The 71,104-nt window shown below is 31.7% G+C and overlaps 6 protein-coding genes and 1 pseudogene across 10 annotated transcripts; 4 read left to right on the top strand and 3 right to left on the bottom strand.

The window, feature by feature from the left end:
- Positions 1 to 8,946: 8,946 nt before the first annotated feature.
- LOC100787235 (bidirectional sugar transporter N3) lies at positions 8,947 to 11,386 on the bottom strand. 2 transcript variants are annotated; one of them, XM_026128513.2, is made up of 6 exons: positions 11,192 to 11,288; positions 11,009 to 11,015; positions 10,689 to 10,899; positions 10,379 to 10,543; positions 9,605 to 9,724; positions 8,947 to 9,481 (listed from the first exon to the last, which is right to left on the bottom strand). In XM_026128513.2, exons 1-6 carry the CDS (start codon positions 11,271 to 11,273, stop codon positions 9,185 to 9,187), a joined length of 882 nt encoding a protein of 293 aa, XP_025984298.1. In that variant the 5' UTR covers positions 11,274 to 11,288; the 3' UTR covers positions 8,947 to 9,184. The 2 variants fall into 2 exon arrangements, with proteins under 2 accessions (XP_025984298.1, XP_025984297.1); XM_026128512.2 differs by lacking the exon at positions 11,009 to 11,015 and having other exon boundaries at positions 11,231 to 11,386.
- Positions 11,387 to 25,921: 14,535 nt separating this feature from the next.
- Positions 25,922 to 30,124, top strand: LOC100788304 (probable protein S-acyltransferase 5). Its single transcript, XM_003524426.5, has 5 exons — positions 25,922 to 26,339; positions 26,591 to 26,773; positions 28,304 to 28,600; positions 29,058 to 29,291; positions 29,515 to 30,124. Exons 1-5 carry the CDS (start codon positions 26,241 to 26,243, stop codon positions 30,001 to 30,003), a joined length of 1,302 nt encoding a protein of 433 aa, XP_003524474.1. The 5' UTR covers positions 25,922 to 26,240; the 3' UTR covers positions 30,004 to 30,124.
- Positions 30,125 to 37,838: 7,714 nt separating this feature from the next.
- LOC100812015 (NAC domain-containing protein 83) lies at positions 37,839 to 39,737 on the top strand. Its single transcript, XM_003525377.5, has 3 exons — positions 37,839 to 38,146; positions 38,634 to 38,911; positions 39,218 to 39,737. The coding sequence occupies exons 1-3, from the start codon at positions 37,966 to 37,968 to the stop codon at positions 39,482 to 39,484; spliced, it is 726 nt and encodes a 241-aa protein (XP_003525425.1). The 5' UTR covers positions 37,839 to 37,965; the 3' UTR covers positions 39,485 to 39,737.
- A 2,558-nt stretch (positions 39,738 to 42,295) lies between these two features.
- On the top strand, positions 42,296 to 43,970 carry LOC102665121 (uncharacterized). Its single transcript, XM_006580556.4, has 3 exons — positions 42,296 to 43,062; positions 43,138 to 43,217; positions 43,468 to 43,970. Exons 1-3 carry the CDS (start codon positions 42,447 to 42,449, stop codon positions 43,624 to 43,626), a joined length of 855 nt encoding a protein of 284 aa, XP_006580619.1. The 5' UTR covers positions 42,296 to 42,446; the 3' UTR covers positions 43,627 to 43,970.
- Positions 43,971 to 44,343: 373 nt separating this feature from the next.
- Positions 44,344 to 49,166, bottom strand: LOC100788829 (uncharacterized; annotated as a pseudogene).
- A 9,288-nt stretch (positions 49,167 to 58,454) lies between these two features.
- Positions 58,455 to 62,575, top strand: LOC100789359 (probable serine/threonine-protein kinase At1g54610). Its single transcript, XM_003524427.5, has 7 exons — positions 58,455 to 58,781; positions 58,979 to 59,263; positions 60,417 to 60,734; positions 60,990 to 61,217; positions 61,289 to 61,389; positions 61,482 to 61,602; positions 62,067 to 62,575. Exons 1-7 carry the CDS (start codon positions 58,497 to 58,499, stop codon positions 62,394 to 62,396), a joined length of 1,668 nt encoding a protein of 555 aa, XP_003524475.1. The 5' UTR covers positions 58,455 to 58,496; the 3' UTR covers positions 62,397 to 62,575.
- A 4,202-nt stretch (positions 62,576 to 66,777) lies between these two features.
- Positions 66,778 to 70,837, bottom strand: LOC100813103 (protein BASIC PENTACYSTEINE4). 4 transcript variants are annotated; one of them, XM_003525381.5, is made up of 4 exons: positions 70,692 to 70,750; positions 70,432 to 70,488; positions 68,103 to 68,265; positions 66,778 to 68,005 (listed from the first exon to the last, which is right to left on the bottom strand). In XM_003525381.5, exons 3-4 carry the CDS (start codon positions 68,169 to 68,171, stop codon positions 67,121 to 67,123), a joined length of 954 nt encoding a protein of 317 aa, XP_003525429.1. In that variant the 5' UTR covers positions 68,172 to 68,265; positions 70,432 to 70,488; positions 70,692 to 70,750; the 3' UTR covers positions 66,778 to 67,120. The 4 variants fall into 4 exon arrangements, with proteins under 4 accessions (XP_003525429.1, XP_003525427.1, XP_006580620.1 ...); XM_003525379.5 differs by lacking the exon at positions 70,432 to 70,488 and having other exon boundaries at positions 70,692 to 70,837; XM_006580557.4 differs by lacking the exon at positions 70,432 to 70,488 and having other exon boundaries at positions 70,537 to 70,747.
- Positions 70,838 to 71,104: the final 267 nt, after the last annotated feature.

Raw genomic sequence — 71,104 nt, 5'->3', positions numbered from 1 at the left:
TTTCTTCTTTTTAATAATTGGGCAGCCAGCCACAAAAAAGTTTTAATTGAGGAGCAGGATGTAACCTCTCCATCTTCGAATTATTCTAATGTTTTATATATATATGCTTGCTCCGTCCAATTTCTTTCAATTAATTCTCAACGGCCACGTTAATTATCTTAAATGGATTACTTAATAAATAACTTAATAATTGTATTGTTTAATACAGATATATAATTTTTTGTTAACATCATATTTTGAACTTATAAACAAAACTAAAATATTTGGACGAGAAATAACTACGAAATCAAAGACGAATAATCCGATTCCCAACTATATTTATTCATTAATTAATAACTTTATTTAAAAGTTTGGAATTCTTATATGTAGCACTATCCTATAATTGGCCTGCTTCTGGTCCTCCACGCCACTTTCCTTGTACATATTCGTTTTTTCTTTCTTTTGATCTGCTTTCCCACAAAAGGATTTTTATTTGTAAAACATTGGTGTAAATGATTTTTTCGTGAAAAATGCTATGAATAATTTTTTAAACTATTAGGAGTTAAATGAGTGTGTGAGTAAAGAGACTATATAGGAGATTTAAAGAGAAACAAAGTGTTGAAAAAGATAAAAATTAACTCTTCTGCATTTTCACAAATATGATTTTTACCAAAATTATTCTTTATCATTCAATATATATTTCTATTTTTTTTTTCACAACAATCTAATAGGATTCAATATACCAATCAAATGTGTTAATGGTAATGAGAAGGAGGGCAGCTTCCCTTTTGACGAAAGCATAGTAAATCCAAAGCATTGCACTGAACAGTGCAACAACATAAGGAAGTGACTGGAACCCTTCAGTGGATTTCTTCTTGTAGATTTGGTAAAAGGTTGGCCTACACACGCAGATATTTATATATTCATGAAATTAGCCTTCTTAAAGGAAGTGACTGGAACCCTTCAGTGGATTTCTTACTACAGAGTATATATATATATATAAGAAACCAAAAATAATAATTATAATTCACTTACAATGGAGCAAGGAACACTCCAAAGGAGATGATGTTGCCTGTAAAAAAAACAAATTAACAGCAAAAAGAAACATCCATCAGCTTGTGATCAAATGTTATAACATGATTTTCTCATTTAACACTATATGATATAATTATATTTATTAAAAAGCGTACATATGAATAAATTAAGTATATTGCTATATCCAATATAAGTTCCTAACTGCATTAAAGGCCATGCAATATGCATGATCTACCTATTGCTGTAGTAACAAAAAATAAAAGTGGAAGTTTGACGTCAACTTTAAGGATTAATTGGCGAGGATGCACAAAATGATAGGAACATCATACCAAACTAGATGAATTAAAGGATGCACAAAGTGAAAGTAAACCATGAAAGAGAAACTTATCCATCAACTAAGTAGACCATTCATGTATTGCGTTTTACATCATATTTAATTAGAATGTTGCTGTTTTACTCTTATTTATATGCACTATTTGTATATTTAATCTTGTTTATTTTCTATTTTTTCTTTTAGGGCTTGTTACTCTATTGTGTGTCATTTTGGTTTCAGGAAAACAAGCTTGTGGGAATGGTTTTGCTTTAGAGATTGTAGCATGAAGAGGTGGAGAAGGTGGATGTTAACTCATTAGCAAGTGTACTAATTTGTCTTAAGTAGTAAAGTAAAATAAAAGTTTGGATGTCGAGTTCACATAGACTTTGTTTGTACTTAGATTGGTGTATTCTCAATTTTCAAGCAATTAATAAATTGATTAAAAATTTGAGAGATGAAAAATTAAAATTAAATTGACATAAAATTAAATTAATTATCTAAAATAGGCAAGAGCAAGAAAAACAAACACTTTGGGGGTTGCGATGTGAAGGTTGATTCATAATGCAAATATGTTGGGGTCTAGCCTACCAAAATCACTCTTGATGTAATGTTAATGATTTTTCTCTATCTAATTTCAATTATCACCCACATCTACTCATTTACTCTAACCGTGATTCCTCAAGTGAAATAGTCTAATTTATCTAATCCATCTCCTAATCCCTTAAGAGAATAAACTAGTTAAATTGCATTATGATCAGAGATGCATAAAATAGGTTAAACAATATCATTCTATTCCTAGATATGAATCATTTAGATGTCCTTTCCCAGTTCTTAAGAGATTAACATTTCTCAATACCTAAACCCTTAAAGCATACTATGAATATGGGTGGTTAAATCCCACAATCCATGAAATTAAGCATAGAAAAGAGTCAATAATAATTAAAATAACATTAAATAGATAGTACGGAAGAAATTATCACAAGCGTTTGGTTGCTAGGTTCCTAACAATCGGGGGGTTTAATCTCTCATTGTCATGAGAGACTTTACAATTGTTAGGGATTGATAGGGAGAAAAGAAGAACAATAGGGAAGGAATGACTCCCAAAGGTTGGTTTCTCCTATTTGGGAGACTCTAATTTTGTGGACATTCAATGTAGAACTTTGTGTCTCAGTGTGTTCTCTCCTTCCCTTCTTCTTCTTTTTATAGGTGTAGTTCAGCTTGGTTTTCACGCAACTACCGCGCTTGGCGAGTATGGCGGCAGCCTCGCGCTAAGCGCGCCTTCACGATCCAAACTTCTCCATATTTTCTGGCACTAAGCGTGCTTTGCTCATTGAGCGACTGCAACGCACTGGGTGCCTGAGACATGATGAGCAAGCAACTTCAGATCTTTAATTTTACTTCTTTGAGTTTTACTTTATTTTTATGCGCCAATTAATCACCAAGCACTATAAATTCACAAACTTTTAACACTTTCTGCACAAAAAATTTAAATAATGTTAAAATTTCAATTATTCACATAAAAAGAAAGAAATATGAGAGAAAAATTAACATTTCTTATATGATTTAATCCCAAAATATCCCTATACATAATAGTTATCAGTGGAACTAAGAAAAAAGAGTTTGGGAAACTACAATAAATAAGGTTTTTTAAGACGATTATTTTATGTTTTCTATGACGATTTTGAACTGTCTTTGAATCTGTTATTGTAAAAAATATTGACTTTCCACAACGATTTTAAAATTTTACATCGGTTCTCTTAAGAATTGTCTTAGAATGTGCATTTTTTTTAAAAAAATCTTAAAAAATTAAGGATTTGAAGAAATTTTCTAAAAACTGTCTTAGAGATTATTTTTCCATTAAATCGATATTTTTTTAATGTTTATTTTGGTTTTTTAATGCCTTTTTAGTTACAGTTGTACATCGCCATTATCGTTATGCCACAAAAACACGAGCTCACAAAATATAATTAAACATGAAGTGAATAAATCCAATCTCAACTTCACAATCAAAGCATAAAAGAGGAATCCATGGCATAATTCTCTAGCGTGGCCAATTACTCTCCCCATTGGTGTTGTTGACATAGTTATTGACTTCACTATCCATCTCGATATTTTTTATGGTGGCAGTGAGAGTGGGAGCCTCAAATTGGATTTTTATATGGGTGTCATCATTCAAATGTAAAGTAATAACTATAACATTGTGTCACTACCAACTATCACGAGACCTCCTCTTCAAATAACAAGGGATTGAGTCAATTATTCAATAAAATGATATTGAGTATGTTTTCCATCTCTTCTTGAGAAACAAGCGGATTATTCTTTTGCAAAATCATGTTCAATTTCATATGTGACAATTCCTATCTCTTCATTAGTTGGGAAAAGAGTATGCACGAATCAGGATTTTTTTAGCACATGTCAAGAGAGAATTGGATTTACATTCATATTTTTTACCATCCCGTACATACCCACTTAACACATTGATTATCCGATCAACCTGTCTCCCGACTTAATTGATAGTCCAAATGAACGAAATTGATCTAGATTAATACCTATTCAGTTGGTTTTGGGTTTGAATTATTTAGATCGTATGCAATCGTAACTGATCCATGCTCACCCATAGGGGAGGGGAAGTTGGGTGTATTCTCATATTGATAGTTTTGCTGAACTTTTGTTCATGGATTAGAGTTCCCTTATACCCTTTTTAATTAATAACCAAAAAGAAAAAATTCTACATTTTCCATTTTATCTTAAAACCATGTTGTCATGGTGCAGTTGAGACCAAATTAAATTCTAATTAGACAACCAAATTTGTCATGGTGCACTGTAATGCACTGGAGGAAAGTGCACACTATATGTAGAGTGAACCCACTTGCATGTCCCCTTCCATTGTTTTTGCGGGATTCCGGAGAAGTTAAAGAGATACCCTTCCCATTCGTAAAATCCTGAATCGATCGCACTAGCTAACTAGCTATAAGCTAGGATATCTTCTTTTTGATGTGTAATCGCATTTGATGTTCGGATCTTAACTCCTTTGGCATAAAGGAGAGGGATTTTAACGGTGGATAAATAAACCCAGCTTCGTTATGGAGAATATGCTGTCTTACTTAAACAAGAAACGCCTTCGCTTCTTGACCTAGCCAAGTATCAGCCGCAATTAATGCACACTACTACTTCTCAATTAATTACTGGCTGGGTTATACTGAGTGTGTGTCACTGTAAAATTTAATGGACTTTGTGACATTTTTAGCCACAATAGGCAATACTCGCGTGAATCCGCAAACTAATATTATATTGTTGGCAAAAGCTCCAATCCCTTATCCATATATATCACCCATTTTTATATATTCTTCCCCACCTTTCGCAAAAAGCTAGGATTACAAAGTTATGTAATTGGATTAACTCGTAACCATTTAAAGAAACTTATATAGTGTGGAGATATATATAATAATTCCAAAATAAAAAAGTGTATTTGGGGTTTTGTTTTTTTCTTAGTTGTCTTGGCCTTGTGTAATTAAACATATTGTTACCCAACGAAAAAAATATAAGATAAGGACAGGTGCCACGGCATAAATTAATTAAAATTATAAGCAAATTTTTCAATAATTCAGCGAGACTTTAAGTTAGTGTTAGAGATCTATTCCTAGTTGGAAATGGAAGTGTGAATAAAATTTGCAATGGCTGAAGGGAGGTGACGTAGGTTAGACCCCTCCACCCCAAAAGGAAAGGATAATGATGATTTTCCCCCTCTATATGTGTGTTCAGTAAGAAGGATTTCTCGCAAGGGTTTTCATTTTCAAAAATTATTTTCATGACGTCAGGTTGGTTTTTATTAATTGAACCAATAATGAAGAAAGGATATGATATTATCTGCGAGTGCATGGCTGCAAAATATTTTAATAGAAAAAAAAAGATTCACTTTTTTCTGTTTCGTATATCGCCATTGCAAAGTGAAGAAAGAGCACCCTGTATATTCCCACAACTTTGGATATGAACCATGTGAAAAAACAGTATCCGGTGGTGCCTACACGAGAATTAATTGAATGCAATCTCCTGAGGTAGAACACATTTTTATTACAAAATTATCAAAGCAATAGCTAAAAGAGCAAAAAAAGTGGAAGACAAGATCATGTTTAACTTTAATTTTTTTTTATCATCGATGATGTAAGAAAATGTGAATTATTATTGCAACAATATAGAAAGGATTCCAATTTCCAAAAGTGTTCCTTATCATAACGTACGTGAAACTTGAGGTTTTTTTTTTTTTTTTATCATAAGTTTCGAATTGAAAAGAAAGAGTTTTTTTAATGGTCAAGGCAAATAATTAATTTTAATAAGATTTTATAATAAAATTATATATATAATTATCAAAAGGCTAATCAAATGAACCATCTCACACTAATTAATATTCGACTCAGAGGTATTACTATTTTATTGATTTAATAAGCTGCCTCAAGTTAAGTGATATAATATAATTTAATCAAAGCTGCACACACTTTTGTTTTTACATTTTTATATTATTAATTTCATTTATAACTTAGTATAACTTAATGAATTTAATGATCATGTAGTATCAATGTAATTTTTTTTAATTATCAACCAATAAAAAATCATTATTTATATTAAGAGAATCAGTATAAAATTCAATAAATTTAATCTACATGATAATTTATAAATATATAATATAAAATTATTTTATATTGTCATGTATAATTTATTTTCTTAAATTTAAGAAGCATGTTTTTATTTATATGTTTTGAAAATTAATTATCTTTAAATTAATATACCATCTAAAAGAATAAATAATTATAACCTAACCTTTTATTTTAATTTAACATTTAAAATTAATCATTCTATTTTTACTTAAATAATTCATTCTCATATGTCTTTGAGGCTATTCGTATGAGAACAATTTTTTTATTGGCAGAGATTATATAAATCTACATCTTATAACACATGGATGATCACGAAAGTACTTTTTATTGTGAGTTAGAATTATAAAAACAGACCATTCGTTCTTATTTAAATGATCAAGACTAGAAAAAAGAAAAAAATGATTAAGTAATCATGTGATTACTAATTAACTAACTTTTAGTTTTAATCATCCATATAATTAATTATATGACCTACTTTTATAGTTTTTATTTCTTACAATAAGAAAATTATCACAACAATGAATTGGATCTAATAGAAAAGATTAATCCCTCATATGACGAATCAAGATTTAAATCTTTGTTGGGAGGGATTCTCACAAATTTAGTGTTGTTTGATAGAGTCTCTAACAAGATTATCTCTAAAAGCGGATATCTATAAGTAAAAAAAATAAAAATAAAAATCTCACTTAAGGGTGTGTGCGGTTTATTTAATCTTATCTTGCATATTACACTTGATATATAAATGATTATTTTTATTTAAATAAACATTACAAATGATATATCAGTGTGTGTTTTTTATTTAATTTTAACTTGTGCATATTACACATGATATATAATTTTTTATTTTCATAAAATTATAATTCATAAATAAATAAACATTTTTGAATATAAAAATTATATTATAATTGAAGTTAATAATTAATATATATATATATATATATATATATATATATATATATATATATGAACATATAAATTCTATTTATATTTATAATAAAAAAAATTATGATATAAAATTATTTTTCATTATTCATAGCTTTCTAAAAAAAATTATTAGAATTTGTATTTAAAAAATAAAGATAAAAAATTATAAATAAAAGAGATGAACAATTAAGAATATCAACAATATGTAGAAGATAAAATGAAAGTAGTTTTGAAATGGTTTGATAGTGGAAATTTTTAGCTATAGTTGTAGAGTTAGTATGTGAAATGTAAACTCAAAGAAAAGAAAAACGAGTGATTATTGAGAATGTGGAATTGAAAGAGGAAATAAAGTAAAAACTCCAATCTCTAAATTATGTATTCCAATTTATAATATAAGATAATATAGGATAATATTATATATATATATATAATCAAACTTCTTTATTTATACATAAACTCAATCTACAGAGTGTTGTGCGACAAGTCTCAAGTGTGCACCAAGTATACGTTAAGCCGTTAAAGCCTAAGGCGGAAAGTCGGTAAGAAAGGAGTTACTAAGATTTTGTGTCACAAACTTAATTAAAAACCAGGAAAAAGTATATTGACGTGGGCATAGTTTAAGGGGTTACAAAAAACATTTTAACTTGTGAACCTTAGTTGGACAAAATTACCATTAAGCTAAATTGATATGGGTTTCAGCTAAGTCACGTTGATACTTTGTTATAAACATAACCAACATAGCATGTATTAGATGTATTTATAAATTATAAGCATGACAAATAGCATACATGTTACATGTATTTATTGATGATATTTTATACCTGTACCGATACAAGATTGATAATAGAATACGTTGTGTAAAAATGTTAACTAGAAGTATTAGTATATATACTAGCTAGGGCCACACTCACACACCAAAATCCTAAAACTATAAGCTGGTACAGCATAAAGTTTATTCATCCTATGATTCCTATCATCTACCTACATATCCACCAATTAAATCCTACTGCACGATAATGCTGGATATATGAGAGACTTTTTAGGGTGGTGATACACACAACTCGTGAGATGAAACACCATCTTGTGGCGGAGGAATCAGTACAATTCCTTAATTGGCAGGGGAATGATAAGACCGACACGCCTGACTATAACGTAGAAGCAATAGTTTCAGTTTCAGGACCACCATTACCATGTACTCGATCTACAATATATATACATTTCTCATGAAGATTGATTACTTGTCACCTACCCATATCTACCACTTCCCATCTCGTTAATTGTAATCCGATTTTCTTTTCCTAGTTATTTGTTTACATATTGGACCATTTAGGCCCAATAGTTACTTCTTCTTCTAGGGGATGCTATTTGGCCCCAACACATTTGTTATTGGTCTCAAAAACATTCTTTCCCACAATACACAACGAAATACACTCTTATTACACTAATGAGGTGCAATACAACAAAATGATTTTATTGTATATTTTTTTTACATCTCATTAATGCAACATAAGTGTATTTTCATTATGTAATTGGGTTTATAAAAAAAAAATACACAATGAATATGATTCTATTATGTTGTAATTTCTGTGACAAAACAAAATTATGATTTCATTATCACAATTTTTAAAGCAAAAAAAAAATTATAATTACATTGTATTATAGAAATTATAGGTGGAAAAAAGTGGATAGCTGATATTGAAGGAAAGTAGGTAAAAAATATTTTAGTATTTGAGCATTGATTGGAGGAGTCAATATCAATTCCCGTTCTTCCATCCCTTATTTTCTTTTCCTTAAGTTTTTCACTTTGGACTTTTTGGAGCCTATTCTTAAAATGAATAATAAAATATAGGAAAATGAAATTTAAATTATAAATCAATGTCACCCCAATCAATTTGTTTTATTCGATTCATTTATGCATCGTTATCATGATTTATGACATTAAGTCCCTTTTAACAGAACAGACTTTTTATTCACGAATAGGAAGATACTAACTATTCGTGCAGATTCAATCGGTTCATGCAATAGCACCTTCGAATAAGATTTGGGGACAAGTTCTATTTTATTATTTTATTACTTTAACAGAGAAAACAAAACAGAGATTACATAAAATAGAAACTAACAACTAGGCAAAAGAGATACAGAGATAGATATGGATTGATCAATATTGTATAACGCCTCTGCCCCCATTAACCCTCTTAATATTTCACAGGAATTTGATCAACACATGGTGGCAGAGAGAGAGAGGCATAACACGTGCTCATGTATTCCTTCATTAAACTTCTCAACTTTCCCTTGTTTTGTTGTGTTCTGTTTGGTCACGAGCATTAACAAACTGCTGGTCCTGTTTTTTCTCTGCTTGTTCCTGAACTTGCTTCTTCTCTCCAATCTCAATATCAACGAATCCAGTAGTGTTTGGTCCCTGATTCTCACCACTCACAGCTGTGCTGGCGTTTTCATCGTTAACAACATGGTTTTTGTGTTCTGGCAGCTTTTGATCCTTAACGGGCTTGCTCTTTCTATATATTAAGTAGAGCACTATCTGAATCGTTCCAAATGTGATACCCACAAAGTTCGGAAGCTGTCCAGATAAAAAAAAATTATTACATACCAGTATATATTATATTATTTATGAATAAAGATTAATATATATAGCATATCCCTGAAATCAAAATGACTTGTCATTTTATGTTGGAGTACTTACTGTAACATAGATGTCCCTGAGGAGAATACCGTATGCCATCCACATCGTTGCACTTACTGTGAGGAGGAGTGACAGAGTAATAGGCATGAACTCTACACTTTTGGTACGAATAACCACTTTCTGAAATTCAACAAGATCAACCATGCGATTAGTAAGTATACCAATGCTATTTATTATGAAATCAAGTATAAAACAAACTGTTTATTTTTTTTTTAAAGAAAAGGGGGATTTGAAAAAAATAATAATCAAAGAAGTGATAATCATTCCTCCTATTTTAGGGTGGAAAACGAAAGAGAAAGAATAACATATGTGATAAATGACGTGAAAATGATTGGAAGAACAAATTAATACATTAATATAATTATTCTTTTGCAATGAGTATTTATCAGCCATAAATGAAAAGAGGAATTCAGCAAATCATAACAAATAATAATTAATCTATAAAATGAGTGCATGCATTCAAAAAAGTTTATTTGAGTTTATAGAAACTCTTTTTAGTTTATTTTAATAAATTTTATAAAGGAACTTATAAAAACAAATTGTTCCTTTTAGACAATAAATTTCACAACTATCAAACTAATGAATACACTCTGATTTTATAAGAGGTTATTTAATGAGAGCTTAAATGCTCAATTAAAATGTTTTCTCAAACTCATTGTATATATAAATCCAATAATGAAAGATATAAAATGAGCTGAATGATTAAAGAAAAAAAATGAGTTTGATTTTTTTATAATAAAATTAATATTTGTCGATTAAGAAAAATCTACTCACGATAATGCTTAAAGGTGCTGCAAACACACTGGTCGAAAGGACAACACAAATCCATCCAAGAAGCTCGATACGGGCTGTTCGTTCTTTTGCTAGAACGTGGGTAAGAAGAACCACCAAGAAAATCACCCCAACGTTGAACAAGAAAATCATCTTGAAGGTAAAGAACTGCCAGTCCAATCATAGTCTCAAATTAGTTATATTAATCGTAGTTACGAAAAAATAATAAAAGAGACGCAATGAGTGTCATTAAGCTATATAAATATAATCCAGCATCAAGATAAATTTAATTATCTTAATTATATATACGAACCCTAGCTTTCTTGGGGCAATAAATGATATAAATGACAAGGTAAACTGTCTCTATGAAACAACCGAATGCGTTAATGGTGATAAGAAGTATTTCGCCCGTCTTTATGTACGCATAAAAAATCCAAAGCATTGAAGTGAAGAGTGCAGCCACGTAAGGAAGTGATTGGAAACCTTCCGTGGTTTTCTTCTTACAAACTCGATAAAATGTTGGTCTGCAAAACACACATGCAAGTGATTCAATTTTTATTTGAACTAGTAATAGTTCTTCATTAATCATAGTTATGCAACACAAACGCATATAGATGAACAAGTGTTACTTACACTGGTGCTAAAATTAAGAAAATTACATCAGTAATGGAACAATAATTTAGTAATTAAAAAAAACCGTTGCTAAAATTTAGTGAGTCTAAAATTAGTGAGAGAAAATTATTTTTCAGTCACTAAATATGATCACCAATTTATTGATTTTTCGATAGAAAAATCAGTAATGGGAAGGATGGAAACTAAAGAAGATAATGTGATTTAGCTTTCTTGTGTAGATACCTAGAATTCCAACAACAAAAATCATAGGATTGGCGTGAGCCATGGTTTCGGGTGAAGGGAAGGTAGCTCTAGTTTTGTGTTCACTCTCTGCCGGGGAAGAAAAGGGAATGGATGACCCCTTATATATAGGGCATGCATGGGAGGTAGTCAAGCAAATTATACAACTATGAATTTAATCAGTGATATATTGATGATTAATATCCAAGACGTTGGTTCTGAGATACACCAAAGTCATGAATCTAATTTTGAGTTGCCAACTCAACACATTATTGTATCTCTAGTTGGTGGGATGTAGTTCTTTAATTAATAGCCAACCCTTCACTTATTTACGTGTTACGTGCTGAATATGCCTTGAATTCTCATTTATCTTTTTCAATGCCAAACCTTCCCTCACTCTTTCCCACCTCACGTGACGCTTCTCTATTATTTACTCTCTATAGCTCCTTTCACATTCAAGAAGTCTCACTCATTTTATTGCTTGTGTTGGTTCCTCAATATTTTCATGTGCAATATCCGCCGCCAAATAACCATTGCTGATTCACACCCACTATTGCCACAATTAGGTCACCGATCTTTCATGAGTCGGAGATGAAAAGGGAGACACGTGTCACAATGAGGTGATCACCTTGTACTGTTGCATTGCTACAAGTTAGAGTGCATTGATAGAATTTGGATTATTTGCTGATAGAGTAATGATGTCGTAAATTCTCTAAGAATTTTTATAACATTTTATATGTATAAAAATATAATTAAATAAAAAATAAGTTCATACAATGTCTTGAAAATTTAAAAGCATTCAATATTTTTTTATCTAGTAAATAAAAATATTAATTGGAAGATTCTGCAAGAAATTAATACTAGTTTTAGAACTATTCTTCTTGATATTGAATTATCCAATAATAGAATACTGTTTTGTTAAAAAGGAAGGCACAATTTTTTATACAATCAATAGATTAAAAATTATTTGTTATAAAAATTGTGTCGTTTCTATCTAAATAACTTGCTACAAGAAAAGAAGATGATATCAAGATGCTTAGTGATATTTATTTCTTTCCGTGTGATATAGTTTGCAAGCAAATCCAACTCCAAAGCATGTTACTTTTACTCAACTCTATCCCGACCGATCATATAGTTTTTGACTGTCACACATGACTGTGGAATTCAAAGTTCTCCTCGTGTTTAACCTAAATGCGTAACCTTGTCATCAGATAACTATAACAGCATTTTCAATGGAAAAAATTTGAAGTTATTTTTTTGTTTTTCATATTATTTTTTTAATTCTCATAGTGTCATGTCAGGTTAATGTAAGAAATTTATATATAATTTTGCTTCAATAATAAGAAACTATACAAACTTCAAAAAATCCACACTTTTATATTTTTTTATTTTTATTTAATTATGATATTACTATGTATCAGATAAATAATTGTTAAAAAATAATTTCTTATAAAAAATACAAATTTTATTTTTTTAAGAAATTCTCTGTCACATAAATTTGCTCAAAAAAACAATTTGTTCACTTAAAAAATCTTTCAAAAAATCTCCTATTAAAGATACTCTAAGTGTCTACCGGTTTGGTATAATTAATAAGCTAAATTACTTACATGCTTCTTTAACTTGATGTTAGGTTGTATTTCAGTTTTTTATTTATTAAAAGTTGCAAAATAGTCATTTAATTGGTATTTTTTATTTTAAAACACAATTTTGAATCTTTCTTTTATTTATTAAAGTCATAAAATTTGTCTCGTTAAATTTATCTACCTAAAATTATACAATTCAACTAATGTTTAGACCAAAAATAAATATAAACATGGTAAAAAAATTGTGTGAAAAGTGAGACTTTAGGAGCAAATTTCTTGCTTCATTTTGGGAGATATCTTAGTTTTTCGGTTGTTGGTGTGACACATTTTTTTTATGTAATGCTGATCATCTTGTTTATGTTTCTTTTTTATTTGAGCATTAATTAGGTTCTATATTTTATGTAGATGAATTTAATTAAATGAACAAATTTCAAGTATTAAATAAATAAAAAAATGTTCAAAATCATATCCTAAAATTGAAAATGATTACTATTACTTAAGGGATCATTTTTATTACTTTTAATAAATAAAGAACTAATTAAATTGTAACTTAAAAGGGACTACTGAGTAATTTAGCCTAATTAATACTATATGTGAATTCTATTTTCTTTTATTGTTATATTTTTTATAACAAATTCTTATTATATTTTTTTATATTTATTTATGTTTATCTTTTTCCATCATTTCCAGAGAAACCAAAATGGTTATGTTTGACTTTTACTCTCAGTGCATTCAAAAAAGCATGTGACCCTTTCGATTCAATTTTCAAAAACACATTTAACTCTTAATGGAATAAATTACAATAATAATATATGGATTTTTAAATAAACAATTATTTTTAAAATATTATATTATGATATGTTCTTGGACATAGTATAATTATGTAAAGATGTGTCAATAAAAATTGAATCATTTAATTCAGTCCAAGTAACAATTTATCATATTGGTTTGAATATTTGGATTTTTTATGAAAGCAATACAAACAAGATCAAATTGTAAGTTATTTTAATCTTTAGATCGAATAACTTTTTGACTCATAACTAATTAAACCAAACTGCAAACACCTGTGAAAGATAAGAAAAATTAATCTTGATCAAATAATTTTATATAATTAATGAAATTTTATTTTATTTAAATCTAAAATCACCATCACCATCTATGTTATGTTTGAATTAATTAAAATTACTATTTTAATTTCTGTAAATGCATGCGTAAATATTTTTATATATAATTATTTAATTATATAAATTAAATAATTTATTGTATTATTTTAAATTAATATAACATGGAACTTAATTTTGATTTAATTTTAAAGATATTAATAGTATAATTATAATTATAACAACAATATTTTAAAACAATAAAATTTAAAAGACCTAAAAATAAAGTAGAATTTAATTTGAATTTGAAGATAATAATAATGATAAAATTATTTTAAAATTAATTACAATATTTTTATAATTTAAAATAAAGTATACTTTAATTTAAATTTAAAGATAGTAATATACCCATAATAATGATAATTTAAAAAGTGTAAAATCTTAAAAAATCAATTTCACCCTTATAAGACAATGGGGGCAATTTCCCCCCACAAAATTTAAAAAAATTATAATGTAATATACACATGTGTAATTGTATATTACCCCCGTAATATGAAATAAATTATAAAAATTTAATCTATAACATAAGTTTGTTCTCACAAATTTAATTATTTATCCATAATAAAAAAATTTGGAATCCGTTAACAATATTCTATATAAAAAAAGTTAATTGAAAGAGTGAGAAAAGTGAAAATCTCACACACTCTCACTTCTTAAAAACAAATAAATTAAGAGTCTAACATAAAATGTTCCTTTCCCCGGCCACGATAGGAACGGACAACAAAATCTTAGGATTGGTTAAATGTATACTAGTACATCAAGTTTTCTTTTTTTTCTTTTTTCTTTTTACAGAAAACTGGTACATCAAATTTAAGCACACACTAATCATCTTAGCATATCTCTCACATTAATTACGTTTGGCTGTTTCAATAATTCAATGACATGGATCAAAATTAGGACAGATATTTTGGAAAGACAACATGGCTCTGGTGATTATTACCAACGGTGTCAGTGCACGTGTAATCGTTATTAAATGATATCTATACTAATAATCATATATGATAGGAGTAGTATACACAATTTGTTAGATAATTTTATTTTTAAACTATACTTCTTTAAACTTCCATTATTCTCTTTTTGTAATGAAAGTTCCAAAATTCTACCTGCTTTCTGTAATGAAAGTTCATGCGCTTAAAATGATAGTTACAACCACAATGGAAGTCCCTGTCCATGGTGGCGGAACTACGCTGTTTGAGGTGGACATTTTAATAAATCTACATATATATATATATATTTTTTAAAATTTTATATTTTATACCTCTAATTTTATGTGTTTATATCCGTTAACTTGTTCTCATCCGAGAGTAAGCAAAATATACGCCCTTAGTTTAGTAAAATCATGATTATTTATCTTAAAATTTTATCTTTTACGCATCTTATTTTTACCTATTTGAATCACTTCTTCATTTTTATGTGTTATATATATTTTTTAAATAATTTCTTCCCACTAGCCTCATTTCTAAGATCTGTCACTGCCCGTCAAATAAATAATTCTTATTTAAACTACGTTAAAAAGAAATACAATAATTTATAACTTTTTTAATTTCATTATTAAATGAATTGTTTTTATCTCATATTTTTCTTTTCTTTTCTTTTCATCCCACTCTTATATATATATTCTATTCTATTTAGGTTATAATGCGTTATGCGGAGGGTTCGATTTTGGCTGCCCTTGGGGAGCGGGGGAGGCACACAAAAAAGAACAAAAACCAGACGTCAGAATTATATATTTCTGGTGGTTGTGATGATCATTTGAGCTAGGGTGGTTGCTTTTATCTTTTAGTGCATGCATGTGCTCTAGTTCATACAACAAAAAATTGATTCTTGACGTTTCCAAGTGCCTCAGACTATGGGTGATATATGACACTAAAGTCTAAAGAAACCCAAAAGAGAACGGAGTCAGAGGTCCTAATTTTTCTAAGAGGCACATTACAATACCAATTTATTTATTTAAATTTAAAATCATTTGTGTATTTGTGTGTATATGGTAGTGAATCAAATTGCAACGATGGTCAAACTTCCGTCGTCACTTTCGCCTCATTTGATTGATACAGTCATTATAGTGGGTAGTTGGACCCTTGGAAGAAACCTATATCCTCTAATATGTTACATATCGTAATTTCCGTGTTAATATGGTGTCTTGACCTGTTTTCAAATACAAGGATAGGTCCTAAACTGACCAGTTTAGTAACACTAATAATTAAATAAGATTATTTAGTATACCTTGTTATACGTTTTTCTTGAATATGTGTGTGTGTGTGTGTTTTTCTAGGCCAGGTTTTCTTTTTGTGTGGCTCAAACAAATGGCTAAAACCTTTGGTACGTATGCGGAATCAGCTGGAATTTACTCAAAGAGCTAGTATACGACAAGTTGATTTAAATGAAAATTGACCAATGCAATAATTTAGTGCCTAGCTAATAGTCGAACTCTCCTCTTCTCTGTACTTTGAAAGAATGCGAGCCTTCACATTCTCGTGAATCTGAGTACTAAATATATTGCTAAATTATTTTGGATATCTGTATAAATAAGTCCTATTTTTTTACGTTCATAAATTTCAGATAAATATTTTTTGACACTATGCTAATTGACACCTTAAAAAAGAAATTAAAAAAATATAAATATGATAAATGATATGATTTGACATGATGATGAGATAAATAAAAAGAAAATAAGAATATTTAACTAATTTTTAAAACTTATGTATGTCAAAAATCGGGACTCATAAATTATTACTATTAGTGTTCCAAGCCACTTCAATCTTCCTAGTAAAACACCACACAGCCATACCCCTTATATATGATATTCATATTATATCCCAAAATTTTAAAATTCACACAATATTCTTCCTTGTATATAGGGTTTTATAGCAAAAAAATTCCAAAGCCACACATTTATACAAATTCATATGAAATTTATAAGGAAGTGTAACCCTAGCCCCTATAATTATCATGGCTTGAACTTGAAGTCTATTTTGTTTACGCAATGATGGGGGGTGGACCCTCCACCAGACACGTTCCACGTACAGTTCACATGAAGCTCATCTCAATCTCAATGTCAGCCGTGGAAATGCCTTTCATGGAATTAAATGCCTCGATCAATTTAGGACAACTCCTTCATTTCTTTCATTCATGAATCATGAATCGCCCCCAACATGACTCAAGGTAACGTAACCCTTTTAATCCTTGTTCCTGTGAATAATTGAATGCCACCTGGGCCACACAAATGGTGCCACTTGGTAATTTTCTGGTGCCTACACTCAACAAAGTGCACTCCTAAGTTTTATGGCTGTGATAATAGAATGTTTGTTAGTTATCTTAAAATCTTAGAGTATACTTTATGTCTAACTCAATTCTACTAACATCTTAAAATCTTAGAATTTAAGTTTAGGTCTAATTCAATTCTAAAAATTAACTCAAAGGGTAAAAGTTATCCTTCACTTATATATTCTAACTTAATTTTATTTTTAGTCTATCTGAGACTTAAATTTTTTCCAACAAGTTAATCTTACAGTAGTTTTGTACTGTAAAGTGTAAACCACACCTTATTGCTAATTAAATAATATTATTACTACTGATAGTATTTCATGATGTCAACTAAACTGTAGCACAATTTTAAGAAGTCAAGAAATTAGGGATTTGCCTCCTAATCCCGAATCGCCAATCAATGAGTACAAGAACTATACAGTACTACAGTTATTCATTGTTGCACACACTGACAAGAAGGGCATAGTCACCATAGGGACAATAATATTAATGAGATCGTTAGTTAATTAATTAGAGTTAGCTAGCTGCCATTTTGGATCAGTCACTGGGATTGTTAGAGATCGTTGATTGGATTAATTAATCATAGACCACAAATTGGATTTGTAATTGGCACTTTGGCAGAAAAGGTTAAGGCTATTAACTTCTTTTTTTCTTCCGGACATGAGATTAAGTATGTCTTTCAATCTATTAAAATAGAGTCTAATTTTGCTTAGAATATATGATAGTCATTGATTCAAAAGAATATGATTTTATACATTATATGAATCGAAAATGAATCTTTTCATTAATAGACCATTCTTTCAAATATAAAAACAATAGGATTTTACCTAGTGTGTCAATCTTGTAGATGGTTATACATTTAGTACGTATCTGTTTTAATTCTTCTGCTTAAAACGAGATTATTAGAATTCGTGGCAATGTGACACACATATAGTAGTAACTACATAATCTAAAAGGGGTGCTGGTATTATGAACTCTTTTAATTCGTTCTGGCACAATCACATTCAGATGTGAATAATTAATTAATTCAGGTTCCTTGAAACTGTCATTGTTAAGCAACGGTGGTGCCATTTTCTTTGACGAAAGTACCTGCCTGATCCTGGCCTCAATGAGGCAACAAGGAATGACATTATTGCAGACAAAAAACAATAGTTCGAATACAATTAACTTCCCAGACAGTGTTGGCACAAGTGCCAACTTTGGATTCTCGTAACAAAAATGATATGTTTTTATGAGATAAAATTTAATAATAATTTCTAAAATAATGTATGCCATTGTGTAATCTGTATTTTTATTTATCTTTAAAATATTTTAAACTAAATTTATAAATAAAAACGAAAAATTGAATTTTTTAATACTGGTTTAAACTGATTTTTAATTTGCACTTATTCTGAGATGAGCCAGATTTTTGGAAAATAACGAACTAATCACTAGATTGGTTCCGGATCGAACAAGTCGATCCAGTGTGATTTATAAAACAATGAGAAAAATATTCAATAAAAATGATAAACTATTTGGCAAAAATTTGAGTTCAGGTTACTCAGTAAGATTAATATAAATTTTTGTTGTATGGCTACAAAACAAAATGGCTAAACTAAGATACATTGTCTTTGTCAGCACCTCATCGGCCATCGACATGCTTTGTTACGAGAGGAGAGATAGTATGGTGCATTTGTAGTTTGGTTTTCTAATGAAAATCATTCTCTTATCACTTATGTGAGTTATGTGTAGTTTACTTACGAACATGCTAAGTACACCTATGTAAGTCAAAAGATAACTCATATCTTCGTACCCCCTTGCCCAGAGGCTCTTCGCTATGTGAAGGTATGGGGGAGGGATGTTGTACGCAGCCTTACCCTTGCATATGCAAAGAGGCTGTTTCCGGATTCGAACCCATGACCAACAAGTCACCAAGGCACAACTTTACCGCTGCACCAGGACTCGCCCTCCCAAAAGATAACTCATATCACAAAGGGATAATTAACAACTTCAAAGAAATATGTTGCACTAGAATTCCTCCATCCAAGATCAATTTTAGGGCTAGGCCGTTGATGGAAAGAACCCCGGAAAATATGGAATTAGGATTGAGTTCACTTTAAGTGATTACAGAGAAAGGGGTTTCGCAATGAAGCACGTAGCAAACAATGTTCACTTCGTATACACCCTCTCTTGGATACAACTAGTTAATCAACCCAGCGTTGCCCGGGTAATAAATAATTTTTTGTTATTTTTCTCTATAAACTAATTGTAAAGGTATTTACATTACGATTTTACATTACCATGTTAGACATTTTTCTTTTAATCAAACGAAATCATAATTCTATTATGAAATTTTGAACAACATAATCATGATTTTATTATTTTTTATGTGTTGATATATAATGAAATCACAATTTCGTTATACAACAATAGCTCATTGCACAACGAAAACCTATGATTTCGTTGTGCATCAACAACCTGTCGCATAAGAATCATGATTTCATTGTACGAAATTTCACATTTTCATTGTACATTTTTTTCTCTGAAAAAATACTAAATGAAATTGCATTGTACAATGAAATTACACTTTTGTAGTATTGTCATGTTTTAACTCCCTTGCAAAACAAAATCATAATTCTGCTATGTATGTTTTTTTCTCCCTCGAAAGCATTATGATATCATGTTTCCACTACATAAAAGAGGGTGCGAATATTGTGCATAATTTGTAAAAAATTTACACCCCTTTTATGCAGCGAAAACACAATTCTATAATACTTTTCGAGAAGAGATAATCTTAAAATTTTGAAGAAATATAGAGGCCAATAACAACTCCTTAAAGCTTACCTTTTAGGTCCAATAGTGAAAAAATATTTGTCATTAGTATTTATAAAATAAAAAAGACCTTATATATTGATAAAAAGATTACATATGTTAGTAAAAAGGTTCATAAAAAAATTCTTTTAAAACTTATTTTAAGTCTAGTTTAATGTGGATCGATCTTTATGTGTTTAGTAAGTATTATTACTGGAATCCCTATGTGGATATAGTAAGTGACAACTGACCCTACTGAGAGAAATATTGATAGATTGACTCCTTAGATTCTGCATATTTACAGTTTATTATTATTTAATGTCAAAACCAAAACCAAAACCAACCATTTAAATATGGATTTATAATTTATAAATTAAAACCTTTAGTCCATTATTAAGGGATTTAACTCATTGAAATCTCGTGACATAGTCTCCGATTCATATATATATATATATACCTTTAGTCCATCAAATAAGTGATATCAAATTTAACTGATTCAATAGACAATGTCATTCAAAACAATTTTGGATCATTATAGATGGCAGCAAAATAGCATTCTATATAAAACATCTAGTTTTGATATATGAACTCGTGAAAGCACCAAATTAAGACACCTAATATTGGTTTTATTGCTTATATATATATATATATATATATATATATATATATATATATATATATATATATATATATATATATATATATATATATATATCTTAAACTGGCACCTGGAAATTAAGATCAAGTAGCACCTACAGCAACACTCATAAGATAAAGAATTTATTTCCACAATAGAACAAAAATATTGGTTACAATTTGCTCGACCATATGTTCACTATATTATAAGTTGGTTACTTTCATAAAGATTTTTACCTTATTACAGCCCATTCATAACCTGCACATATCATAAATGATTTCATTCCAAAGACTAAAGAAAAAATTTATGTAGAAGATCATGAATGTGATTGTGATGTTTATGAATGCAACCTGGTAGGCAGAACCAGGAGATGAGGGATGACGAAAGATATGTTACTACAGAATGGTATGAGGTTATCAAAGCCAAGAATTTGACGCCGCAAGATGCATGTTCTCGGTCTTATTTTTTTGAATAATGATTCTGAAATGCATCATGTTAGCATTTATTAATTGTGAGTTATCAAACGGACTTTATGTTGGTATAAAACCTTGACATAGTTACTTTATTTTTGGTTGTGTACTGAGTCAATGTTACTGGGAATATTTTTTACCGACTGGATTATTTACTAGTATTGGACTTTATATAGCATGAATTTATATTGAGTATTTTGCATACCTTACCAAAATGTCACGGTAGGATAAAAAAAGTATACTCATTGATGTAGACTACAATGTTTTCAAATTAATTATTTTGACTTGGTTTATATAATAATGCTGGACAAATTAATATTATTGTATTAACTTTCAAATTCTTGATATCGAAATAAAAATACTAATTAATAAATTTTAAATATTGTTTACTCTTTTAATTTTATAATTTTTGATAGAATTAATCATTTTGTGGATTCTCATATTCTTACCAAAAAATCCAATTTGTAACAAAAGTTCCATATATTGATCATCTCTAAATTAATAGGCTGACATAAGTAAGAAGTCATACTTCTATCTTTGAAATTATTCCAATATATCACAAATAAATACAATACGAATAAAGGAGATTAAAAAACTAATGACATCATGATCAAATAATAGAATTTGTGTGCAATTAGTATCTCATATTATTAGTTTGTGATCATGTAAATCAATTTGTTTAGTTTAGACATAATCTTAAGAGTTTTATTTGAAGAATCAATTTGTATAACTCAATCTTAGGAGATTTTGTTGTAACTCTCATGTATATATTTATGTTTTAGCAAAGCATGAAATACATAACAGAATTATTCTGTCATAGAATCCTTTATGGTATCAAAGTCAACAAGTTTTGTTTGAAATTTAGTGACAATGAGTTATCATGAAGAGGAGGTTTCTAAGAATGAGTCTTATAAGCAAGAATAACATAAGATGGTGAAGAAGACTTCATCACCATATGAATTGAATTCCAACGACAACCCAAAAACTGGATGAGGAAAATGAGGAACACTGCGTGCAAATGCTATGCACAGTGGTGAAACAAGTGCAGACACCAGGATCTTAAAATGAGACAGTTCAGGTTTAACTGAGCTTACTACAGAGCAGTGGTAAATGCTGGTAGAATTACTAAATGTTTAGAAAATAAACTCTAATGACAAGATGACAGGTGATCATGATACCAATACATGGATAATTGACACAGAGGCTTCCAACCAAATGACTGGAAACCTGAATCATATGGATGAACTACGAGATATTCAAAGTTGTCCAATTGGACTTCCTAATGGACAAACAATAACGATTAAAGAAGGAAGCATGGTGCTAGATGAAGGCTTAAAACTTACTAATGCTCTCTATGTGCCTAAATTGAATTGCAATTTGATATCTATTTCACAGATGATGGATGAATTGAAATGTGTTGTTCAATTCGATGATAAGTTATGTGTTGTGTAGGACTGTATTTCGAGGACGCTGATTGGAGCAGGTGAACGAAGGGATGGACTCTATTTCTTCAAAGGAATTCGAAATATGAGAGCTTACAAAACTAATGGTTTGCATTTTATAGACTTGTGGCACAAACGGTTGGGATATCCTTCCTTGAAGATCACCCAGTTGATTCCTAAGGTTAGAAAACACAAAGATAGCAATGTAGTGAATAAAACATGTGAAGTCCATTTTAGAGCCAAATAGACTAGAGAGAAGTTTCCTTTGAGTGAACATAAAACCAATAGTGCATTTGAATTAATTCATTGTGATTTATGGGGATCATATAGAACTCCTTCTACTTGTGGTGTTATTTATTTTCTGACAATAGTTGATTATTATTGATGTGTTGTATGGGTATACCTATTAGCTGATAAACAGAGAAGTATCGATCATGCTTCACAATTTTTTTGCTCTGCTTGAGAGGTAGTTTTATAAACAAGTCAAAATATTTAGAAGTGATAATGGGACAGAATTCACATGCATGAAAAGATATTTTCTTGATCGTGGAATAATTTTTCAGACATCTTGCACTGGAACACCCCAACAAAATGGGAGAGTAGAACGAAAACATAGACATATTTTGAATGTGGTTTGAGCACTAAGATTTCAAGGTAATCTTCCTATTAAGTTTTGGGGGGAATGTATTTTAACTGCAAATATTTGATCAACAAAACTCCTTCCACGGTTTTTAATGGAAAAACTCTATATGAGATGCTACATGGGCAGCAACCTACATATTTGGCTCTTTATGTTACGCCCATAATCAAAGAAGGAATAGTGATAAATTTGCAAGTAGGAGTAAGAAGTCTGTGTTTATTGGCTACCTATATGACAAGAAAGGGTGGAAATTGTTTGACTTAGAAACAAAAGAGATTTTTGTCTTTCGAGATGTTGAATTCGTTGAGACTAAGTATCCTTTTTCTATTGATGTTATTATTAGAAAAGATGCTCCTCCTAAAAATTGGAGTTGTGAAAAAATTGTTGATGATGTGACTCATGGTGTAGAAGAAACGGATCACACAGGAGGTACTGAAGAAAGTGGTGATATGACAATGGATGATAGAGAGGGTGAGCCAGATGTAGGGTTCAATGAACAATGTGTTACTCTACAAAATATGGATACACAAGATACATTGTTTCCATCTATATTACCAACCGAGCCATTATTGGGTAAAGGACATAGAACCAAACAACCTTCTACTCGATTGCAAGATTATGTGACAAATACTACCAAAAGATTGAGCTCATCCAACTGTTTACCCTCTTCAAAGGCAAACTCAAGTGCACCCGATCCCATAACTGATTATGTGAATTATGACCATTTTTCTCTCGCACATCGTGCTTTTCTTGCATACATTTCACAGGAAAAAGAGCCAGTCACTTATATTGATGCGGTGAAAGGCAGTCGGTAAAGAAATGCAATGAAAAGTGAGATACATGCACTTGAGACCAATGGAACTTGGACAATCACACAATTGCCTCCAGGAAAGAAAGCACTTGGCTGCACGTGGGTGTACAAAATAAAGCATAAATTTGATGGAAGTGTAGAACAGTTCAAAGCACGGTTAGCAATTCTTGACAATCATCAAAAGAAGGGGATTGATTACATAAAGACTTTTGCACCCGTTGTAAAATTGTAATAGTACACATAGTGTTAGCTGTAGCAAGCACACGAGCTTGGGAATTACATCAGATGGATGTGCACAATGCATTTTTACACGGGGACCTTGAGGAGGTTGGGTACATGAAGCCGCCTCCTGGCTTTCTTCCTCAGCAATATGGCATGGTGTGTAAACTTAACAAGTCCTTATATGGACTCAAACAGGTGCCTCGATGTTGGTTTGTCAAGCTGTCTGCTGCACTAAAACATTATGGATTTCAACAATCTTTTTCTGATTATTCTTTTTTCGTCTTGCAAAGACCCGGGGTACATATTTTGGTGTTGGTGTATGTTGATGACCTAATCATTTCGGGTGATAATCATGAAGCTATCACCGAATTTAAAGCCTATTTACGCAATTGCTTTCACATGAAAGACTTGGGGATCCTCAAATATTTCTTGGGTGTTGAAGTGGCACGATCTTCTGTGGGTATCTTTCTTTGTCAACGCAAATATACTTTGGACATTATAGCCGAAGCTGGACTTCTGGGAGCTAAGCCATCAAATGTGTCAATTGAACAGAATCATCGTTTGGCACTTGCAGCAGACTTGTCTTTTCCTCATCTTGATTAGTATAGGCGGTTAGTAGGTTGTCTCATTTACCTCTGTTTTGTCAAACCTAAGCTTTCATATTGTGTGCATGTGTTGTCTCAATTATGCAGGCGTTTAATGAGGCCCATTGTGAGGTTGCTCTCTGTGTTGTTTGATACCTGAAAGGGAATTTAGGACAGGGTGTTTTGTTGCGTAAGGATTGTAACCTGCAACTATCTGGTTGGTGTGACTCTAATTAGGTCGAGTGTCCTTTAACTCGTAGGTCCATTACCGGATGGTTTGTTCTACTTGGATCTTCTCCAATTTCATGGAAAACTAAGAAATAACAAACAGTATCTCTCGCTCCTCTGCTGAGGCCGAGTATCTATCCATGACAGTTGTAACAGGAGAATTAAAATGGTTAAAAGGTCTTCGTCTTGATATCTCTCATTCTCAGCCTATGTGACTTCATTGTGATAGTCAAGCAGTGCTTCATATTGTCAAGAACTTAGTTTTTCATGAGCGCACCAAGCTCATCGAAGTGGACTGCCGCTTCATTCGCGACGAATATCTCACTAACAATATTGCACCTACTTATATTCCTAAACATGCACAATTAGCTGAAATTTTTTCTAAGGCTCTTGGTAGTTCACCTCTTTGTTGTGCAAGTTGGGAATATGTAATTTACATGCTCCAACTTAAAGGGGGTAATGAGATCATGATGAAATAATAGAATATATGTATAATTATTATCCCGTATTACTGGCCTGTGATCATATAAATCAATTTGTTTAGTCTAGATGTAATTTTAAATTTTTTATTTGAAGGATCAATCTGTATATTTCAATCTTAATAAATTTTGCTAAAATTCTCTTGTATATATTTATGTGTTAGTAAAATGAAATACAAAATACAATTATTCTGTCATAGAATCCTTTAAAAACTCACATAAATTTTATTTTTAAAAATACTTGATATTTCAAATATTGTATCCGCATGATCAATTGTTTACAGTACTACCAATCAAGTAAAAACTCACGGATGATATGAAAAAATCATTAATATTTAGATGTGAAACTAATAAAAAAATCAATTTTAACATATGATATATAATAAAATAAAATTCAAAAATTAAACGGCTCAATTCAAAACATAAAAAGGAAAATTACAAAAATACATAAGGAAACTAGAAGTGCATTTAAGTCAAAAGTTAATGATATTCACTAAAAAGGCATAAAAAATTAAGAATAGTTGGAAAGTCAAAGGAATAGAAAGAAAAAAAAAATTAAAAGAGGAGAGAGAAGATGTGCCTTTTCATTCACCCTGGGAGGCTTTGACCAGAGGTGGCGTCCTTCAGTTTTCAATCTTCATTGATTCATTCATTCGTTAATCATTTGCCTAACCACTTTAATTGCGATCTTCACTCCCACACAATGCCGCCACTGCCACCGCCACCGCAGGCGAATCCAGATTCCGGCGCCACCTCCGCTCCGTCACAGGTCAGAACTTATCGCGTCTGGCAAGGCAGTAACGTAAGTCGCACGCAACTTTCTCCGATCACTTTTCTCTGATTCATATTTACCTGTCCGAGTTTTCTGTGTCACCAAACACCGAGTTGACTCGGAATATGCAGAGAGAAAAATTGTAGAGTTTCGTTAGCTGAGTGTAGATTGAACAACTCTCCAGGCTGTGCTGTTTCTGAATAATTGAATTTTTGCTGTTTAATAATGCATTACTTTGTTCTCGACCGCTTTCTGAATTCGTGGTTCAATTTTTTCTTCAGGTATTTCTTTGTGGAGGGAGGCTTATATTTGGACCTGATGTGAAATCTATATTTATATCGATATTTCTTATCGTTCTCCCCGTGGCTGTGTTCTGTGGTATGGTTGCAAGGAAACTGTTAGATGATTTTCCTCATCACACCGGATGGTCAATAATGGCTGTACTTATTGCTCTCACACTCTTCGTAAGTTTTTTCTTCCAAAATGCTTTACTCCTTCATTGATCCATGAAACCGTGATTTATTTTAATATATACTCAATAATTGCTCGTGCCCCCCTGTACCATCGCCTATTTTATCTGGAATTTAATTTTATATATATTCAAAGTGTAAACAGTTCTTAGACGATAATTAATAAAGAATCACGATACATATAACTCATTTTCTTCTTAGTTTTGTAATGGCGGATGTTTCATCCACTTGTTTTCTCGCGGTTTTTAGTTTGTGTTGAATTTTTTTTGCTCCTTTCATTCACAAAAAGAAAGCCCACTCTATTTCCAGACCTCCTACACAGTTAAGAAATTTTAGACTGTTACTAAATTTTAGAGACTATTTATTTCTTTTATACGAGTTATACTATTTAAACAACATTTTATATGATACGATATTTTTATTTTCTTTTTATCTTTATGCGTGACACTAACATGTTATCTTACACTACTGTATCTTTTTTTTTTCGTATCTATTTATTTGTTATCCAAAAGACAAATGTGCAAATGTGTAGTTTCTCATTTTATTTGAGCGATGCATAATATTCCCCTTTTATGTGTGAATGATTCTTCTGTCTTATCCAAACACACTAACAATCTGTTAGAGGTGCCTCTAAAACCTATCAGCACTATAGCGTAATTTCACATTTTTATTATCCTAGGATTCTCTATTCCATTGCCTTAAATGGAAGATGTGAACAGATAATGAGCATGTTTGGATTTAATTACTACATTCTTGCGGGAATCATATCTAGATAATCCTGCTATAAAAATGATGATGATGACAACTCATCTCGAAGCAAGGGGCTGAAGCAAAAAAGACATAATTTTCCATTTCCAACATCGATACTGTGCCTGTATTTATCATTCCATTTAAAATTCCCTGTTTGTTCTGTCTTACTTGCAAGCGCCTGCAACTTTGTATTTAGTTACTGTACATCAGTACATATCATTTTCATTTACTACTGATGTAATAATTTTAATAAAATTATACCAGTAAATGGCTGAAAAGTCAAAAGGCATTCAAAATTCATCTATATATATTTTGAAAGGAACTCCTTTCAAACCCTAAGTGAAACATTATTATCCTGTACATTTAAAATTATTTTTTAAGAAATGCTAATAGGCGACAGAGTTTTGAGAGGGAGGAGTGGAGGGAGTATCATTTTAATGTGAAGCAAAATATCATAGGTTCTGGTAAATATTATTAGTCAGGTATAAAGATCATGTGTACTGCTTTCGTAAATACTCACTGAATAAGATATAAACTTTAGCATTTAGTTTTGTACCAAGACTTTGATCATAATTAAATAAAGCCATCTTAGTTTATTTGTGAGCAAATCTGAACATAAATGGATAAACAAATACTAATGTGCACCATTCTCTAGTATTATTTTTTTCTCTACTTATGAGTGAAAATTGATGCGGTTATTGAGATCTTTTACATCACAATCTTTCTCATTCACCACTGTACTCCTTAGTCGTAACTCTTGAAATGTATTCTCAGGTTCTGATCACCCTTGTAGTGACCTCAGCAAGAGATCCTGGCATTGTACCACGTAATGCTCAGCCTCCGGAGACAGATGACTATCATTGGACTGATAATAGCAACAATGGCCAAATTTCATTGTCACGATTTCCACGAACAAAGGATGTAATTGTTAATGGTATAACATTGAAAGTCAAATATTGTGATACTTGCATGCTCTACAGACCCCTCCGTGCTTCTCATTGTTCAGTCTGTGATAACTGCGTGGAGCGATTTGATCATCACTGCCCATGGGTTGGTCAGTGTATTGGACTGGTAACAACCATTCTTTCATAACTTCACATTTATGGTATCCAAGGAACACTATACACAGGTTATATACATAGCCCTAGATTCCGATACTGGCATTTGAATTTATTCCTTGTATCTGTAGAAGTCTATAGTCATTGTTAGTAACTTAATATGCTGATCACATTCTTCTTGAATGAATGCATATTTTTATCCTCTGCCCCCGTCCCCCAAATAAAAAAGAAAAGAAATGTAATTGATGATTATTTTGCACGTGGCTATCACTTACAATGCAACATGTATAAGGACAAACAACGTTTTTTTTTTTATTTCCTGGTTTGGTTCGTGGAGGTGACAGAACAGCACCCGAATGAATAAACAATTATGTTTTTATTAGATATATGAATATAATCTGGAAGTTGCTGAATCACCCTTTTTTTTCTTTTTCTTTTTTTTTTCCTTTGGTTGTTGCACATGGTTGCAGCGAAATTACAGGTTCTACTACATGTTTGTTTTCTCTGCCACTCTGCTTTGCTTATATGTACATGCCTTTTGCTGGGTCTACACTGTAAAGATCAAGGACTCCGAGGAAATATCAATTTGGAAAGCAATGTCCAAAACTATAGCATCCATCGTATTAATAGTTTACACCTTCATTTGTTTCTGGTTTGTTGGCGGTCTCACTGTTTTCCACTCGTACCTCATCAGCACAAACCAGGTTTCAATGCCATTCAGCTCATAATTCTTTCAAACGTTAAATTTGACTTTTCACTATTTTTGTGCGCATGAAATCATCGTTTATTGCATTCTATTCTAAATTTGAAACAATGACGTAATCTGCTGTATGGATCATATGGATACAAGTAAACAATGAAGAACTATGGTGCATTCCTAGTTTGGTTTTCTAACGTATGTTAATGAAAATTCTGTCTTATTTGCAGTCTACTTACGAAAATTTTAAATACCGGTACGACCCACAAACCAACCCATATAACAGAGGGATGGTTAACAACTTCAAAGAAGTATTCTGCACCAGAATTCCTCCATCCAAGAATAATTTCAGGTCTAAGGTTCTAAGGGAGCCATTAGATTCACATCAAAGAACGGGTATTAGGCCCATAAGCCCAATGATGAAAAGACGCCCCAGGAGTATGGAATTAGTAGGGAATTCAGTTTACAATGAACAAGACGAGGAGGAAAGTAATTATAGAGATGAAATTGACAATGAAGCACGTAGCAAAGATAGTGGATTAACTGATAAGTCCCTGGATTTAAGCAGGATCCTTCACACAGAAGGAGTGGAGGGGCAAGAAAGTTCACTTAGACACCATCTATGGGAAGCAACTCCAGAAGTTCAGGACAGCATAACAGAATTTGGGGAATCAAATTGGGCTACTGCGCCTAGTTGCTCAACTAGAGAGGTTGTATAGCGCACGGTGTGAGCCTGTCAGGACAAATTTAGAGATGTAAATTTGAAGTTCAAACGAGTAATGAGACAATTTTACAGATGTAAATTAAAAGTTCAAACGAGTAATTAAGAGTGTTAATCTATTTGTTAAAGTTGGGGTTGCTAGAAAAGGGAACTAATTTAATTAGGAGTGTTTATAGATCGGGTTAAAATTGGGTTGCTTTAATTTGAATTATCAAGTTATGATATAAAAATACATTATTATTTTTTTTACTTTTTATCTTCACTTATTATCTATTTTATATAACTTCTTTTATTTTATACAACTTTTTTATTATATAATGACATAATTACTTTATATAATATTTAGTTTTAATAGTTAGCATTTTATATATCTCATTAAATTCTTTATCGAAAATATTGTAAAAAAATAGATAATAAGCATGGTCAAATTAAAACACTTAATACCTTTAAAAATATAATAAAAAAATTAAAATGAATGAAAAAGAAAATAAAACTAAAAGTAGAAAAAATTGGGAATTAAAATCTAAATTTATTATTTAAAACTCAAAAGTTAAAAAATAGTTAATCGACTCATTGAATTGGTTCAAAGAAAGAAAAAAAGGCGCTAATGGGATTTGGGCATTGCTTCATTACACACTAATATCCTAATTACTATAAATTATAAAAGATCATAAAATTCTACAGTCTACATCATTGGCATTCAAAAAAGTTGATTATCAATTACTAAACATTAGTCCAATGTTCGTAAAGCCAAAATAAATAAATTAATTGTCCAAAACGTAATTTTAATATGTTAAACCACTTGTACAAAGCCAAAACAAATTAATTAAAAATAGACAAATTGATCTGGACCATGTTCAAAATAGTTTTTTTTATAAAAAAATAAAAGAAGAAAGCTTGGCAAGTTGACAAATCCCGAGATGCTTTGTGATTTATTTTCTTGATTGGTTAAGCAAGATAGACCAAAATAGATAAGTGGAAGAAACGGATTTGTCGGGTTAACCTAATAAACTCAACCAGTTTTGCCACCCCATTGCAGTGTTTCAAATTAATAGTGCATCATAAGCATTTTTTTTAAACATCTAAATTTCAATGATGGCCAAAAGCAAAATAAACAATCGATATGATAAAAATTAATGAACAATGAAATACTAAGATTGATGCATATGTTTGACAAGTTGTTTGACATCCAACCTGCTTTTTCACTCCATCCTAGTGTTTGACAACTTAATACATCATAAGCATACATTTTTTTAAGAATGATGTTTTGTGAACCCAAATGCCAGTTTATACCATAAGAGAGATCTAGAAAGGCACAAGAGGGAGGCATGATGATGTGATAGGCATTATGATGTAATAAAAGAGAAATATTAAACAAGTATTTACACTGTCAAGGCGTGTATGTATTATTGCTATTTCTAAAAACATCTAAATTTAAAAGATGCCTAAAAGGAAAATAAAATTTCGGACATGATAAAATTTAATTTTCAAAATACTAAGATTCATGTTTCGAGCATTCAGCCAAAGTAAAAGTTAAAACTAGAACCATCAACTGAGGAAGCACATAGATGGCCCTTGATCTTCATCGCATACTCTGAAACCTTTTCATGACAAGGACGCTCATCTCAATATAAAGATGAGCACAGTTTGAAAGACAAGTAGATTCACTAGAACTGAATTTACCCCCAGGTGTACCAGTGAGGCATTTGTCCCAGCTTGTACTTGTCAGCTTTGCCACCATTTCATTAGCCATGGCTATTTGCCGTTCTTGCTATGCTGCATTTGGAGAACAAGGTTAAAGTTTTACTACTATAGTCTATACTCAGGCAAAGGCACTTCTTTTTCTTCTATATATGGTAAATATGTCAGATCAAATAGAACTATCTTAATGAAAGGAAAAAGAATACCCATGAAAAAGGATTAGGCTACTTATAAGTGGCACACCTAGGAACCGCAACTTAAACCTCCAAGTACTGATAACTGACAGGCATAACAATCAAATAACGAAGCTCAGGAAAGCTAGCTAGAACTGCTAAATTTTATACCATAAAGGATGTTATGATACAAGCTTGACTCTTGCACTATCAAATTAACACCCTAAATTCATTTTCTGTATCATCCTATTTTCCGTGTAATTATTTTTGCTTACTTGAGTTATGTTTTTATATTTCTGTATGGAATACCCTCGCTTACCCACTGCTTAGTTTAGAAATTTTGTCGTGCACACCCACATTGCTACTGATACTTGTAGCTGTATCCATGAAACAAATGATACAATATATCCAATCATGATAAATATTTCCATTGGATATGCATATTAGACTAAGTGTGTTTTATTTTTGTAAGTCGAAGTAGTAAGTACCACTACCAAGACTGATCAATAAAAATGATCATCGGAACATGTCACAAGACTTTGCTATTTTTAACATTAATGTTCTAATTAGCAGGTTAATACATTATTTCAAGTTGAATTACAAACATTTGGCAATGCTATAAAATAGTGAAACCGTTGAAAATTTTGTGATCTTCCAATAATTTTTATGCGACAAACACGAAAGTGGGAAAACACAGTACTCTAAGCACATCACTCACTCACTCTTCAGAAACAAGTGCATTGAAAGGAAGCAAGGTTATCGGAAATTATAATTCATATGAATCTATCACAACAACAAAATACAAACACCGCGTAATAACACCAACGAATACATAGATATACAATAACACATTTATATGTAACTCACAGTGTAGAATTGATCCATTTCAGATGAGTTATGTTGCGAAAAATCCATGGAAATTGGAGAGGATTCCGAAGTGCAATTTTCAAACGAATTCTAGAAAAGCTAAAACCCTGGTGCGAGTAGCGAAATGACGCTATAATAAGCTAAAACGATGTCAAGACAGAAACTAAGAAAGCACTAAAAGCCCACACGAATGACTTGGTTGAAAAGAAAGCGCCTTAAAGGCCCATAAACTATTGCTTTTATGGGCCGAACTCCTATGGAGGGAAGCCGGTTTTAGGGAGCTGCTATTGGTCTGCCATACTTTGCTATTGGCCCAACCTTTTCATGGAAAAATCCATTTTGCCCCTCCCTCTTCCTCCTTCCCTCATCTTCTCACCAACTCCCTGCTCCCCCCCCCCCCCCCAACCTTCTTCTCACCCAATCCCTGCCCAGATCTAGAATCGTGGATCCACCCTCCCCTCAGTCAGTGCAACCATCATCACCACTGATCGACCAACTTTGCATTGGGCCACCATCCTATTCCATCTTCTCCCCACCACACACTGTCACTAATCCCCACCATCATTGTCATGTAGAGCCCTCGTGTGTGCACAATCTCCACCTTCGAGGCTTCGTGCGCACAATTCCTCTCCACCATCATTGTGTCGCTGCGCACATCTACTGCTGCACAAATCCTTTGCCAAAATAGAATCACATTTTCACATGGATATTTGGCCTCACAAAATCATGTTTCCATTGGATTAAGTGGGGGTGAAAAAATATATACAACAGAAACACGATTCCTTGACAAATACACAATGAAATTATGTTTTTGTTGTGATTTTTTTGCACCCCACAATGAAATTATACTTCCGTTATATAATTTTTTTTTTGCACCTCCACTAATACAACACAAGTATGATTCCCCAATACAATGTGGTGAAGGACATTTTTGGAAATTGAAAATATTGGTGGGGTGAATAGCAATGAGATCGGGACAAATAGTAATTCCCTTGATTTTATTAATCATTGGCCCAAAATGAAAAATAAAACTAAAAAAAAATCATTTTGTCAAAAGAAAAAAAGGAATGGATCCAATGTAGCTTGTAGATTGATGGAAAAAATGCCTGCTAACATTTACAGTTAATTAACAACTTTTTATTTGATGAATAAAACATAATAAAAATTTGAATTTAATTTTTATGCACACAAAAAGTATACATGTAAAACTTTTTTACCTTATCGATTAATTAAAAGTCATCTTAAGTAAGTATATCTTTTAAGATAGTAATTATTAAATTGGCAAACTTATAATACATATCAATTTACAAGTAAATTTGAATGTTTTTTACACTATCATATAGTACATTCTAATTAAATTAAAAAAAAATTATCAATTAATTTTGAAAATCTCTTCTCAATATTTTTATTTCAAATTCCAAAAATCTAATAATACACCACTAAATAGCTTATAGTTTAAAACTTCTTTATTAAATTACAAAATTACAAGCCTTTTTAGCTCTTATTTTCTTAAATAGCTTTGAAGATTAAAAAAACAAATGTTAGTTTAGAAACTAAAGAATTTGTAATCTTTTTTTGACATTTACAAAATTACTAATTTATCAATAAGTGGTTAACTGAAGGAGTATATATATTCTTCTTAAGTGATATTTTGAATTTAAATTTGTTATAAAAGTTAATCCCCAATTCCCATCATACTATAGGTGCTCTTTAAGTGAAAGATATGTGTCATGTTAATAAAAAATAACATCACTAATATATTTCTCTTGCCTCTTTAACACTGGAAAATTATAATTAACATATATAAATATATTGGTAAATAGTTGGAAAATGGTTAAAATCTCACTATGATCGATCTAGTGTGAGAAATTTAAGTAACATGTATAATGTTTTAGGTTCTAATTTTTTTTATAACGTTTTAGGTTCTAATTTTTTTTTATAACGTTTTAGGTTCTAATTTTGATGTTGCCACTGTACACCCAAAAAACTATAAATATGTTTGTAAGTTGTAATGAACTAAAGTCTTAAAATTGAGGTTTGTGAAACTGTGAATTTTAGCGATTCTAATTAACTGCAAGTGATCCTGATAAAAAAAATAAAAATCATTAACCAAGTTTCTTATGCGTTAAGCATAACATGCCTTTTCTACCGGTACGTAAACAAAAAGTACAACTCACTTTGGCAAGGAATTTATGAAGCTTGAAAATAATGCGTAAAAGAAAAGGACATGATTCGCATAGGAGAGGCTCCACAGACACACATAAATGAAGAGAGAGGAGTGGATAGTATACACACTTAAAATCAAAAAAAAAAAATGAAAATAATTCATACGCGAGTTCTATATATAGTGTTTATTTATAAACAAAATAAAAAAAAAACATTAAAACAAGGTAAGGACTATGTTTTTTATTATTATTTTTAAATATTTGTGAGTTTTTGATTTATTTCTATGGATACAACATACAACATATATAGTCATGCAAGCCAAGAATTGCTCATGGAAAGTAATGTTTAGATGCATTTATAAACTATAAAGTGAGGTGATGCCCATGTGTAGACTATAAGACACTCGCTTAAAGGATATTACACCCCCACAAAGGGCAACTTCTGTTGCCGCTGTCTTAAGCAAAGGGATTTAAACATGTAAACATGCAAGTTGGACATTTATTTTTCTTTTTTTAAATTTAGAGAGGGGGTGAATCTTTCAAAATCTGATTTACAATGTTGAAAAAGTTAGCTCTTTAAATCAACATCTTCTTGGTGAAGGAAAGTACCACTACTTTTTTTTAAGGGGGTACAGTAAAGTTTCAGTATATCATAGTTGACTACGTGCATGTTTGATCGTGATTTTGCTTTTTAGTGAAAACATAACTATGTTGGTTTTCCTTTCTTTTTCTTTCGTTTGCCGGATTCAATTCTCTGCGAACTTTACAAATGACAAACTAAAATTAATTGAACTAAATCCTGATAAAGAAAACTATTAAATAAAAAAAGACTTGCTGCATGACATAAAGTGACATATATAAAGGGAGTCCGAGTCATCTATCCATCAATAATTCAAATTCATAAATAAAAGGAGGAGGACAAAAGCTTATATCATATTATCTTACTATATTTATATATGGCAAATCCACTACGCAACTTTAAATATGGTAAATTTAGAATAAACTTAAAAAAAAAAAAGCAAGTCAAGATAATGGGTTAGTTTGTTTTGATTCTTGAAAAAATGAAAATAATTAAAAATGCAATACCACGTAAAAAAAGCAACTTAAAGTTTCAGGCAGCTAATGATGTGCAGACATCACAATCATGCAAGACTTTCCTATATAACAATCCCTTTGGGCCTTGGGTGGAGTTCTTCATATATAGGAAAACATATCAATGTTAATAAAATAAATACTAAAAATGGATTGATTGAGAATATTGGATTTGAATTATTCTTACTAATTTAATTATGATAATAGGAACTATCTATATATGTGTAATAAGGTTACGTGCATGACGGGCGCTGACTCAGTTTTTCTGACGTTCACTAGAAATTCAATGCGTACTTTCTCCCCTTGTTTTCTCTCAATTTCAGCCACAAATAAGTTGCAGGATTTAAAATGCATGCTATAAATGCTAATTAAAGAATACAAAAATCAGGACTAATGGAATCAGATCGAACATTAATATTGGGTTTAATTTCATCGTAAACTAATTAACCGTGAAGAATTCCATTTACTTGTGTACATACTATCCTTTTGAATGAGATCGCACATATCTTATCTACAAGACTACAACTTTCGTTTCTCTTACTCTATATTTTTTTACTTCTCATTTGCATTGTTTTCATAATATTATTAGGATCAATTTTGAATTGTAGGCCTTTATATATTGATGGAATATCTGCGTTTGCATAATTCAGTGAGGCTTATAACATGTCTTCACCTCTTCAAAACATGTTGGAGGATAAAACTTAACAAAGAAATATTTTTTTTCCTTTTTTATTTATTATAGGAATTTTGATGTTGTTTGGCTGTGGACAGTGAATGAAAATGTTTTATTTTTCTTAATTAATGTCAGTGAAATACGAGAGTAAAATACTTATATGTTGTTACATCGTGTCTTTTTCTATTTAACATGGGACTTTTTACTTTCACTTACATTTTGTCAATACACTTTATATGCTAACATTTGTTAGCTCACATCAACAAATTAAACAGATCTCTTGTTAGAAAAACTTTATAAAAAGGATTACATATATGAATTCACCCCTAATTTCACTAAACTCAATATTTATTCAAGTCAATACTCAATTAATCACACCATCGATTTTGATATCACTCGTCAAGAAATATATGAGAATAAAATATTAAAAAAAATTATATTAATAAGTGATGAGTCAATCATATAAATAAATTTGATATTATATACAACTCAATGTCTCAAGAAATTAATTAAGTATATGAGTAATAATGTTCTTTTCTATTTTTAATGTGAGATTTTTTACTCTCCCTTACACTCTAGATATATAGGAAAGCATGATTCCGCATGACGTCCCACAAACTCGAACAAACCCCAACGTATTTATCTAAGTAAATTAAAGATGCAACAACAGACTTGAAAAATAGTCAGCAACCCGTACAATATTAGATGAACAAACTTCAAACCAGTATTTAGTTCTTAAACGCCATTCCAAACTATCTTTTAGATATATTTAAATAATAACTTAACTCATCACTATTTTAATCAACTGTTATTACATAAGAGTTTATATCATAAATTTGATCATAAAACTTATTAAAATAAGTTTAAAAGAACTCATTCTGATAAGTTTTACAAAAAAAAAATGATAATCAAGAATTACCTTATCCGTGCTTTAAAAAAAAAAAGAATTACATTATCTATTTACAAAATCTAGAAAAGGAAAAAACCAAGGCACTTTATCATATAAAAGGTGGGGTAGAGCAAAATGCTAATTAAAATATATACCTTTAAAGATCGATCCTGGTAAGAAAGGAAACAAGGTTTAATTAATTGTCAAACATCAAACTTAGTCTGTTAAGTATTGTGGCCTTTTTCCATATATATATATATAAATACCAAGTCACTTATTTCATTCGAGTGCCTGTACCCTCACCCTCACTTCGAGTCCAAAAGTCTGGCCTTCTTTTCCCTGCTCCTTTCTTTGGTTGTTGAATTTAAGTGTCCAAAGTTTCAAAAGCAGGTTTAAGCAAATGGAAAAGCTGAATTTTGTTAAAAATGGAGTGAGCAAATTGCCTCCTGGTTTTCGTTTTCAGCCAACAGATGAAGAGCTTGTTTTTCAATACTTGAAATGTAAGGTCTTCTCCTACCCCTTGCCTGCTTCTATCATTCCTGAGATCAATGTCTGCAAGTATGATCCTTGGGATTTGCCAGGTAACAATTTATTTTTAAAAAAATAATTAATTAATTATCTTTTAATTCTTTAAAAATTAATAAAAATAAACGATATTGTTTCTTTAAAATAAGAATTAATAAGTATATATAAATTGATAGTGTAAGTTTTTTTCAATATTATTTACTAATTATATTATCATATGATAAATTTATTAATTTTTATAATTAATTATTCTATAAATCATACAATCATGATTGATTTCTATTGGTGGTTGATAACCTACAATATTTTACATTGATAATTCATATATTAAACTCTTTGAAATAAATTAAATTAAACATAAACTTAAACTTTCTCACAGAACATAGAAACAAACATTGTGCTCATATATATATTTGTCAGGTACAAGATTGCTAATAACTTCAATCATATGTAGCCTTACCTGACATTGCTATAATAATCAACAAAATGAGTCGTTAACATTGTTCTGCAGCTTAATATGCTAAGTATGTGTGTGTTCATCAGGGAATTGTGATCCACAAGAGAGGCACTTTTTCAGCCCGAAGGAAGCAAAGTATCGAAATGGTAATCGCATGAACCGAACGACAAAGTGTGGCTATTGGAAGGCAACAGGATCAGACAAAAGAATATCATCTTCAACTTCAACGTGTAATGGTATTGTTGGGGTACGAAAGACATTGATATTTTATGAGGGCAAATCACCAAAAGGCTCCAGAACTCACTGGGTCTTGCACGAATATCGTCTCGTCAGTGTAGAAACTGGTGCTGCCAACTCATCCCATGTAAGTTTAATTTCCTCAAGTATTTTATGGAAGGTTAAAATTATGCCAAAAACAGACAGAAATATCAAAGTGTAATTTCATTAAACTTCATAGAATGTAAATGTAATTTACCCTTAAAAAATACTAGAGTCTTGTTAAGAGCAATAATTCAAGAATCAATAATAAAAAAAAACTCATTGAAAATCGTTTTAAAAATATATTTGAAATCACATTTTTTTTATTTAGTTTCATAACTAGTAATGAAAAGTAGAGTGTGTCAGAATTGCAAATAGTATATAATTAATGGCGTTGAATATATATTGGCAGAACTACGTAAACGAGATAGGAGATTGGGTTCTGTGTCGCTTATCGATGAAGAAAAGAAGTGTAGAAAGTGATGGCAGCGGCACTCATCATAAGCATAGACAAAATACAGCAGTTCAAACTACTCGTCCAAGATTAATGTTTGATTTTATGATGGTAGGGAAGACCAATTCTTCTACATCCTCATCATGTTCAAGCTCCAGTAATATCATGGAGGTCTCTTCAAATGCATCGGACCATGAAGAAACAAGTGGCTATGCCCATTTTTAGGACCACTTAATTAATTGAAAATTTTTCCATGGCTTTGCTGTATTTTAATTAAGGAAAATGGATCATATGCTAGAGGATACCCACACTGATTTGCTTTTTCAACACTAATTAATTAAGGAAAATGGGTCATATATATATGGCTAGCTATGCCCATTTGTAATTGATGTATCAGATGCGTGTTTCCTATCATTATCTTGTAATATGCTTATTTCCATGTTTTTAATTAGATGTAGTTTCAAATGTTGTTGTCGTAGAGTCATATCTTTGTTAAATCTAATATTACATTAAACAATTTTTTTTAAGAAAAAAGTATGTTTTTAGCTCTTATATTTTCAATTAAACATGATAAAAGTCCTTGTGCTTATACACGGATAGATTGGTCCTCCAACTTTACAAAAACTTCAAAATTTATTTTTATGTTTTTTAAAATTTGAGAACTAAATTTACTTAAATGAAATTATAGTAATTTTCACCACATTATAAAAAATAAACACACTTTTTCCAGAAAAACTAATCATCAATCTGCTACCAATAAAAAAACTAATCATCGATCAAAAGGTAATTTGAATTGAAGTAAAACAATTAAGGCCGGCATGCAAAGGCTCACAAAGGGTATATTTTAGCACTCGGATCCTATGCAGCAATTTTTTTCTCTGGTCATCTTGCAGTATCACAGCTTTGATTAATTAATATTTCATAGCAACCCAACGATTCTGGTTTCTGCTATTGAAAAAATCTTTTTGGAGAGGATCCAAACATACGAGTTGAGATCTTCTGTTTATTGAAAAAAAAAAAACATTGCAAAAAATCTCAGTTGTAAAAAAAGTTATAATATAAAATATTATCAGTTTTTCTATCACAAGGCAAAGGAAATGTATGGTCTCTGATGTAATGGATAATTATTTTCTTTTATCATTTTAATGAAATCTTTCTTTATTTAACAAAAAAATCTATTTTTGTCTCCTAATTAACTTATATATTTAATTGCCTAGCGTATTAAAAAATTGATTACTATCAACAAACTAAATTCAAATTTTTAATACTATTTCACAAAAATACAACAATTATTTTTTTACAAAAAAAAATATTATTAGGAGAGAAAAATACTATTGTAGTGTTTTTTAGTAAATAATCGATATTAAATCAAATTTATTAGCAAGGAGACAAAAATAGAATTTTTTTTACTAAAAAGTTGTAGTTTTTTTAATAAAAAACACTGCAATATAGTAATTGACTTTTATTATCAACTAACTTATATATTTTTTGTAATTCCTAACTAAAAAATGCTATTCTAATGTCAGTTTCTGATCAAACACTACAATATATAGTATTTTTTACAATTCAGAGAATCCTATATCCCATATTTTATTTAATTAGTAGAGATAATTTTTTGACATAAATTTTTTATACACGATCTTACTATATTAGTTAATACACTGTTATCAGTTATCACTAAGTAAATATAACTCGTTAACTTAATATCAATATTGTCTTTTGCTTTTTTTTGAGTTGGAGGGAGATAAAGTAAGTGTAATAAATTAATAATTAAATAAAAAGGTGAAAAATTATCAGAAGTCTTTAAATGGTGGGCATAGTCGAGTACATTGCAAGGGTCAAGATTAAGTGCATATCAATTTTATAGTTATTTTTTCCTTAAAAATAGTCATATTCTAAAATGAATTGAACTGAATACATACTAAGATCGATGGCCTACACTCATGGACTTTGATCATTCACATCTTATATCTAATTTTGATCTTCTCCCACACTTTCTATTTTTTTTTAAGAGAATTAAATATCCATGAGTGTATCACGTTATTACAGTTTTGGTTTGAAGCTGAAATTTTGTGAATTACTCGCCATTAGCAAAGCTGAGTTTCTGATATCATCTTAATTAGTTGAACACATTAAATGAAGAAGAAAGAAAGATGAAATAGCATAATGATTCTTCTTAATTGGAAATGAGTGACACATGTGGCTTTTATAGTTGGGTGGACATAACATAAGCATTACCGACTCACACCAGTCGTAGCTAACTTGGTAGGCAAAAAAACAAATTGCAGAAAAAATAACTATAGGGACTCAGATGCCCCGTGTACCGTGTACGTACATCTTCATTGGCTAATAATGAATAAAAGTGAAAGTCTTTAAAGAAAGACTAATTTAAAAATAAAAATAAAAAAAATCAAGGTTATTGTTTTAGTTTCCAGTTATAAAATACGTATATCGAATAATAAATCGCGTTAAGGTTTGATAATTCAATTGAGAAAATTGACCCGAAGTTATAGGATCTTCATGGCATGGGCGATGATGATGGACATCTTTCAATGCGGATCTTCATGTGACTTTTTCTATAATGTGGTTATGTGTCAATCCTAATTCCCATAATAGGCTGCTGTGTCATTCATTATTACTTTATTATTATGCATGCGGAATATTCCAACTACCTCTTGGCAAAACAGAAAAAAAAAAAAAAAAAACTTGGAAAATTGACCCTGAAAAAACAGCATTCTTAGAATTTGATTTGATATAGTTAGCTGGCACAATATGCAGTTTGAGGCTCTACATTTTCGTTCCACAGTACCAATATAGCCATGAATATTCCAACCTGTAAAGTTAATCCTTATCCTAAGTTGACGGTTTCTTAATTCCAACAACAACGAAAGAGAGTTACAACGACATGTTTGTTAAGTTGGTTTTTAAAAAATTGCAAATCCAAGACTCTCTTATTTTGTGTGTGTGAAATTAAATACAACGTGAAATGCATTTTTTTTTCTAATATTGACAGCCATTAACTGTAAAACCAGACTGTTCAGGTTTCCATCAGGTTATTTTAACTGGACACCAAACCCCTAAAAACTCCTTCATTCTCCACCTTTCTATCTTATTCGTCTTGAGCCAAATCATTTTTTTCCCTACCCTGCCTCTTCATTGCAGGCAAAATCATTGTTTTGTGTCTGCAATGGGGATTGGCAATTCAAAGTCAAATGCAGCCGAAGGAGAGAGGTTACCTCCCAAAATCCGCCCTATGCTCGTTAGCCGATTTGAGGAGTTCAGAAAACGTAGGAATGGAGAAACCACCCTCTCCAAGAAGAATCTGTTGAATGAAGAGGATGACAATTCTCAATCTTCACACAGAACTGAAGAAGAAAATAAGGTTTCTTCTTCAAAGGAGATTGAACCACCTAAAGAGGAAACGGTTGAGCGAGTAATAACCGCAGAAAAACTGTCCAGAGTGGTTCCAGTGCCCAACTCTGAATGTGAAAATGTGGAGGAGACTCACCCCAACAAAGATAACATAGAGCAGGTTATCAAATACATGGATCCCAGCCAAGATGTATTTAATCGTGCTGTTGAGATGGCCGAGGCAGAGGTTAAAACAGAGGAGGAAAAGACTGCAGAGCTAGTGGAAGAGACAAAGGAAGAAAAGAAGCAAAAAGTGGATGCAAAAGGTGATGATCATCATGAGGATAGTGGTGATGAAGATGAAAGTGAAAAAGTTGGCAGGTTTCTATGTCCTGGATCGCCAAGTTTCAGAATTTATTGCATTGAGGCTGAGAAAAGAAACGAGGAAGAATGTGAGTACTGAAAGGATTAATAGCATGTTTGGTAAAAGCACCATCACTTTTTATTAAAGTGTTTGATAAATGCAGGTAATGGTCCAACCATTGTGCTCCAAAAGTCGCGCAGTGTAGACAGTGTTGAAACAGCTGAATCAACAAATTCAAACGAGGTAAGGTGCTCTCAAGTATTTTTACTATTTTTACTACTTCATTTCTCTTCCTCCTTTCTTTTGTGTCCAAATTTTTTTGTTTCTAGTTTTAACCAATAAGAGAAAAAAAAGGAATATTTTATCTAAAGTTATATGAACCTTGGTTAAATACTAGATATCCAAAACAAAACTTTCAATCTCCCAAAATAGACAAATGAAGACGACAAGAAAACACTTTTTGGTGATTCTATTTTTTTTTATTTTTTATTAGGTACTTCAGGAATTAGAATCAACTTCGAAGAGAAAAGGACATAAGAAGAAATTTGGTGCTATGAAGACTCTACTCAAGGTTAAGTCGCTCTATCACCCAATGTGTACCTGTACTGGCGATGACAAAAGCCATATTTTTACTGCAAAGGCAACGAAATGATTAACACACTAGGTGATAGAACTTAGAAATATTGAAGACAAGTTACACTCTTTTTCTTTTTTTTAATTGGTCGGAGTCTTTTTCTTGGCCCCCTTAATTTTTTAGCTCCTTCTGAATTCCCCATCCTCTGATTCTAACAATCAGATGTAGACGACAACTACTGTCTTGTCTTTTTCATTATGTGAAACACTTCGTGTATTTCTGGTTCTAGCATTGATGTAAATTATTTTCCTCTGATTTATATTCTATATTTTCATATGAGTCCTTTACTCCATCCACATGAAGTTAAAAACAGTTTTTCTATTGAACTGCGATTGAAAAAGAAAAAAAAACTATCTGCACGAAAATCAAATCACATTGTTGAATTCCATGGAGTGAAGCCCAAATGCCCATCCAGTAAAACTAAACAAATCGAGAGACTCCTTATAATATATGTACTTTACTGACTAACTATCAAACCTTTACTAGGATCCACGAGTCTGGTACCAAACATGTATGAATGTATTTGCTATTAAATGGAACTACAAGGAGCTCTTCCAATTCATATCAAAACCTCATCATATTATACTTTCTTTCTGAATAGCTACATCCCCACCTGATCAAACACAAGAAATATCACACTCTAGTAAGAACGCAAAATAAAAGGAACATATACATACAGCATTAGAAGATTTTTGGAAAAGGTAAACACAAAAAATTGAGTTCAGTGAAGCATACCTAGACAAATGGGAAGGCAGAACGGAGGAACTCCTCGTCTTCTAAGAAAATCTGCAAATCCTTGGATTCCATCAAGAAATCAACTGCTTCCTCATTAAACTTCACCAGGAAGCCTAACTTGATCAGCTCAGAGAGCGCAAGAACATTGTCAACATTCTCACGCAATACACCCGCAGAGATTGCTTGAGAAATATGTGGCATATTTTTAGCATGCTTATATCTCCACTAGACCAGTCCATCTTCTGGGTAAAAAACTTTGGACTCTCCCTTTCCCAACGTATCATTCTGTTTACTTTCTTAGTAATGGTCTTCCCTGATGATAGAGATAAACTATAGCAAACAGTGACAGGTTCAATCGTCTCATGGACAGTAAGCTCAATAAGACCTTGGACAGCTTCATGTCTCTTCTCTGCTTCTATTTTGATGCTAGAACAAGCAAGAAAGCTGAGGACAAGTTTAACCAACCCCTTGCCAATGAAAATATTGCTTGGATCCACTTGCCTGACTTCAACACCATCTAGTAAGGATGATTCTTCCTTAAGCACAGACTCGGATATAATGCTTACACCAATTTTCTTGTATAAGTCTAATAATTCAGACCTTGGCAGTGATGCTAAGCTTGACTCGGGATACCAGACAAATACTCTCTCTTGCTCAAAAAGATTCTGCAAATGAAGGTTGTCAGCAACAAAAACATCACGTTTGTCCAACAATAAGATTAAATCAGACCCTGATGTAATGGGTAGTTTTGTCAAGCTCTCAGCAATGTTTTTCACTGTCCTCTTGCTTTCATGTTGCAAAACATAAGCCCAGAAGTTACAGCATTTATCGTGTGACAGTTGTTCCCCAGAACTCTCCCATTCCTTCCATATCTCAATATAATCATCAAGTGAGGGCATGCTTCTGACACCCATAGCATAGGAGAAAAAGGATAGCAACTCTGTCGTGGTAGTTTTTCAGAACATGTAACCTTGAACCAAAAAGATCACCCATGTCATGATTGACACGTTGTTCAGGACTAACCCACTCTCCATTATCAACTGCCTTAGGAATCCAAATCCTTTTGGTAGCTTTATTTTCTGGTTTCCAATCATTTTTATTCAAACACCTATATATTCGTACAATGGTGGAAGATTCAGAATGCAAATAAAGGTGACTAGCCATTAATGAGCATCCTATCTTAACATCACCAATAACTCCAATTGCATTGAGTTCTTCACTGTTCAAGCCAATTTCAGGTCCATAAAAAGTTTCATCAATTAGTGGTCCATCCGTTGGCTTTAGGAACGAACTCCACTTAGAATCAAAAAGTAAACATTTGTCTGGAGGCCTATAACCAGCATGGGTCCTCAACCAGTTTTTTGGCTAATTCTTTTGTTTTGGACAATTCTTTTTTGAAGTCATCTCCATGAGATTTATAATGCTCACGAAATTACCGGATGCATTCCAACAATGAAAACACACTCTCACGGGTTATAGAGGATGGATCTGAAGGGAACCTAAGAAAAGTAGTAACAAAATTCAAACCATGTTTGATTTCAGTGATTACTCCCGTACTCTTTAACTCCTCTTTGTACTCATGTACAAACTTGCCATAACAATTGTCACTGTCACCAATAAAAGGGAGACGAGTAATTGCAGAGAAAGATTCCCAATCTGGACCAAATAGAATGCATTTTTTGGAAGACCTATAATCACCAACCCGAGTCTGCAACCACTTGAAGAACGCAGGATTTTCAAGAAATCTAAAGGAAACTAGTGGTCAGTTTCTCTCAGCCATCTGAAACACGAGAGAAATGACTCAACATAATGTTTGTTAAAGGAAGCTTGTGATGCCTTCTGCTCGAAAACATGGCCGAATGCTTTGATTGCCTCCTCAAAATCAATCACTACTCCAGTTTTCCTCAACTCAATTTTGTAAGTGAGTATCTTGTCTCCATAGAATTTGTGATCAATCACCGGGAAATCATTGAATACATTTAGTATGCAGCCCCATACAGGGTCCAGCAAGAAACATTCACTGGGAATTTCGAAACCAATATACGTCTTTAAACAGTTGGTTCTTTTAAGGGCGTTAACAAGTTTATGAGAGACATCAGCAAAATGTATACATTCCAGCATCAACACAACAGCCTCAGCTGTCAAGGATTTCAAATAAGACCGTGATTTTAAATGTTCAGTAACAACTTTTCTGCTGAATCCAACTACAACACCTAGCAATTGAAGTTCCTCTTTGAAATTATCTATTTCCCCACCATAGTAAGTCTGATCAATGAAAGGGATATCACTAATTTGGGATGCAATTTGCCAATCTGAATCATGCAAAACAGAACCAACTGGAATGTCAACAAGAACGGACCCTTTTTGCAAAATGTTTCCCAATGAAGAGCTAATTAAGAATGACTCAAGGTGGCCTATATCCATTAACTGTAACTTTAAGCCAACTGCCTTCCTTAATGCATTTCAAGAACTTCTCAGGTAGACTCATTCCCATATACTTCCAGTCACGAATCCAATCCAAGAGCAGGAAAGCTTTTTCCTTAGTGAGTGGCGTGTCTACACCAGAAATCCCAGCATCCAGAGCACATATACAAGGTAAATCAGAAGCTCCAGCATGAGTTACAAAGAAGTGTAGGAGCTTGTTCTCACGTGTATTTGGTCAGCACAACAATAAGAATATACGTACTCTTCTCCAAACTCAACATAACTTTGATCTCTCCATGGATTAGAAACAGTCAAGTCTGCCCATTTGCTAACACTAGCAGGAACAAGAACCCCAGTTCTACGCTCGACTACATGTCCATAATTGTCAACAAGAGGGATAGAAGAACACAGGCTACCAACCTCACGGGGTGTCAAATAGCCTCTTGAAAAAGATTGACATAAGAAGTGAGCATATGCAATAACAAGCCTGCGATTCTTAATAGAAGTGAAGTACAAAGAAGTCTGGCAAAGTTGTATACATTCAAAGTAGACACATGAACTTCATTGCCTAGCCATTCCAACAAAGGCTGTTTCTTAGGGAATGCCCAGATCGCTTGCTGTGTGCTCTCAGGCATAAAAAAACAATTGGATGCGCATCTAAATTCCTTGTTCCAACCAATCAGCCATGACATAAGATGAGACAGATTTTATCAGCTAGGAAAACTCTCTTGGCACCTTGTTGCTGTTTGCACTCGTTAATACTGAAATGGGACAGATTCCCCATCAGGACCAACACACTTAATCAGTGGTATGTTTATCATGTTAGAATCACAAAATCTGGAGTCCCATTTATTAGCATGAACAGTAGAATCTTCAAATATACACCTTCTGAAGCCCCCTCCACAAGATTAGAACTTTGGATGCACTTTGCATACAATTCGTTGTAGACGAATAGGACTCCCAAGAAATTGAGTATCTGATCATACATAGATTTGTCAAATGAAGAACTCAGGATATATCATCCATGGGATGATAGGTTAACAAAGAATATTCCTTGCTCGCGAGCCTGTCAAAATATCCCAAAAAGTAGCCACATTAGCCTGCCAACTTCACAAAGCTTGTAAAAGTGTTTCTGCTGCTTGTACGTTTCAATGGGAACAATCTTTTCTTGAACAAGTTTTGCTTTGATCTCATCCCGCACAACATTCATTCCTTATAGAGGGAGCTATTTACAGGTAGAAACAGGAACATCCTAGCCAAACTAGAGAGGGGAGCTTTATCTATTCCTTTAACAAGTGATTTGAATGCTTCCATGAAAGCAGATGGAACACAGTCAAGTATCCCTTGGTTCCACTTATCATCCAACATAATAGTCTCCCTTGATAAGCCAACACAAAATCTGCTTGAATTATAAAAGGAAAGTTGGATATCATCTCTGTAGGAAGAAATGCATATACCCCAGGTAAGGTTTTCCCCCTTTGAAGCCGCTCCTGATTTGGAAAGGCTAAGGTGATAACCAACTCATCCACATCCATTCTCCTTTCTACTCTATTTTCAAGCCCTGACAGGAAACTTTTGCCTTCCACAGGTAGTAGTCACATTCCTTTTCAGAGTTCCTATTCTCCTCCTCGGATAGACAGAGAGTGTAGGACTCTGCATTGATGTTTTTCCTTGTCATGAAATTAATCTCACTTGAAATAGCCACAGAGCCTAAGGTACTAAGCTTAGGGTCCTCGTTGTCTTCCCTGATTGAAAGGCGCTTTATTTTGGAAAGGAATAACTTCTGTATGAATGCTGGAGAGTTGCTGCTTCACTGGTTTGACCTTGTCTGATTTGAGAGGTAAGATAATTGTTGTAGTTGGAAGAGTGTCGTCACCGGCTCGATATATTTGCTTTATGTCTTCAAGGGCTGGATTCTGCTCAACCCATTCAGGAACTATATACCCAAGACCGCAATGAGGAGCAACCTTATCTGATATCCGTTGCTGAATATATAAGGCTCTGCAGTGATCAGATATACACTCTTGAAACCAATGCCTGCAGCATAAAACAAATTCTATCAGACCTAGTTGACAAAGCAAGCGTGACAATATATAGAGAGACACTACGTATCGCATGAGAATGAGATAAGTGTTACGAGAATAAAAATGTCTAATCTCAATCATGTCAATTAAAATATTTTAAATTTAAATTAAAATTTTATTTAATCATAAAATATTTTAAATTTATCATCATTATTGTCATGACAATTTCCGTCACAATTATCATAATTTTTACCGCAATTTTCACCATGATCGTCAAACGTCATCATCACTAACATGATTGTTGTCATTGTTATTGTCGCTGTCACCACCACCAATAACATCATAATCACTGTCATGACTACCATCGTCAGTCATCGTTGCGACCAACATGATCATTAAAGACTAGAGTAGTGCAGGGTCTGGTATTTTTCATCGTCTTCGTTGTCTGGGAAAGAGAAGAAAAAGAAAAGGCAATTAAATAGATTAATGCTACCTTGTCAAGAAATTAGGAAACGAAACGAAAGAGTGTTGCGCGAAGACGAAGAGTGAAGGATGAAGGGAAGACCTTAATCACACATCCACGTTCGCTCTTCAACTCTTAAGTAACTGCATGCGACCCTTGTGCGCTTCAAATTACGGTTCAAAAGTGCATAACGTTCGACTAATTTTCATCATAAAAAAAAGTGGGTACGTAATTTTTTAAAACAAATTTTGTGATTTATTACTTTTTAATACAGAATAAAATATTTTGAAGAGTTGATATTTCTCAGTTAAAAATTAACACCAGGATATAAAAAGATCCTCAGATTTGTATTTGTATTTCTTTTGTTCTTCTGATTTTGTTTTTGTTTTTCTCCGACTATCAAAAAGATTTTTTTTAATGTACCAAAAAGATAATAGTATTTGTATTTGTATATCCGCTCGCAATAGCATTTTAACTTCTGCAATTTATTTTGTATAATTCAAATTTATGATAAATACATTTTTGGATATATAAATATAAATTATATTAAATTTAAATTCATTAGAAATAAATATTTTAAAAATATAAGTTATATTTAAAATTTATGATAAATAATTTATAGTATGATTAAATATTAATTTTAACTATTGATAATATTTTTAAAGAATGTTGAAATTTAGTTTATAAAAAAATATTTTAAAAAATAGATTAAGGAGATAAGAGATTAAGAAAATTTTCTAGGATCTTAAAAACACTCATTCAAAATAAATTATTCTTTTATTTGCAGAGTATTTTTTTGGTAGAGTACTATTCTAATTTATATATAACTAATTTTTAATATATATAAACACTTTGAAATATATAATTTTTTATAATTAAAATTCATAATAAAAAAAATTTTGAAAATGTGAATTGTAGTTTAGATTTATGATAAATAAATTATATTGTGATTTGTTATAGATGATTATTCTAAATTATTGATAAAAAAAATTAAAATATTAAAATTTATTTTAAAAATAAAAATAAAAAAGATAAATTGAAAGGGATAAGAGATTTTAAAAAAATCTTACAGACACTCTCATTCAAGTTAGTTATTTTAATCAATTATTAATTATATTATATAAAAAGAAGACATAATAATAGCTCGTAAAACACTTTGGTGACAACAACGTATTGATTTTCTACCCTTAAAAAAATTTTATTTTTATTTTTAATTTATATATATACATAATTGTATTAATGTAGTAATTATGGTCATTACAACAGATTATATAATAATTAATAATTAAATTAATCAATTAAATTATCAAATTTTGAATAATTTTTATTTTATATAGTAATACTGTAATCAGTTTTTAAATCAAGTTTTAAGGAATATATTTTATAATAATTATGGTAAAAAAACACTATCATGATTTTAAAATATTTACAGCAAATATGTTATGTTACCTTAAATACTAACATAGGGGACGTTTGTTTTAATCATCTTTTATATTTGGAAATGTGAGGATGAGAATCAATATTCTCATTTAAGAGATTATGATGATATATTTTCATGTATATTTTATTTTCAGGCAAGTTGTGCCATGATGTTGTAAGTATTTTCTATTCCCATGAGACAAGGGTGAGTATCCATTATTTCCATGGAAATGAAAAAATAACTACATATTCTCACTACATTCTTCTACCTATCTCTTACACTTTTATTTTTTATTAAATAATTTAAATTTTTTAAAAAGTTATTAAATACTAAACAAACATGTTTATGGAAATATAATTTCCATTAAAAAAATCATGAAACAAATGTTGCCAAAATAAACAATCCACCTAGAAATGTAAAATCAATCTATAATCTATATAAAAGTTGTTACCTCTGCCATTTATATCTTTTCGCTAAAATTCTTGCCATTCCCATCATTATTAATATACCACATTAACAAAATTATTTTTTCATCAAATATAACTCTTTACTTAAATTAGTTATAATTAGTCATTATTTACTAATATTCTTTAGCCATAATTTAATTAAACATTTTTGCCAACAATTTTCATGGAATTAAAGCCATGATTTACTAACTTTTTTTAGTTTTGATTAAATGTTTCAAAAACTTAATCAAATGTTTATGCAAATTCTCCTTCCTCTTTCAACTTAATTAAATGTCTCTTATTGGTCATTATTGACAACTTAATTAGTCTTATTTAATGACATTTGATTTGCACAAATTTTATTTGATTAGTATGCAAATATTGAATGAAGAGTAAATATTTTTTTCGATTTTTATGCAATTATATAACATTGTATTGTCTTCTCAATTTATGTTAATTTCAAATTTTATTTACAGCTGAATTTATGTCCTTCTCTCATTGTCTCTCTTGCTCTCTCTCAGGATTCTTTACTGCCAAAGTTTTTGTTCTCAAATTTCACACTGGCAAACTACATTTTTTGAATCCCTTCAAACCTCAAATATTTTAAGTTCCATGTTCTCGAATTCTTTCAACCCATAGTCTGAATCTCTCTTTTTCCTTTTAATTCCGCTTCTCAATTATATGAAAGAGGCATTATATAGGCTTGTTATAAAAAGAGTTGGTATGCAAAACATGCGACAAAAAAAAGATGATTGTGATCAGTTAAGCTAACCGCTGAAAATATAGTTTCCCGTAAGTATTTTTTGAGGTTGAAGTGAGGGGAAGAGAGTTGTTATGTTTTGCTAATTAATAAAAAATAATAAAAATAATTATTAATTATGTTAATTCAATTTTGTTAGTGTATTGATAATAAAAAAAATTAAAGCTTCTTTGCATCAAACTTTTATAATTCTTAAATCAATGAAACATACTGATTAAATTAATTCTTAGTATACTGAATTTTGAATTGATTATAAATTTATATTTTCAATTTAATTGCTATTAAATATAAATTATATAAAAAAAAAACGTGACAACTTTATATGTCAACTTATTAGGTTATGTAGTACACATAATCCGACTAATTGATATGGAAAGTTGATACTTTCTACTACATTGGTTTCACAATCATGAAGAAAGTCAAACTTTTACACCAATTTTGAAAACAACTAATTTAAACAATGTCTTTTAAGAAAAAATGGAACTACAATTGTTCATTACAAATAACAATATAAAACTTGATATAAACCAACACAAAATTTCATTTCATCATTGTATATACTACATGATCAATTGAATACAAAAAGGGTGAAAACTACTTGAACTTTTGAGTCATTTTACATTTTTCCTGTTTTGTATTTTAATGTTTAGATACTTTTTAATTTCAACTTTCTGGTTGCAATTTTCTATTTTATTTATCTTCCTTTTTTGTGATTTTCATTTTTTTTTTGTTAAAGGAAACAAAACCAGAAAGGAAAATATAAACAAATTCAAATCATTGGGCCTGTACTAGCCCACATTGATCTTAAGACTTGCAAAAAAAGGGCTGCTATTTCTTGTACCTGCAAGTTGCTTCCTGCACTGCTTTTTTGGTTTTTGGAATGACCAATCCAAAATGTAAAATTACATTTCAGGATTTTGGTTCTCAGAATGGGCAATCCAGAAGGTTAAAAAAAATGTTTCAATAAGGATGCAAGAAGTAACTCGGAGGAGGTGCAGGAAGAATTTTGTGTCCAAGTTGGCCCAATTGAAATTTTAACGAGCAAAGAGAAAACCAAAAATGAATCTCTAGGCTTGTATAGTTGCGTTAATTCAACCTGAATAACAATAAGCACAACGAGAAATACAGGAATTATTTTGTATGAAACTATTTTTTACGGTTTAATTAATGATACTTATGTCCAAGTAAAAAAAAATAATGATAATTATGTTTATTATTTATGAAAACTTTTAGGATATCAAACACCTAGGTTAAAAAAAAAAAGATATCATAAAGAGAAGGACTAATCACACGAACCTATATACTAAAGGAGGAACTAACAAGGCATTGGTAGAATGATACTTCACTTAATTTTTTTAAGTAAAATCTTGGATTCCAACATGTGAACGAAAAAAAGATAATTGAAAAAAGAAAATTCCACTAAATATCATTCCACATAAATTAATTATCAACAAAATTGATAAATATTTTATATTAATAAAATGTTAAAAAAAAACAGAAATAGCCCTGAGATTACAAAGTTCAATATCTACTACTCAACCCATGCAATACGTAATTTTTTCAGAAAACAAGTATTTGATTATCATGAACTAAAATTAAATTTATTATTTGAAGTAAATTTACGTAAAAATAAATTATGACTTTTGTATTTTGTTAAAAAAAATTATATTATATTTTTTTAAATGAATATTTTATAAAAGCATTGTATTCATAAGTGGAGGCACGTGTGAGAGGGTGTGGGCGCAATTGCCCCTACAAGATTTCTTTTTATTTGTATGTATGTAATAAAAAAAAATTTGCCCCCACTAAAAAATAGGTATTGTCCCATAAGATAATTTTTCAAAAAATGAATGCATAAAAGATAAAAAAATAAAATAGAGAAAATAAATTGATACTAAATTTACTATTTTTTCCTTTTAATTTTCAGGTTTAATTAATATTTTTGCTATTGAACTTATTTTTTAAGTTCAATTTGATCATTTAATTTATTTGTTTGGTTTCATGATTTTTGATGACACTAATAAATTATGTGTTTGGTCCTTGATTAATTAACAAATTTTATTTTCATCCTTAATAAAATTATTTTTGTATTGAGTCCCAAATAAAATAAAAAATAGTTTGATCATTATTATTTTGTTTGTCTTTTTTATATATATGTTTTTTTCATTTTTGTTCCTATAATATATATAAATCATTTGTTAGTAATCCTTATCAAATATTTTTCAAAGGATTTAATATAAAATGAATAAAATTTTATAAGGACTAAAATAAAATAATAAATGTATATTAAAAGGACTAAAAAAATAAATAAAAACACAATTTTAATTTTATAAGGTATTTAATACAAAAAAAATATTAGAAACCATAAACAAGATTTACTAATTTATTAGAGGTTAAAAGCATATTTAAGCTTATTTTAACCATATTAAAATTATATCTGGTCCCATTGATAAAAATTTCTACATCTGATTATATAAATGCAAATCACTTCTTTTAATTTTTTTTTTTCAAAATCAAATGTTCATCAAAATTTAACACGCTCAAACTATTAGGTTTGTAAAGTCCGAAACATCATATAGGCGAAAATGTCTTTTGTATGAGTTTGGTTTTCTTCCATATTTCTTGTCGTATTTTTTGTTTTCTCATTTCTCTCTCTTTTGTGGTTTTTTTTTTTTGCTGAATTCTTTATATTCTCTTTTGTGGTTCTACAATCAACATATAAAATATATTAATGAATTCGTTTGTTTGAAAGTTAATTTAAAACCAATAGAAATATGTATTTAAATTGATTTTAAATACAAATTTTATATTAAAATATGTTTATTTTTGTGAAAAATAAAGAGAATACACATCCATGCTATTTTGTTGTTTTTCTGCTTTTTCTTCGGTAGTAGTTCACATATATGCCAATTCCTTTCAAATCACGCCATTAAATTTTCTTTGTTTCAACTAATAATTATCTTCGACGGGCCACATGCACAATTGACTAGTCATTTTCACCATTGCTAATCGAATTTGCTTCCATTCATCACCCTTGCATAATCTTCAAACGATCCCACAATTAATCAAATTCTATATTTATATATTTATTTTTTTATCCATCAATGTTAATTTTGTTAACAGTGAGAATCGTAACATTTATTTTCTTTTTTAACCATTCAACCTATTTTATATTTACATAAGTTATGACTTTCTTTTCAAAGGCACTATAATTTATTTATTTTTTAGAGGCTCTATAAAAAAAGTTATTTTAAATTGTACTAGTATGTTTATTTTAAATTTTGTTACAAATTGTTCTACATTATACCCTTCAAGTGGCAACATGGCTAATAAGCTAAGCAGAGCCCATAGTATCTAAAACATAGGCAACATGAGTGAGTATTCAGTACATATTAAACAACAGTATACAATTTAAAATTTTAAATTAAATAATCTTCAACATTTGTTCCTCTACATATTTCGGAAATACAAGTTTTATGAATTTTCGGAAATAGATTAATCTATATTTAATAATAACTGCTATTGAAAATAAGATGTTTTATACATTTTTTTATCCTATCCTTAAATAAGAGTTTGGATTGGAATCTTATTGATGTGAAAAAATATAGGTGAAAGATGAAATATTACTAAAAATAATTAGTCAAAATTAAAGAAAAATTAATTATCAATAAAATGAATATATATTTTTCACTTATAATACGGTGACAAATTAAACATTAATTAACATTCTTAAGAATGATTTAAAAAATAAAATATTGATTATATTTATTAATGTATATGATACTAATGTAAATAGAAAGGTGAAAAGGAATAAAGGTAATATACATCAGATTCATTTTACATTTAAAAAAAAGTAAAACAAAATTATTCTATATTTTGTTTTATTTGATTCAAACGTTACGTTAAGAAAATATGTCACTTATAAAATAAAAAAATAAAGTACCAATAAACATTAGAGTCTTATAAATTATTGGTTGGAAAAAATAATTAAAAATTAGACTAAAGATATATTAAATTCACGGTGGTCATGATGTATTAATTGCATTTTATTAATAAAGAAGTGTAAAGCCAACTTTGATACTAACATTTAAAACATTTGTTTTTTTAGGGAAAAATACTTATTATTAATATTTGTCTAAATATTAATATGCATTCACTTTAGTTTCTTTTTAAACAATTGAATTAACTTTGACGTCTCTATGAGGATTTAAATATAAAGAATAATCAAGTTAAAGGACAAAAACATTAATTACTTTAATGAAATTATCTCACACTTTATCAATAACTTCAAATTTTAGTTATTAATGAAAGGTTATAAATTATACCTAAGTGAATTTTCAACGTTTTCGTCATATTCTTTATATGATTCTATGTAACGTTGGTCCAATTGTAGACCGTAGTACATCAACCATATTGATGTTATCCAAACACCGTGATGCTTGTTTCCTTGGCGATCCTCTTCAACTAATGCATTTAGCAACAATTGGGTCAAGTAATCAAGTCATCATTCCAATACAAATTATAATATTTATTAAGATCATTAAAATATGATGCAATTTTAGGGATAACAATAATGAATTCATTCTCATTCAAACATTAACATAAGGTAAATTAATCCATAATGATAATTCATAATTGCATGAATAAAGCGCTCGCTAGACATTGTATTACTTGGCATTTCATAACATACATGTGTACTAGAACATAATGTTCTTCATTCACACACATAAAAAAAGACAAATATAAGGTTCTTCGCATAATTAAACGTAAACAAATACAAGTTACATCATAAATACATTTTAGACAGTGCTTAAACATGACATACATTAGGGTTACATTATATAAATGATGTCATTGAATTTGGTAAGCATTCCACATTTCTTGCAAAATAAGTAGTTTGAATGTATATGAAAATTTGAAGCTTGCAATTGTTTTCCTCTCAAACATGTTGTCCCTAAATTATTCCAAAATTTGTCAACTTTTTCCTTTCAGCTTTATACACATGCGTTTTTTTTTATTAAAAAAATTACTATATAAAATTGATTATCTTATTGTATCCAAACAAAATTTTATTAAAATTGTTTTTCAACAAATTTTTCTAACAAAAAAAAATTTGACTATAATTATAATCAAGTATAACAAAATCAAGTGTATATATAATTAATTACTAAACTAATTTATTTTTCATAGATGTGTGAAAAGACACACTTAGGTGAGTTTGATTGTGTGGAGGAGAAAAAAATAAATTGAAGTAATATAATAGAAGTGTGGGATCCACACAAAAATTTCTTTAAGAATATAATTGAATTAATTATTAACTTGGGTTATAGTTTGGTGCTTATCCGTGACTACATGCAAACATTAACCAATTCTGGGAAAGAATTGTGATGAAAAATTCTAAAAATTAATGACAATAATTGGTTGGGTCCCAACCTTAAGCAGTGGATGTGTTGAGCTGAGAACCTTTTCCTCCGAAGAAAAGCACTTAGCCTTTATGGCAACCTTGACTTTTTACGTCCCAAAATCTATGTCCTCATCATGCTGTGTCGTTTTGGACTTTTCCCCTCCTTCTTAAACAGCCACCATTTCACTGACAACACCAACTCACAATCTCTCTGTTTCAAACTCAGAGTGGCATTCCCGTTATTCTACCCAAACCCATGTCTGGTTTATTCCAACTGCATGTGCCACTACACTAAATTAATTCTTTAAATGATGAATATTAATTAATTTGATTTATAACATTATATAAAAAAATATCATTGCAAATTCCAATTTTTAAAAAAAAAACAAATGTATTTCAAATTCCAATATGATATCTTATAGTATTGGTTAATCTAAATTTTCTTTCATTAAACTCTTAATAATGCCATTAACTAAGGTAGTAATGTTTTGGTGGGATATAACATTATTATTATTATAAAAGATATAAGTAAAAAATATTAATATTAATTAAAAATAAAATGATAATTATTTTAAAATAAGTTTTTTTCTTTACACGATGATTAATACAAGAAAAATAAGAAATTACTAGTAATGGAAAAAGAGATAATATTACATGAAGGGTATCGTTAACTTGCTCTATAAATATTGATTAAAGAATTAAAATAAGATAATTTTTAATGTGTAAATAATAAAAAAAGACAATAAAATCACGGAAAACACAATTTTGCATCTCCATATAAAAAATTTCTTCTCTTGATTCCTTAACTAGGAACCCATACTTGTTAGCATTTAAATTACATTACATTAAGTAAGTTCATAAAATAAATAAGAGACAGATTGCTTGCTTTATTCAAAGAAACATAATTAAATAGTAGTACTAGTTAATGAAATTTGTTGAAAATGGATCATTAATGAGCCTTAATTTCATGATAGAAAAATTAATTACTTATTAATATAAAAATTTATCAATGTATTTAATGCTATCTAATGTTTTAGAAGTATTATAATTAATCTATTGTTATTATAGATTATTAGAATTATCAGTATCATATTAATATAATGATTAGGATTAAAATATCAATCAGTGATTCTTTGAAAGTGTGCTAATCATCAATATATATATAGCACATGGTCTCTTTTAAGAAACAATTGACAGAAATTCCTCTGATAGATGGGTTGCGCGCTCGGAAAGCCGGCGGACGCCGGTGACCGTCGCCGGCATAGCACTGCGACTACCAGCGGCGGCCATAATCCCGCTAAGGTTCGGGAGAAGCAGAAGCCTCTACACGCCGGCGAACTTTCCGGCGTTATACCGGCACCAGAGCGCCGGAGACCTCGACTTGACTCATTCACTGCGAGCCACCAAGGGTGGCCTCCGTGGCTAATGGCCGTCGCCGGCGACGCCATCCGAGATTGGACTCCTCGTCGTGCCAACACGTTCGAGAAACTTGCTAAGGTAAACTAAAGAAGGTTCTTTCAAGTTTGAACTTGGAAGCTCAACTCCATTTCCCAAAAACTAAAAAAAAAAAAGATTTTTTTTTTTCTTAAAAGAGTGTTCGTGTTGTTTCCTTTTTTAATTTTTTTTTTCTTTCAAAAGTTTGAGTTTTTAACTGACCCGAATGAAGTTTTGATTGCTTTTTGTATGTTGTTCAGATTGGGCAAGGGACTTATAGCAATGTGTACAAAGCAAAAGACCTTGTGAGTGGGAAGATAGTGGCTTTGAAGAAGGTTAGATTTGATAATGTGGAGGCAGAGAGTGTGAAGTTCATGGCTAGAGAGATTCTTGTTTTGAGGAGGCTTGATCACCCTAATGTTGTGAAGCTTGAGGGGTTGGTTACTTCCAGAATATCATCGAGTCTTTACTTGGTATTTGAGTACATGGAGCATGATCTTGCTGGTCTTTCAGCTGCTGTTGGTGTCAAATTCTCTGAGCCACAGGTACCACTATTCTATGCTCTGATATTTTTCCAGTGGTGTCACCTCATCATTTTGTTGCCTTATTATCATACAATTTGAAGAACTATTAGCTCTTTTCATTAGTGGAGATTTTTTTTATTTGCTCCTAGAGCCTCCAAACCAAGCCCATCATCTTGGGTCCCATACATGCGCTGTTTTGAGCGTGTTTTTTACTTTTGATTTTGTATGATTCTTGCTCTGAAATTTCACATGTCACATCACTCCATAAAATGAAGTTAGCACTTGATTCGGAAGTTTTACTTTATCCCCGCTAGGATGCAAATACACCGAAGTAAAGAATTTGGCTGGGGAATTTTGAGAGTGGAGTTTAATTTGAAAAATATCATGCATTGAAATGCTTTGTTTTTTAAATGATGGGAATTTTGTTGAGGATTTTTTTTATAAGTAAAATAAGGGGGAATACGTCCACTTTTATGTTTCAAAATTCCATCTAATCCCCCAATGGATTCTTTGGTTGTTATGCTGGTATAAATATTTTTAAAATTGCAATTTATCCCTAGTTTAAATGGAATATATAGTTTGCATATCACATAGGGAGAGAGAAATTATTATATGGTCTTGAACCACCATAGTTCCAATTAATTTCACATGACACATAATTGAGTTTTATTAACTCTTTTTCTTAAACTGAAAAACTTAGCTACATTTTGCATAAAGATTCATGGGGATCACGGTCACGTGATGGTGTCTGGGACCATGTAATAATTTCTCCATCGGGAGGGTGGCGATCTTACATTGTGTACTGTTGCAAGCAGAATGTTAAATGATACAAATTTTATTCCTTGGTTTCATAGAGATAAAAAAACTTCGTACCCCATTACCCAGAGGCTCTTCGTTATGCGAAGGTATGGGAGAGGGATATTGTACGCAGCCTTACCCTTGCATATGCAAAGAGGCTGTTTCCGGATTCGAACCCATGACCAACAAGTTACCAAGGCACAACTTTACCGCTGCACCAGGGCTCGCCCTCCCTTGGTTTCATAGAGATATTGTGAAGTATTGCCTTTTCAAGTATCAGTAAGAATAGAAGGGAGGAGGAGTCTTTCATATTTAAAAATGAAAGGATAAAATGTACTAAAAGGCTGATTGTTTCTCAGTATGTTCTTTATGACAGGTCAAATGCTATATGAAGCAATTGCTATCTGGCCTTGAGCATTGCCACAGCAGAGGTGTTTTGCACCGTGATATTAAGGGTTCCAATCTGCTTATTGACAATGAAGGAATACTTAAAATTGCAGATTTTGGACTGGCAACTTTCTTTGATCCTAAGAAAAAGCATCCCATGACTAGTAGAGTCGTGACCCTTTGGTACCGTCCCCCTGAGCTTCTTCTGGGGTCTACCTCCTATGGTGTTGGCGTTGACCTTTGGAGTGCTGGCTGCATTTTGGCAGAACTACTTGCTGGAAAGCCAACCATGCCTGGCCGAACAGAGGTATTGCTCTGAATTGTTACATGAGTGGCTTTGTATCTAATTTTATTTTATAGGCTACTAACTTCAATGACTTATTATCTGTTAATCACCAGAAAACACACTGTAAACTTTGAAATTCTGAATACACTTAACCTCTAGTAAGCTTTAGGAAGTTACTATAGTATCAAATTTATGTTTCGATTCTGTTTCCTATATCTTGCAATGCCTATTTTCTGGAAGACACATATGACTGATTTTTTAAAATCTTGGACCTAGGTTGAGCAGCTGCACAAAATATTTAAGTTATGTGGCTCTCCATCTGATGAATACTGGAAGAAATATAGATTGCCAAATGCTACACTCTATAAGCCTCAGCAACCATATAAAAGAAACATTTTAGAAACATTCAAGGATTTTCCATCTTCTTCATTACCTCTGATTGAAACTCTTCTTGCAATAGATCCTGATGATCGTGGCACTACCTCGGCTGCTCTAAATAGTGAAGTGAGTGATCACTGTGGATTAGTATAGTATTTGAGTTCTTATGTATTAACTCACGTATTTTCTTTCTGCAGTTCTTTACCACTGAGCCCTATGCTTGTGAACCATCTAATTTACCAAAGTATCCTCCCACCAAAGAATTGGATATAAAACTGAGAGATGAAGAAGCAAGAAGGTTCAATTATTCAGTTATTGCCCTTGACAAGTTCTAGACTGATTTTTTGTCATGGTGCCCATTAAAACTTTTTTTTTTTTTACCATTCTCAGGCAGAAAGCTCTAAGTGGAAAAACTAATGCCGTTGATGGTGCCAGAAGGGTTAGAGTACGCGAGCGAGGTTTGGCCATTCCAGGCCCTGAAGCCAATGTAGAGATCCAAAATAACGTAGATGTATGCCAGAAGTTTCCATTATATTTGTCTTGTCTCCATATTTACTTGGAACTCACTTTAATTATGCTGTTGTTGAGTTTAACAGTCTGTTCCTTCTGCACACCCAAGTTCATGCACACAATTTTTATGTATATCCTAAGTCCAATTTACTCTATGTACTTGCACCAATATTCATGATATCTTGGCAGTTGCATGATAAAAGAATTCTATCAATTATAAAACTCTCTGGAACTTGAGACCTAGATTCTTTAGCATCATCTTTTGCTTAGGATTCTCTGATCTTAGGCTAGCTTGGCTTTTAAAAAATATTTTAGGTGTTGTATTGTCACTTCATTTTATAGAACTTTGTGATGAGTTTTGTTTGATCTAATGGTCCATGTCATGGTTATCCAAGCTTTCCACTTCAGCATTGTCTTATTTGTTTTCTTGAGCAACATTACATGTGTCTTCTCACTAATTTTCAGAGGTGGAGAGTTGTGACCCATGCAAATGCAAAAAGTAAGAGTGAGAAATTTCCACCTCCTCATCAGGATGGAGCTGTTGGATATCCGCTGGATGATTCAAACAAAAGAGCTGTTTCATTTGGAGCCACTGAAACTTCCTCTGCCTCTACCATATTTGATTCAAAATCTTGGGGATCGGTTACAAGTCATGATGCTGCAAGAGACAAAGGGAGGAAAACTAGTAAAGCAGATTCCCAGATGGCATCATCTTGGAAATTTATGCGTTCATTCAAGCTATCAGCAATTGGCCATTCATTTGATTTATTATTTAGAAGCAATTCAAGCAAATAATCTGTTCCTTTGGATTTTGGCATCCTAGAATGAGGAAAGGAATGACTGATGCCTTGATAAATCATTTTTGCCCCTGCATTGTGAATTTTATTTTATCTTTTTCCGCTTAATCCCATTGTTATGTACTCGTAGTGAATGTTCAATTTCCACTTGACATAACTAGAACGTTACTTTTTCCACTTGGTAAGTAATCCTTTTCAGGAAAATCTCCTAACACTTTCAGGTTAGTTAAGTAACTACAACTAAGTATAATTGCTTGTGCTTCGATCCTGTACATTAACCCTTTAAGTGAGGCTTTGCTGACAGCCCAACATGCCATTAGTGCCCCATCCAATAGTATTACAAGTGTCTCTTTGTTCTACAAATTTTATTCGGCAAAACAATAACTAAAGTTTGTTCCTGGCCAAAATATGAAGTATCGTCTGCAGGTAACTGTACTCTTGTCTCTGTTACCGAGGGTGTGTGCTGGTCTCAACTTGAAGGTAATGGTCAAATAAATGTATAATGAAAGAATCGCAATTTTGTCAAATTAACCACAAAGTTCAAACAAACAGTTCCAGAACCCCCCACCCATTGAAAATTACTATAGTAGAAGCTATAAAATATGCTTATCATATCAAGGTTTCAGTGAGCAGCATGTGAAAGGAAAGGGCCAATAAATGTACAGCGACTTGATAAGGAAAGTACATGGTACATGTCAACCTGAGTCACGCACCTGATGCATTAGTCTTAATCGCAATTCAAGAATGGTAGTAGTTGGTAAAAAAAAACCCACTTATAGTAGTAGTTGGTAGAACTTACTATGTTTGTCAATAACAATTCAAGTGCTATGCTTCCTCAGTAATGTCTTATCCTTATTTAATGACTTGATAAGGGGTTTTGTATTAATGGCATAGAAAGAAGCTCAATGTCTAGTTGGCTTCACTGAAATTTGCTCGCTGCAATTGGACATTGTTGTCAATTGGGCTAGGAACTAATGAGGTAGGTAGGTTGCTAGACAACTACTATGCCTTAAACCTGTGGCATGCGGTTATTTATAACTTATAACGAAAGGCGAAACCTTAAACCTTACGGCTGTAACTACCAAAACATGATGTATTAACAACCTCGGACTACCCTTGAATTTAAGAAGTTTTAATAAACGCCATTTGAAAGGCAGGAATCAAAAATTTATTTTGCATGAAACCAAAGCTGCTTCGGAAGTTGAAAATTTTGCCTAGGAAACTTGATAGTGTTGGCAAGAAAATTACCAATACACGTTCCTCTATTAGTACTAGTATACTACTATATTTTGTTATGTAGTCTTCATCCAATGGCGGTAATTTTTTTATTCTTATAATTTTACTATTAATTACGTAAAGATTAAAAAATAAAATTGAGCGTTCAGATTGAAGTTTCTGCAGACAATCCCCATTCCAAGATATACGCGTTCTCACAACTGTAAGTTGTCAATCTAGTAATTAGAGAATTTGTTTGTTAGTTATGTTAGTTGGCTGAAGAAACAAGGCATGTTGCCTATAAATAAGTGGGAAAAAGAGATCGTTTTGTCATTTGTGAGAGAATTGGGGCATTTGAACATTGAGAGGTGCAGATCTCAAAGTTCAGCAAGCTATGTAGTTTTTATTTTTTGTAATTGTGATTCAATTTTTATCAACTAGTATCAGAGCTCTTAAGCCTCTGATCTTGGGGTTCTTGGTGGAATTGTCGCGAAAATGTCTCGGATTAATTCCAATATTTGAAGGAAGAGAGCCCTATTGGTGGCTAATCAAGTGAGCAGTATTTTCAGCCAAACTAAGTTCATGAAACTACTGTGGGTTAAGTTGGTATTGGAGCGAGAAGCTCTCAAATGGTGGGTTTCTTAGAAGCATGGTGCATTTACATGTTTGTATTTGACCCAAGATGAGTGAGCTATTTTGAGTGGTAGAGTGAGATTGGATTGGTCACCATGCTTCAATTAATTGGTACATTGGGCTTCATTTCAACAGTCACAAGTCTTTCACCTATAGTACAAGGTGAAACTTTAGAAGGGCAATATTATTAAATAGTTGTTAGTTGTCAATTTGTAAGAAATTAGAGTTAGTTTGTTAGTTAATTAGATTAGTTGGTTGAAAAAATAAAACATGTTGCCTATAAATAAGAGAGGAGGAAAGAAAGATATCATCTTATCATTTGTAAGAGAATTAGGGCCTTTCCACATTGAGAGATACATACCCTTGAGGTGATTAAGTATGATAATTTGTGTATGATGCACAAATTTTTTTAGTCCTTGGATTAATCTTTTGTATATTATTTTGCTTCCCAGTTACCACACCCTATTATTGCTTTCACAAGTCCCTCCCCTGTTATGATACAGCATCTACATCAAATCACTCTCTATTTTATTCTTCCTTCTTCCCTCTCCACACCTCCAGCAACCCACCCCTTAACCACCTCCCATGATGCCTTCACCGGCAGTTTCCCTCCGTCCGACAATCCTCCACAGTCTCCAATGATCACTTCTACAAATCTCATATCCCAATTGAAATCTTAACCTAGTATTACATAGTTGCTTGGATTCTAAGAGAAATTTTCAAACAAGAAGGAAGCATTTCAGTCCAAATTCCAAAGGATGACAAGAGAAAACCAGCCCATCAATTTTTATTGTATTTTATTTCCAATGTACAACATACAAAAGAACTCTGATATAACAACAAAAAATTGATCTTTCATTTTGTACAGGAAGTAACTACCCATCAATATAGATTTATTTTTAAAAAAAGACTCACCTTCAAAGAGACATTAAAATTGACCCTTCGCTATTTCAATTCCAATCCCCATTAAAGTTGTTTGAAAACCCATTTGATTCACACATTGAATGAAAGTTTTACTCTTTTCAATACATAAAGTAGAAGAAAGATGAGTCTTGGATCAGTGTTGAAAGTTCAACTTATATCAAAACTCAACTTAACCGATGAGTGTTCCCACAAAGAAACTGAACTAAACACGATGAAATCCTCTTCATTGTAACATTAACATCCTCAACCAAGCCTTAAAAAACTTCCAAAACCCCATTTCTTAAAGCCTCGACAGTAGCTTCTTTAGTGTGACAACAAAGAGAATAGAGAACCATAAGAGCATACTAAACTCCCTTGGAGCTTTCATTCCTCAACACGCATGCCAGAATCTGCACACAACCACGAAATAGTTCCATCTTCTCCCTCCCCTCCTTGCACTTCGCCAAAACCCTAATGACCTCAACACTCCTCTCAAGCTCTGCACTCCCTTGCTTTACGACAATTGTTGGGGAAGGAGAAGACGACGTAGAGCACGATGACAACTTGTTGATGTGGAGGACAACGAGGCTGGTGAGGGGGTGATAGAGAGGAGGAGAGGAGGCCCTTGACAACGAGGCCAACTTTGGCGTCGTCGTCGAGGGAGAGGTGGCAAAGATGTGTTTGAGGCAGGTTATGAGGGCGGGAGAGTTGAAGAGGCAACGTCGGAAGAGGAAGTTGGAGTGGGAGAGGTGCGTAGAGTTTGGAGGGAAGAGGAAAAGAAGGGAATTGTAGGCAAGGTGGTTGAGGGGTGATTTGCCAGAGGTGCAGAGAGGGGAGGAGGAAAAATAAGATTGGGAGTAATTTGATGGAGAGGGTTTATCATAATAGGGGAGAAATAATATATCAAAGATTAATTTAAGGACTAAAAAAGTTTGCTCACCATACACAAATTATCACATTTGACCACCATAGTCTCTGCCCTAGAAAATATGCAAGTTAGACAATTTTTTTCTTTATAAAATTCTGATTCAATTTCTATCAGAGTGAGACTGGTAGGCGTTTTGGTTTGATCAGTGCAGATTTGCAATAAGCATATTAAAACATAAATGTGTTTCCCATCCCATTTGTTATTTTGGATGTTTCCCATCCTATTTGTTATTTTAGATGACACGGAATCAACTCACAATTAGAAAGAAAGCTAAACCATAAGTCTGTCTAACCTGTCCAAATCACAGGATGGTATCAAAGAGATTGAATAAATAAATCCCCAGCCAACAAAGTTCAGCACACTTAATAAATAATATATCTTCAAGTGTGCTAATCAGTTCAATATGGAGTTGTGTGCATAGAGAAGACTGTTCGGAGACCAATAGAGAAACTTTCAAGAGTACTTCTACCTTATATTCAAACAGGCCCATACGTGCCTCCTAGAAAGAGATTACTCTTTAAGGATACCCTTAGTACAAATACAAACACAAGACGTTGTGTTTGTGTGATCGTGTTTCATGAGGGATTGTTGTAATTATTTCTTAAAGCTTAAAGAAATAATAAATTGAAGCCAACCTGAACAACTAAACACGTGTCTTATGACACAATTTCTCTGGCGACTTTTGATCCCAAAAGAAACTGGAAAATTTCCCCACCGAAATTTATAAATGATGATTGATTAAAGGATCACAGAACAAGAAAAGATGGAGAAAATTTCCTACACAGCGTATTCATAGTGGACAGACAAAGCTGAAAATATGCAGGGACCCAAGGGGATCTACTTCTAGTCATGTAGAAAGTCACATGTACATAAATGATACTTTACAGCTATCCCATTTATAAGGATAAAAGTAGGGTCCAGCCATATCAATGTTCACAAAATTCAAGCATACCATGCTTATCAAGGCATGATTTCAACTAAAGGCCAGTCTTTGCAAGAGGTTCAAAACTGAACACGACTCAATACATATGAATGTCAGCAGGTTACTTGATAGTGATGTAGCGGTTTGTTCCATGTCTTGCCCAGTATTCCTTGAGATCCAATGGTATAGATAAATCATGGCCTTCAGACACCAACCTACTGAGAAGTCTTGTAAAGACACTTCCGCTCATCTTTCGTCCTCCAATCCGGGCATGGCGCTTGTTTGGAAGCTGTGGTAGCGGATACATAGACAATGTTGTGGTACAACAAGATGACTGCCATCCGCCATTCCCCCATTTGTAGCACTGTCGTGGTACACCAGTACATGTGCAAACTGGGACCAGCATGATAGTTTCATCAAATGCAACCAGATTCACGCCAACATCCTGCCTATCCCATTCAGATCTGATCTTTGTCCCTTCAGAAGAAGCCTGCCTATTTAAATCCTCTCCCATTTTCTTTACTTTGCAGGGTGGCTTTGATGCCTTAGAATTAATTACCTTGTTCTCCTTTGATCTCTTTGATTGATGAGAATTGACAGCTTCAGAAGGTATAACAGTCACTGGGGAGGCATCTCTTATTATCATATCCTTTGTGTTGTATGCAGCTTCAGTCATGTTAGATAGATGGTTAGAAGAATGGTGCATCCGTTTCGATCCACATTGAATTCCACCGCCAAATGGGAAGTTGACAGAATTATTCCGACTCTGAAGGGCAGCGAGGGCATTATCTCGTTCCAAAAGGGCATTATCCCTCTGAGCAAGTGCTTCATCCCTCTGCCGAATGGCTGCATCTCGAGCAGCCAAGGCTTCATTCTTTTCAGATATAGCAGCCTCTAGTTCAATTTCTAGAATGGCAGCCTGCCTTTCAGCCATAATGGACCTAATCTTCTTATTCATAACTAGTGCATTCGGCTCTTTTACTTGATGCTGGGAATCAGTATTCCACTGCACATGCAAAATCCAATCCAATTAATGAATCAAGTGACCAGTAGTACAAATCTAAACAAACAGAAAGCCCACTAAATCTGTGCATTCTATTTACCAGGGAATGTGCTCCTCTATAGTATTCCATCTTATGCCTGCCATTTTCGTGTTGGCGGCCATCATCCATTTTTCATCCAGAGGATTTTGAAACAGATGTGGTAGTTGGAGTGAAGAAGTCTTGGGGTTTAATTAATCAACAATCTCTAGATGAAAGGCAAATTCTGTTAACAAACAAGAAAAGCAGAAGTTTGGCATTAGGTCAATAAGCAAAAAAAAAAAAGAGCGAGAAATTTACAACTAAACTCGTGTAGAAACATCCAGCATGTAATGCTCCAAAACATCATTCTAATACAATTTATAAGGAATCTAGGAATTTTTTTATGACTCTGTTGGTAGTTCTTTATTTTATCTTATGCACTACATACAGAAGCAGACACGAGGACACAATTTATTGGACAAAAACTTAAGTGTTATAGCATTTATCGGCTCCAACAATGAACTATGTTCAATCTTTCCTAATTCCACTTTATCAGCTATAGCATTTATATGGTGAAATTTAAGAAGATAGACTGTGAAAGACTTTATTTCTGTTGCTAATAGGTAAAATTCATATAAGCTATATACATTCTAGCATAACAATTTGACTTTATCACTGATCAGATATCACAAATCTAAAACTCTTTAATTGAATGTTTGATACTTAAAAAAGGACCAGTTCAGCTTGAAAAGAAATAATTTTGTCAAATCCATACCTCCTGAACACTATCCTCCTGAACATTAGGAAACAGGCCATGCCCAAAAATCTAAAACTGTCAGACTCTAAAACTCCAACAGATTTGTGTGTGTTATGCACTTAAAAACATTTTAGTATAAACAAAAACTACCAATGAGAAAGTTACTGATAACAATTACAATAACATCCATTACAATACCATTTTTAAAACTTCACACATAACCTCAAGTTGCACAATGAGGAAAGAAAGACTTATAACCACCAAGCAGGTATTACTGCTCTCAGTATAGCTACCCGGAGTGAAGTAAATTTCCTCTATAATATACAGTACAATCAAGAACAGAGGCAACTTATAAGTTGCACATGGGAAAGAAAGGCGAAAGCTAATAAGCAAAGACCTAATTGTTTCACAAGCAATGGGAAAATGGCCATTTTCTCACTGCAAATGCCAGAAACAAACAGGCTATAAAATGGCAATCCGTACATCAAGATGCAATGGTAATAAAGCTAATGAATGCTCTTGTCCACCAAACTTAAGTAATCATATCCAAAGCACATAGTTCTTAATTTCTCACTACATGTCCCCTATTTCTCACAGAATATACAAGTTAATAACTGATATCATAGGCATCTCAAAAACATGTTACATGGGCTATAATTATACCAAAAACATGACTATTATTTTAATCTTCAAACAAAAAGATATGATCTCCAACTGTCTATGGATAAATATCATGACAAAAATATTTAACAGAGAACAAGAACATCATTAAACATAAATCCCTCAAAACTTACCAAGCAAAAGATGTTTCAATGTCACTGCCAAATCCCTCCCAATAATATTTCCTTAACATGAATCATACTGTATTGAAAGGAAGCAGACAGTGACAAAAAAAATTGAACCTTAGCTAATTGACTATTTTAATTTATCATAATTATGGATAGTTACAGAGAGCAAATACTACATAGATCTGGACTATCAACTACTGGCCGATCCCGAGATAGTAATATGGCAAAGAATAAGTTTTTATAAAAAAAAAAAAACTTCAATTCAAGAGCAAGAGAGCCTTGAACAGTTCCCAAAAAGGGAGGGAGAGAGAGAGAGACAAAGAAACGACCAATAAAGTCTAAAAGCAGAAGAAACCACCAAACACAATATTCGATCCATAATTCCATATTACTACGGCTAAGTGAAAATGCAACACTCCCAGTTAAAGAAAGAACCAAAGGTCCAAAACGACAGATATAATTTATAACTCATTGCTCAGATCACAGACAGCATGTTTTACATTTAAATACTAAAAAACAGAAACAAATGAATGGCATTCACCACTCTAAACTTTCCCCAAAGGTAAATAAGAAAAGCACACTATGTAACCTTTTTTTGTTTCCTTTTCACACGAATGTGACCAAACACACTTGTGATCACATCATTGTGCTAAAACCTGAAGTCAATCTCTAAAACCTTCTCCCATTTGACCAGTACTGTTCACAACACTCAATCCACGAACACATGACAAAAAATTAAAACAAAAAGCTTCTTTTTTCAATCTCCCAATTCAGGAATTTCTACACAGAAGCTAAAAGCAAACATGCAATGCAAAGACGAAAAGAAAATCCAAAGGGGGGTGCGGCGAAATTAAGTGAGAATTACGGAATTGCAGTGTGCAACGAATCCCATAGTGAATTTGAGAATACCAAAAAAGTAGCACTGAAAAGAGTGAAAAGTTGCAGTAAAAGGTTAGGGACATTGCCTTACCTAGAAAGCTTCAGAAATTGAAAAAGGTAATTGGTACGGAGGGAGAAGGAGGAGGGAGAGAGAGAGTAAAATGTGGAATGAGAGAGAAAACTTAGAGCTAGAATGGAATCGAAGGGAAAGAAGAGAGAGAAATGTGAAGGAGAATAAGAAGATACCTGCAAGGTTCAACGAAACCGTCGTTCGTTTGACACTGCTCTGCTAGCGTTGCGTTGCGTTGCGTTTCACTCTTCTTCTTCACCTTTTACCACTCCGTCTCATGTTTCTTTTTCATCACTAATTAATAATTTCCTTTTTCTTTTTGTTAAGATAACTTGCTTATGTAAGGATGGTGATTAAAAAATAAATAAACTATGTTTCTTATCCTTAATTTTGGGGGTGTATATTTTTTTACCCTAATAAAAAAATTATTTCTTTGATTTATAAAGCTTTTTTTCATTAGCCACTTACTAACAGAATGTTATTAAGCATAGCTACCTACAACATTGTGTCACATGGCATTTATTTTTTATTTTTTATTTGCAAGGTCTGCAAGATAGAAAAAAAAAAGTCCAAAATCTATTTTTCCTCA

Source organism: Glycine max, chromosome 5 (assembly GCF_000004515.6).
Source record: "Glycine max cultivar Williams 82 chromosome 5, Glycine_max_v4.0, whole genome shotgun sequence".
Classification (NCBI taxonomy): domain Eukaryota; kingdom Viridiplantae; phylum Streptophyta; class Magnoliopsida; order Fabales; family Fabaceae; genus Glycine; species Glycine max.
Note: the sequence above shows the minus strand (reverse complement) of the source record. Positions and strands in the feature narration are given on the sequence as shown.

Excerpts from the sequence above, each read along its gene's own strand:
- LOC100787235 (XM_026128513.2), bottom strand. The coding sequence starts at position 11,273 with ATGGCTCACGCCAATCCTATGATTTTTGTTGTTGGAATTCTAGGTATC. Across the intron at positions 10,544-10,688 it reads ATTGCCCCAAGAAAGCTAGG|TTCTTTACCTTCAAGATGAT; the intron begins GTTCGTATATAT and ends TTGGACTGGCAG. Across the intron at positions 9,482-9,604 it reads TCAGGGACATCTATGTTACA|CTTCCGAACTTTGTGGGTAT; the intron begins GTAAGTACTCCA and ends TTATCTGGACAG.
- LOC100813103 (XM_003525379.5), bottom strand. The coding sequence starts at position 68,171 with ATGGATGATGGCCGCCAACACGAAAATGGCAGGCATAAGATGGAATAC. Across the intron at positions 68,006-68,102 it reads ATAGAGGAGCACATTCCCTG|TGGAATACTGATTCCCAGCA; the intron begins GTAAATAGAATG and ends TTGCATGTGCAG.
- LOC102665121 (XM_006580556.4), top strand. The coding sequence starts at position 42,447 with ATGGGGATTGGCAATTCAAAGTCAAATGCAGCCGAAGGAGAGAGGTTA. Across the intron at positions 43,063-43,137 it reads GAAAAGAAACGAGGAAGAAT|GTAATGGTCCAACCATTGTG; the intron begins GTGAGTACTGAA and ends TGATAAATGCAG. Across the intron at positions 43,218-43,467 it reads AATCAACAAATTCAAACGAG|GTACTTCAGGAATTAGAATC; the intron begins GTAAGGTGCTCT and ends ATTTTTTATTAG.
- LOC100812015 (XM_003525377.5), top strand. The coding sequence starts at position 37,966 with ATGGAAAAGCTGAATTTTGTTAAAAATGGAGTGAGCAAATTGCCTCCT. Across the intron at positions 38,147-38,633 it reads TGATCCTTGGGATTTGCCAG|GGAATTGTGATCCACAAGAG; the intron begins GTAACAATTTAT and ends TGTGTTCATCAG. Across the intron at positions 38,912-39,217 it reads GTGCTGCCAACTCATCCCAT|AACTACGTAAACGAGATAGG; the intron begins GTAAGTTTAATT and ends ATATATTGGCAG.
- LOC100788304 (XM_003524426.5), top strand. The coding sequence starts at position 26,241 with ATGCCGCCACTGCCACCGCCACCGCAGGCGAATCCAGATTCCGGCGCC. Across the intron at positions 26,340-26,590 it reads GCGTCTGGCAAGGCAGTAAC|GTATTTCTTTGTGGAGGGAG; the intron begins GTAAGTCGCACG and ends TTTTTTCTTCAG. Across the intron at positions 29,292-29,514 it reads ACCTCATCAGCACAAACCAG|TCTACTTACGAAAATTTTAA; the intron begins GTTTCAATGCCA and ends TCTTATTTGCAG.
- LOC100789359 (XM_003524427.5), top strand. The coding sequence starts at position 58,497 with ATGGGTTGCGCGCTCGGAAAGCCGGCGGACGCCGGTGACCGTCGCCGG. Across the intron at positions 58,782-58,978 it reads CGTTCGAGAAACTTGCTAAG|ATTGGGCAAGGGACTTATAG; the intron begins GTAAACTAAAGA and ends TATGTTGTTCAG. Across the intron at positions 61,603-62,066 it reads AGATCCAAAATAACGTAGAT|AGGTGGAGAGTTGTGACCCA; the intron begins GTATGCCAGAAG and ends ACTAATTTTCAG.